This window comes from Amphiura filiformis, chromosome 2 (assembly GCF_039555335.1).
Source record: "Amphiura filiformis chromosome 2, Afil_fr2py, whole genome shotgun sequence".
Classification (NCBI taxonomy): Eukaryota; Metazoa; Echinodermata; class Ophiuroidea; order Amphilepidida; family Amphiuridae; genus Amphiura; species Amphiura filiformis.
In genome coordinates, this window is record NC_092629.1 from 44,803,404 (window position 1) to 44,875,492 (window position 72,089).

The 72,089-nt window shown below is 37.0% G+C and overlaps 4 protein-coding genes across 6 annotated transcripts; all 4 read right to left on the reverse strand.

Moving 5' to 3' along the window:
* Window positions 1-4,395: 4,395 nt before the first annotated feature.
* LOC140146271 (uncharacterized) lies at window positions 4,396-32,137 on the reverse strand. 2 transcript variants are annotated; one of them, XM_072168057.1, is made up of 4 exons: window positions 31,836-32,137; window positions 20,749-20,853; window positions 7,289-7,588; window positions 4,396-6,331 (listed from the first exon to the last, which is right to left on the reverse strand). In XM_072168057.1, exons 1-4 carry the CDS (start codon window positions 31,903-31,905, stop codon window positions 5,850-5,852), a joined length of 957 nt encoding a protein of 318 aa, XP_072024158.1. In that variant the 5' UTR covers window positions 31,906-32,137; the 3' UTR covers window positions 4,396-5,849. The 2 variants fall into 2 exon arrangements, with proteins under 2 accessions (XP_072024158.1, XP_072024157.1); XM_072168056.1 differs by lacking the exons at window positions 20,749-20,853; window positions 31,836-32,137 and adding exons at window positions 8,228-8,359; window positions 10,788-10,951.
* Window positions 18,157-19,989, reverse strand: LOC140146273 (uncharacterized). Its single transcript, XM_072168059.1, has 2 exons — window positions 19,688-19,989; window positions 18,157-18,689 (listed from the first exon to the last, which is right to left on the reverse strand). The coding sequence occupies exons 1-2, from the start codon at window positions 19,854-19,856 to the stop codon at window positions 18,208-18,210; spliced, it is 651 nt and encodes a 216-aa protein (XP_072024160.1). The 5' UTR covers window positions 19,857-19,989; the 3' UTR covers window positions 18,157-18,207.
* LOC140146269 (uncharacterized) lies at window positions 23,228-43,445 on the reverse strand. Of its 2 annotated transcripts, XM_072168053.1 has the most exons (5): window positions 43,268-43,445; window positions 40,576-40,680; window positions 27,932-28,063; window positions 26,988-27,287; window positions 23,228-26,301 (listed from the first exon to the last, which is right to left on the reverse strand). In XM_072168053.1, the coding sequence occupies exons 1-5, from the start codon at window positions 43,335-43,337 to the stop codon at window positions 25,820-25,822; spliced, it is 1,089 nt and encodes a 362-aa protein (XP_072024154.1). In that variant the 5' UTR covers window positions 43,338-43,445; the 3' UTR covers window positions 23,228-25,819. The 2 variants fall into 2 exon arrangements, with proteins under 2 accessions (XP_072024154.1, XP_072024155.1); XM_072168054.1 differs by lacking the exons at window positions 23,228-26,301; window positions 26,988-27,287; window positions 27,932-28,063 and adding exons at window positions 36,558-37,582; window positions 38,553-38,852 and having other exon boundaries at window positions 43,268-43,439.
* A 7,063-nt stretch (window positions 43,446-50,508) lies between these two features.
* LOC140146270 (uncharacterized) lies at window positions 50,509-59,083 on the reverse strand. Its single transcript, XM_072168055.1, has 4 exons — window positions 58,794-59,083; window positions 54,376-54,507; window positions 53,400-53,708; window positions 50,509-52,410 (listed from the first exon to the last, which is right to left on the reverse strand). The coding sequence occupies exons 1-4, from the start codon at window positions 58,861-58,863 to the stop codon at window positions 51,929-51,931; spliced, it is 993 nt and encodes a 330-aa protein (XP_072024156.1). The 5' UTR covers window positions 58,864-59,083; the 3' UTR covers window positions 50,509-51,928.
* Window positions 59,084-72,089: the final 13,006 nt, after the last annotated feature.

Below are 72,089 nucleotides of genomic sequence, written 5' to 3' on the forward strand. Positions count from 1 at the left end.
TTCCTTCAGCTGAATAACCTGTTATGGAGCATCGGGCCCTTTGAGGCTACTGTCTGGGCCCCCGTACAGGAAAAAGTTGCTGTCATTGATATTTTTGTAAACCCCAATGGGTAATAATTCCAATGCAAAAAGATTCATCCATGTCTCTCTTCAGCTGAATAAATCAGTTATGGGACATTGGGCCCTTTGAGGCTACTGTCTGGGCCCCCGTACAGGAAAAAAGTTGCTGTCCGTGGTAGCGTCGTGCACCCCAATGGGGAAGAGTTCCGAGGCCACCGGATGCATCCTTGTCTCTCTTCAGCTGAATAACACCATATGGGCGGGCCCCTTTGGGGCTACTGTCTGGGCCCCCGTACAGGCCAGAATTGCTGTCATTGCTATAGGCATGAAAAGTATCCTCCTGGGAGTGATATCCAACAAGTTTTGTCCATGTCTCTCTTGAGCTGAATAAATGCATTTTTTGGCCCCCTATTTTGTGACCCCCAGGCCGAACGTACAGGCTGTGACCCGGCAGCAATATGGAATATTTAATCTTGGGCCTATACTAACATAATCAGACCATCAAACCTTTTGTCTCTTCTGAGCTGAATAAATTGTCTGGGCTCCTAGTCTAAAGCAATTGAATAGACAAAGGTCCAGTTTTAAAAGTGACAAACTGTCCTATACAAGGCCCAAAAAGATTCCAACAAGCGCAATAAAGAGATAATACAGTTTCTTAAATGAAGCGTTGTTAAAAGCAGTTTTTATTTAAGTTTTTACTTCTCTGTACTTTTCATAACTTTCATTTTATTTGTCGGCTCTTTTCTTTAAGTTTTCTTTTGTTACTTTTGTTTTAAATTAGAGGCATGCACAAATTAGCCATTCACAACTCTCAAACCAGATGTCTAGTCCGTGGAGTTTTGAATAGCCCAGTTTGTCACTTTTAAAAATGGACCTTCGTCTAATCAAATGCTTGTAACTTTGCTTCTTGAAGTCACATTGGATTCAATGGGGTGTCATAATGTTCCTGATTAAATGGCGCATCTATTAAAAAAAACAAATTTACCCCAATATGGTTCAGTTTTGAAATTGTGATTATTTTTCCAAGTGTAAGGATACTTTTCTGGCGCAGTATAGTACACATCACAAAAACGAATTCATGCTTCGTAATGTGTGTAACACAAATTAGCTCAGTAAGACGAGGAATGTAGGTACTAGTATTTATAAATAATAAATTGCTGCATTATCAGGTTTTGCGCTACATGTTGCCAATAATGCAAATTTAGAATATCCCATGTCTAGTTTGCTCATGATCGTTTATTGTTGAATCAATAATGACGACAGCTTGCTCTGTGCATTATACACCTGACTTTTGTCGTAACCTAGCGGTAATTCTAGGTAACACCTTTGACTTAATTTCAGGAAATTGCTTTATTTATTATTTTCAAATAACTAATTTAAATAGTATACCAACGTTCGTATTTAACAACACGCTTCACAATTGAATGTATTACACGACGGTAAAAAAATTCTTGATATTAACGGAACGGAAGTATCTACGCACACATCTTAAGGGGAACAGTGTCTTTTTTCATGGGGTATCCTTTATAATTCATCATTTCAAGCTTCTCTTCAGGCGAAGTTTTGATGTTTAATACTTTGGATAATATCAATATCATGAATCAACACGATTAGCTAATGGCGGTACACCTGCCGTGTTAGAACTTATGGGGATTTTATGAAAACAGGTAATAAAGATATAGGACACAGCGAGACATTAAGAGTCAGAGATTAATATTACAGATATATAAAATATTACATTTTTATCAAAAGAACGCGACATTATTTAAATGTTGACTTCTATGCAACCTTCGACAATTCTGTCACCGTGTTTCCTGTGTAAGAGGCTCTTAGGGCCAGCGAATTGTTTCATTACATATAGTATTCTATTATTTCGTAACAAATTCGATCATCATACAGGAAAGACAATGTCAATATTCTGGAAATCTAGGCCGTATTGATGTTTGATAATGTGTAAGTATCATTCCCTTAAAAACAAAATTGCTTCTATCTCTGCATTATAATTTCTACTCTTTTCAACTTTTCGAGGCAGGACAAAAAAGAAAATAAGAAAGATTGATATGCTATGGGTTAACATGTATGTAGGATCAATGTTTACCCAAAAATGTCAATACTACAATAGCTATAACATCCTCGGGAAACATTGCTACAAAACTTGTCTTCACCTTCACGCAGCTGCGGGCTTACAAAGTGGACATACACCCCTTACATCACCTGTGATTAAGGTCATGTCTTCATTAGGGGTGTATGGATTTCAAGGTCCAAGATACTGATAACCTCACTGTAACACAATACATGGCAGACGTAAAAACGCTTAAACTGATGCAGAACATACATTTTGAATAAAGTCGATGTTTCCACATACCCATTAGATATACTCATTATATGTAACTTTCCTGAGGTATCTGCTTCGGACTGTGTCATTGACTTCCAATAACATGTTTGTTTTGCCTATATTGACTATTTTTTATTTTCAAAAATAAGACATTTCTGTAATTCTGGAAGAATTTCTACATCTTTACAGGATAACAAGAGTGTCTGCTTGTTTAAGTTAGTCTTAATTGCTGGAGGATGTATGGTTTAATCGAACGAACGAGTTATGTATATAGAACAGTACTTGGCAAATTAAAAATGTGATGAAAACTTAAACTAGTCAGGCAGTTGCTTGACTAACTTAAAGCTAGTCAAGCTTTAAGTTGTCATCATGATTACCAGGTAAGAGGATTTTCTTCAAGTAATATATCCGTTTCAAAACGCAGAACTATGAGAATAAATCCCACCAGACAAGATAAACATCCACATTTGTCTCTTTTTTTTCATTTTTTTACCAGTAACGTGGTTTGTAGCACGCTAGTCAAGCAAGCTAGTCAAGCAGCTGCCTGACTAGCTTAGAACTGCTTGACTAACGTTAGGTTAGTCAAGATGGACACCATCTGGACTAACTCAAAAGTTAGTCATAAACTAGTCGAGCGACTAACCTAACGTTAGTCAAGCAGGCTTGACTAACGTCCAAGCTAATCAAGCAAGTTAGTCGAGCCGGCTCGACTAACGTCAAGTTGGTCAAGCACGTTAGTCAAGCAGGCTTGACTAGCCTTACGTTAGTCAAGATGGGCACCATCTGGACTAACTTTACGTTAGTCAAGCTAACCAATTAAAGTTTTCAGTGTGCGATCCCGGGGTTGAGATAATCAAGTTTCACCTCATACCTGTGCTGTATCGAGGTGTGTGGACCTAAATGCTAATAAATATTGCCCTTTTCGACATTCTAAAGGCCTTATGATCGTTAAGTGGAACTTGTTGCCGATTACCTCCCACTGTGTACGCGGGTGCGTATAGACCCTCCCTCGGGTCCATGGAGAACGACTGGTAATGTAGATTACATAGCATTAAAAATCAACCCCATACATGGACCCTCCCAGTCTGTAAGCAATTTGCCTTCAAGTTCCCACAAAATGCTGGGAGTTCACTTTTACGGATTTGGAGTCACGCAATCTTTCTATATACCACATCCATGTTTTCACTACATTAACGTTTGTGTAAGCGACTGAAACAACGTTATTGTATCCGACCAATCAACGCAGCTTGGCAGTGCGGGGATATTTGAAAAGGCTTCCCTAGCTAAATAATGTGCAAACATTTGCAAACCGCACGCGATAATATACGCAATATGGACAATAGGCCTAAGTCCGAGTCGAGTGGTTGCCTTTTATTATTGCGCGTACCATGGGTCTATCAGACGCGTGCCACTTGAGCTCAATACCTCTCAGTTGTTGACAAGTGTCCCATCCGATCTTGCGTCACATCCCGCGGCATAGCGTTGTGCTACCATATTTGAATTGAAACTGGGGCGGGGCTTTCGTAAGTGACATCGGAAACAACGTGCTTCGTTGAACGAATATTTGGAAGGGAGATCTCTAACAGATTGGACCAGTCTCGGAATCAGCGCTCAATGGACTTTCGCGTTCACTTATAATACGAGTATATTTCTATATTGCTGCATGGTTGACTGTGGTGGGTGTAATTAGTGGCGTCGATTTGTGGATGAAGAGGAATGGGTTTTGGCATTGAAGAAAATAAGGGGGGGGTTACAGGACTTTTCATATTTTTTCATAGGGCATTATGTAATTATTTATTGTTACATTATCCAGAGATGGAACCGAACCGAGACTGGGGGCCAGTCTAGGGTGCGTACGGGCCTGGAAACATCAAATAAATTTGAATAATCATGATGCCATTGGTAAATGATAACCGCTAGTAATTAACTAAATTATTCAATTCCTTGTTACTTGTTAATAAAATAATCAAATCGGTACACATGACATGACACAACTAAAATACGGACTCTGTTGGTAATTTTTATAATTTTGTTTTAAAAGGAACTCAAACGTATTTTACAAATAAATTGATCTACTTGCCGCACACGAATACATCAAATACTTTACCATTTAACGGCTTCTTGTTTTAAACAAAAGCAAAGAAAGAAGTATAATGAAAAATTTCAACCAAAGTAAATAACTTATTAGATCTTTAGGTACCGTTTATTTTTTACGCCAGAGGGGAGTCTTGAGGGGAAATCTGATTTGTTTACCTGTACCATTAGGGAAAATGTTAAGTTTTCAATGGAAAAAAGGTAAAAACAAGGATAAATCCGGACGCGGGTAAAACGCGGTTTTTTTTGCAATTCTATTGAATGTGTGTTGCAGCTTACAAAAGACCTAATCAACACATACGTGTATACTATTCAGAATAACAAAACCTTTGGATGGCACTTTCACAAATCATGTCTTTCTTGTTGCCGATTGCCTAATTTTGTCAAAGATCACTCGCAACAATAGCCCGGAGTGTCATTCGCGGTTAAACACTTCCACATACACCTTTAAAACCTTGCACTATTGTATTGAACAGAACAAATCTAGGGATTATAATTGTTTGTACATGTGTTGTAAATATACATACATTGAAATTTATTGGCATGTATAAAAGAAGAAATATAGGACAACACCGGTGACACTCATTGAAGATATAGCCTTTTTTCCAAAAAGACCTAAATTTTTATCAGGTTTGGGAGAAAAAACCTATATCTTCAATATGAAAGTTTTTAAATTTTCCATTGGTCGTCGACTTTTCATCCCAGCTACATACACCTAAAGTACATATCATTAGATTCATAAAGTTTACTTCGAGGACTGTTAAAAATAAAAATAAATGTCAAATTTTAATCATATCGCAACTTTCAAAAATGCCAAATTATTTGATATCAGAAGGACATTCCTCGTTTTAAAAATGCAAGTTGATATATCTGGTCTCACAAAAAAAACACCGTAAAAACGTCGTTATCCGAGCCCTTAACGAACCTTCAAAAATTATATGTGGCCAGACCAGACCAGGATTCGTCAGGATTATATCAGAGACAAGCCAGATTTTTTTAGTAAGGTTTTTATGTAAACTATTTATTCAGTGTAGATCTATTAAGGGCACATACTATTTATCCATAAAGCATATTCATTTGATAACATAAACGATCCTGTAACTTAATTAATACCAATAAGAATATACGTTTTTTCGATTCTCCTAAATGCTAGGTACCAATAAGTTATTGGAGTCGAACGGAGTGTGATACGGAAGCAATTTTATGAAATATAAAAATGGAAGCAAAATGCCTGGAATGAACGTAATACGACAAACTTTGTGTTAACAAGTTAACAAAGCGGCAAGCATGAATTTTACAATAAGCAATGAAATAGCAAATTAAACCACGTGTTCTGATATAAGACATTTCTAAAATGTTATCATTTCGTGCAGACGACACATGTCAGCTCTGCTCCGTTGATATAAGGAGCACATGGCAAATTACTGCCATCACATCGCCCTTCAACTGGATAAAGCAAAACTCCATCCTGGTTAGAGACACTACTATCCGATCTTACTTCTGGATTTCGGTCAACGCAAACGAACTCAGTGCTACTGTGGGAGTATCTCTCAGACATCAGGTATCCATGGTATTCTCTATTCCACCCCGATGGGCACGTCATTTTTGCAGGGATCATCATCAAGATGCCCCGATTGGTAGCAATGCAAACGGCACAGGGAACGTCGTGGTCGTGTTTGCCTGCAAATGGTGGGAAGTCAAATATTTGGTATTCAGCAGAGTAGACAGATCCCCTATTGGTATGTGCACCTGCCTGATAATGGTCATATTCAGGAGTATCCGGTAGACAGAGATAATTAGAACCACTGCCTGACTGCCTGTAATGCTTCCCTCCAGCAATACCTGTGAGTACAATGGAGTAAAAATCATAATTAACTGCAATGGCTCGTAGTAATTGTGGTTGGATTGTTTTTGTCCTGATGTCGTGTTTGCCTTATTTACTGAAATAATTAGCATGTCTATAGCTGTATTATGGTCTTCACAATGAAGGTGTACTACACTGCCAAATCATTGTATCAAGGTAAACCCAATATTGAAAGACCAGATACCCAATTCCTATCCATGTGTCCTCTTTGCATCGACAGATTTTATTTTTATCTAAAATTGTCAGCGAAAATTCAGTTTAGGATTGAGACATGGTGTAATTAATATTCCTACCCAAACATGCATTGAAACTGTTTTTGAATTCTAGAGTTTTCCTAATCAAGATTACTGGGAGTGCGAGTTTTCCAGCAAAATAGGAGTTCATCAGCATTAAACATTCGGTAATCCGAAACGAACTGATTATGCTTATTTGCTTGCTTGTTTGTTCGTTGTTTGTTGTTACAATTTGTTTGTTTGTTTTTGAGATTTGCAATATTTTCCCTCATTCGATTTCTCGATCCATCGAACAATTGAATATTGGTAATTGCAATTCCAATGTGTTTGCATAAAAGTGGTCACTTATATATTCAACTAGAAATAGCTCATATTTTCTGGAGATGACCTTTATACACCTTAATACCATAATCTGTTTCAATCCAGAGTATCCAACGACACATCACTGCTTCACAAAACACTTTGTCAAAATTGTGAGTTATGGGTACTTGGGGGTCACATATAGACCTAAACATGGTGAGTAAATGTAAATGATTTGTATCATGTTAATTTTCTATCAAATAACTAAGATCTCCATCAGTGCAACGGGTTCGCATTTTGTGTGGACTTGGAATCTTTCCGACATAGACGCTGTGTTTAGGGTTGAGAGCAGTGTTGTGTGATGATGTGCGTATTGTCTGAATTAATCTAATCTTCACTTACCTGCATAACCCAGCTCCGACGTTGAAGGACAGGTAGTTCTTCCCCATCGAATGTACACAGAACCCGTAGTTCCGGCATTTATTCCAGGTGAACCTCGGGGCCCTACAGGACCTGGGAGCCCTGGTAATCCATCCACAGCAGAGAGTCCGATGGGTCCAGGTGGCCCCATCTTTCCCGGGGCACCTATGGGACCAGCTGAGCCTTTTATACTTGAATCAATACTAGGCGGTCCAGGAGGGCCTGGAGGGCCAGATGTAAGTTGATTTGTACCGGGGAGTCCTGGAGGGCCAGGAAGACCATCTGTTGAAGATCAAGATTGTGATTTTGCAAATTAATAGCACGAAATTTATCAATACGAATTAATTAATTCGCTTAATGATCATGGACAGCGCGATAACCAGACAACTGAGCAATGATTTCCACTACCACAAAATACACACAAAAGAATAGGAATTTTATAAACAAAATGGGTGAAAATCACTTCAAAATTTGTGTGTGAAATATCATAGTTCGGGTGAATGAGTTTCTTTAACAATGTTTGTAAAATTAACTTTAAAACTATTGCCGACGGCAGCAAATATCTGTCGATGAAACTTTTGCAACAAAATACACAAACTTGTAAAAAGTTCTCAAAATGTTGCATCCGTGGGAGAGAGACCGTTCTTCCATTCAAAATGTTTTAAACTACAGGATCTTCAACAGTGTTAACTTCGAATTGATTCATTCGTATTAGTAAATTCTGTTTGATGGGGTAAAAATTAGCACAGGCCATATATTATAACCAAAATTGGTCATTTCAGGTACAGGGAAAGATTTCCCTCGTTAACTACAACTATCATGAATAATTGTTGAAAACGGGATCTGTATCATAATGACCAATCTCCGTTTCATGCAGACAATCTAAAGAATTCTCAATATGAATGTTAAATATAATCTTACTTTGTCCATCACGGCCGTCTCGTCCTGGATGTCCGTCATGACCATCTCGTCCTGGAAGCCCTTGGAAGAAGTACTTGACGAAATCAAGATTTCTATTATCTGTAGCTGATGAGACAGTAGAAGAGTCGCCATCTACGAATAAAGGAAGGAAAACTCTTTTATTTAAGTTGAGCTGGGTAAACAGTAAATAATAATAAATAATAATAATAAATTTTGGATTTATAAAGCGCCTTTCTCCAGATCTTAGAGGACTCAAAGCGCTGTAATTTCGCTGCAATGGTGAATCATCACAATCAGATCGCATCAACTAGGCCAGTTGCTGCCGAACGGCGCACACCTATCCGCATTTAGATTGTAACATCCACCAATTATCTGTGCAGCTCCCCAAATATTCCATTGGGTGAAGGAAGTTTTTGATAACCAAACAACTAATCACCGATTTTGGCGATACAGGAGGAAACCGGAGATCCCGGAGAAAACCTGCGAGAGCGAGCATGGAATCGGGATAAACCAAGTGCACATGAGTCCTTGGGCCGCGCCGGGGCTTGAACCCGGGACCTCAGTGGTGCAAAGCGAGGGAACTACCGCTGCGCTAACTCGCCCTCCCAGTATTAAAATGAAATGTTCACTACCGTATTCTTTCTCTCTAGTGTCTTTCTAAATTTTCTAAGAGAGTGTCAGACAGAGATACAAGGTGGGTCATTGATAGTCTATAGGCTTACGAGATATATTTCAAATATGTCATTTTTCGGGTAGATTCTTTGCATTCATGTTTAAACACATCTAGAAACATCACTGATTAAGAAAAAATGGGTGCCAGTTTTTCATTAACATTTAGAGTCTCCATTTTGAATTTCAAAATACTCGCCAATTTAAAAATAATAAATTACCAATTAACCATTACTATTCATTCAAATGTCATATAATATCTATTATATTTTATCTAATCTCATATTAATGGGTCAACGATTCATTGGAAACAAAATAAGAACACTAGAAATACTCCAAATTAGCAAAAATCCAAGATGGCCGCCATATTTCAGGCTTTTTACGTAAAAAGAACTTTTGAACCAATGGGCATTTGAAGATGCTTTTGATGACTAACCATATGCTTTGGCATATGAGGTTTCCAAAAATAACAACGTATTTACCATGTTTATGCTTGGAACACTTTTTCTAGAGTCTATTATTGCGACAAAACTATCTGATTCACATGCTTGGAACTATCTACCTGTTCCAATTTCTAACAATTATGTCAATTAAAATTCATCCATTTGTTTAATTGTTTGCTGTCTATTATTATCTTGTTCTTTGAATTGTTTTTATCATGTTTTTGTACGAGCTTTGCCCTCCTGGGAAAAGCGTATTTTTTAAATCCCATGCAATGTAATGATATGAATCAGAGGTGTCAACGTTCAAGTTACTGATTCATTTTCCTAATTGTTATTGCTTCAATGATCTTCTAGATCCTGGGAAATCTTGCCCGGAGATGGAGTAACCTGAGAAAGAACCGTAAGTAGTTTACTGTCTACATGTAGGTTTCATCACCCCAAGGTCAGAGGGCCAAGACAAGTTGGTTTCAATACCATATCCTAGCGCCAGATATTATAAGGCTGACATGGGCACGGCGGGATATATATGTGCAAGCCCTGAGTCGGTGCCAGTTTGTCAAGATTTTTTTACCCGTCATAAAAACACGTTTACTCCCCCAACGACCTGAGCTAATCATAGCGATATCCTTTGTGCTCATTTTGGTGATAACATTTTTATCCCAGCACCTTACCCGGGGTAAGACCGGCCATCAAAGATGACCATAGAGGGGGTGGTGGTGAGGCCCCAATGATTTCCACTTTGCTATTGTGAAATTATTTCAAGAGCTTCTGACTCTTTACTGTTAGTTAGGTGAACATAGTCATTTCCTTTTATATTTAGGATTTTTGTAGATCTTTACCCAAAAAACAATTTTGCTTATACTTTTGTACATAGCCAGAATTGTCTAATGCATGGGCGCTCTCACAATATGACATCATAACGACATTGTGTGGGGAATGTTTGAACTTGGTATCAATGGATAGAGGAGACCCATAGCTATACATTCGTAGCAAATATAACGCTATAACATTTATAATTGAAAATTAAGGGGGTCGCAACAACACCCTTTTTCGTAGGTCGTGTTACAAAATATGGCTCAGTAGTTCTAGAGTTAAACAAAAAAATCTTTGCATACCCAATGTGGACTCCACTTGGACAGAAAAGAGAGCAAAGAAACTCTTCACCTCCACATAGAACTTCATCGGATGATTCATCTCCTTTGCCACTACAAGCTAGTGCCATCAGAGTTGCGGGGCTTGCTTTCATGAAAGTGACAAATCAAGTTGAGCATTTTCACTATCCCTTCTTTCCCCTTTTTTTGGATATGTCCTGACGTATCACAGCCCGTACAATTAGCGTGAGCACTGCGCCCAACAGCGCACGCCATTCTATATCAATACACAGTGTTATGAGTCTTATTTGTTCCTCCTTATATAAGCCGAGGAAACTTTAATATAGGCTTACTCACTTTGATTATCTTGTTGCTTACTGGGTAGCACCAGCGAATCGATGAAAAGAAGCACCAGAACCAACTTCATTTTAATATGTATGTAGGTATATTTCAAACTAACGGAGAAAGTGTATCCGATACTTTATCGACCGGCCACTATATCAGGCTGTACGTTGAGCGTTCATAAATGTAATTTAATCTACAACATTACACCAGCGTTAAATATAATAACGACGACGTTAAGTTGGCATCGACTTTCTATACCATTACATGTTCTGTACATACTCCCTCCGTTGAGAAATTAAGTAACAGTGTGAAACGTGTGTTGCTCTATACAACATCTGTTCTTAAAGTTAAATGGAAGCAATAAATCGTCAATTTGAGTTTAAAAAGTTAAAAACAAACATCTTTTATCATATAGCCGATATCATAACAATGATTATTTCTATTTTACACTTTATATTGTACACACGCGAAGTGACGTTGCTACAATAGCCTGTACCATTCACTGCCAAGTTTTGGATTGAACCGTTGAACCAGCACGTAGAACACGACAGGGTTGTTGTTGAGATTAAACTTTGCAGGAGCTATTTTTGGTAGAAATGTCACTGCACGTTGCCCAGTGTCTTGAGTTACGGGTCGCAGTGGGGAGGTATAATTTCCAAATTGGGTGCCATAAAATAATTGCCGCTCCTCTCGCCACCTCGGCCAAATTTTGCTACTTCAGTGTATGACATAAGATCAATTACGGCATCGTATATGACTTTTTAGTTTTAGATCTCGGTTTTGGGTATTGCATGTAAAGTATGTATTGTAAAGTATGTTTTCTTTACGAGTTGGTGGAGCAACATACATCAATAGGTATTAGATGGTTTATCAATGGCGTGTTCCTCCGTTGGCTAAAAGTAACATGTTTTTAAACCCGAGGACATTTGGCGCGGACTAGGAGGTCGATTGTTGATTCGCCACGCCTTTGTACTTTCACTGCTTGTACGGCATTGGCAGCACAAAAAAACCTGCTTTTGATGGATGAAATTTTGTGATAAAATCGAGCTAGAAGGGTTTTTTTTTTTATAATTTTATGAACTGATAATGTTTTAATATCAAACGTCAGTAGTGCAAGTGCTATAGGGCTAGGAAATAAGATAATCAGGTCCCCCCTATTGTTAGAAAATCCATCGCAAAAGTAGCGTCATGAAGAATTTTAATGTTGCTTTAATGTTACCCAGTTCGTTGTTTCCAAATGATTGGAAATACTCACAATTTACTGTTGATAGAATTTTCAGCTTGCTGTCATCTATTAATAAGACACGAATGTGTATTGTGTGCGCCATATGACTGATTTTGCTGGTAACATTGTCACTCTTGCATGACAGTTGAAATATGTGGGGCAACATAGTCGCGATAACCATCAACACTCTCGAGCAGACGAGTACAACGCACTGTTATCATTAATCTCAAAATGCACCTGGGTAACGAGATGCGTGATAAAATAAGCAACATTAATGCTGCACACGCACTGTTGAGGCAACACTTTGAGCGACCTAGTTCTAACAAGTTTTAATATGAAGACCCACTGACCATGCAGTCCTTGTGTTCAAAATCGTGACAGGATGATCGTAAAAAAATGTGATACCGATCATACCATTAATTACGTGGTTGGCTATGTTTGCAATAACAACATCAATGTTCTTGTGCGGTATTTTTTCAGATGTGGCAGTCCCCAAATCAAAAAATTAGGTGAACATCGAATTGATTTGAAATGTTTGTATAAAATATTATTAACGCAATTCTGTAAAGATTCCGATGTATGAAGGTGATAGAAATTAAGAAACAACTAATACGCGCGATGTGCCAAGTCAATTTCAAGGTGTGTACATAATGACGTGAATTTACAACGTTTGCATAATTTGCTAGCTATTGCTTGTGCTCAATCCTGATAGCGCAATAAGAAGAGTTTGGTATTAAAGTGTTAGGTTATATGCATCTTCGATCAGTTATTCTATAACCAATATCCCCCGGAATATCTCCATCGTGTGTGAAGGACTTCATGCAACGTTAATACGTGTTTATCTCATTCCTACATCTAAGCTGATTAACAGAATAAGATTCTAATAACGTGAATAATAACGGAAAATGCATTCCAAGAAGCATGACATAGTTTTACAATGCCGGGTTCTTTTATTCATATCTTTTTACCCCTTCTTTTTAGTAGTCAAAGTGCAAACAGAACATTAGCAGCAAAGAAGCAAAATTATGTTGATAAAAATACATGTACTATCATCGACGCTTGGGTGTGCCTTTAGCTAACAATGTGTATAGCTATGTAAAACCTAAACATTACATTGTTCTTAAAAGTCACTGTGTTTCAAACGACACCAGGAACTTCATTTTGATAACATGTGTTGACAAAAGATTATACCGTCTACAGGAAGCAAAATAAGGACCAGTAGTCATAAGGGTCACTAGACATAATCTAAAATATGGTTTGCTAATCCAAAACTAATATAAGGTTTGCTCGCCAGAAGTTAATATCAAAGTATGTCAACCTTGTAAAAAACACCGAAAATATCGAGTATACCTCCAAACTAATTCATCACCATCACAACACACATTTTAACACCGCTTAACTTTTAATGTTATTTACGTGTTCACTAAATATTTGCAAAAATAATTCTGTGTTTACTGGAATAGCATATTTTTCGTAGCAGTTTTGTGTTCAATGTGTATGACTTCATTGTACTAAACTGAATTGAATCATCTCCATGTGGAACAATGTTCCACCCGTTCAATGCCACAACACAGTCCTAGTTTATACAATTCTGTAGTTGTAGAATTCACTAATGTATACCCTGCGATATGCATTAAGTTAATATCTGCTTCTGGGAAAGTGACATAATTTATATAATAATTTATTCGCTATTTTAATTCTTCTTCAAAAATAAAATATGAAAGTGACATATCATCTTCGACCTGAAAACATAAAAAATTGTGTTTTGGCATCTCAATTACTAATTTTCTGTGGGCTGTTTTCTGCTGAGATAAGTGTTCTCCTTTGCCACCCACATGTTTCTATCACCTTGTCATATCAATAGCGATATGTTATGCATTCTATATTATGTTTTAGTTGGGGTTTTTGCCGTATAAAAGGCGTATCTTTATGGCATTTCAGCAAAAAAGCCAAGTTATTATTGTCATAGATATCATAACCCTAATTCAGAGAGGACATCGTAATCCTCTGCAACATTTCTGCTTATAACTCAAAGAAGCAAAATTGGCGGTGATCGGGTTTTTAACAATAAACCAAATCTTCCCACCTCTTCAATTCCCATTAGTTTGATAAGATGTCCTACAATACGATGGCCATATTACGAGAGTTTTAAAGTGTAGCACTAGTATAATAGGATTCAATTCGATTGATCTGACTGACTGACAGCGGAATTTACCACAAACGTAATGACACCTTGGCTCTCAATACTGCATTTCTTTAAAGTTACCTTAACCAATGTCTTTTATAGACAGGAAACTCGCTACTTTTGGATTAATTCAAGAAAATATTACTTTCTCCGTGCATGTAAAGTGAAAGAAGAAACATGAGCTCTTTCTAACACAGTCCTTTTAATTCGGTTTTTACTTATAAGTGTAGTTTCGATAGAATAAGTCCTTCTCATAAACAGGTTTATCTCGAATAAAACGCACACGGATCTGTGGAAAGTTATAACCGGTCGTTTCTAGTTTCCAGTCGTTTGTTATTTCCAGATGCTTTAACGTACTTTCTTGGAACAAATTAAGATACGCTTCGAAGAAACGTCATTCCTTTCAATTCGGATATTTGTGCTGAACTGTGCCAGCTGCTCTGACTGACAGAGATCGGATTTACCACAATCGTAACGACATCTTGGCTCTGCATCCTGCTTATCATTGTTTATACTAGGTGTTTCATTGCTTTAAAGTTCTATTAACCAATCTCTTTTCTAGACAGGAAACTTGCTACTTTTGGATTAATTCAAGAAAATATTACTTTCTCCATGCATGCAAAGTAAAAGAAGAAACTTAAGCTCTTTCTAACACAGTCCTTTTTTATTCGGTTTTTACTTATAAATGTAGTTTCGATAGAATAAGCCCTTCTTATCTGAACAGGTTTATCTTGAATAAAACGCTTCTATAATAGAGATATAAAAAAAACTAATTTGCATCTGACGTCAGAGCAAAGACGCGCCGTGATTGGTTGTCGATCTGCGCAGTACGTCTAGTCTAGTTTAGTCAGAATTTCAGACGCGAACTGGTATTTTGTATCTCTGTCTTTCATTATACCACACGGATCTGCAGAAAGTTATAAAATGGTCGTTTCTAGTTTCCAGTCGTTTGTTGTTACCAGATGCTTTAACGTACTTTCTTGGAACAAAGTAATACACGCTTCGAAGAAACGTCAATCCTTTCAATTCGGAAATTTGTGCTGAACTGTCGAGCAAAGCTTTAATACTTTGATTTTCTGTTTCACAGCCTTCTTTACTTTGTTCCTTTTGTAAGCAAAGTTTTCTATTTTGCTGCTGCTTTTTTCAGCCCAAGAATGAGTCATCCACATTGTTATTCTTAACAAATGAAAAAAAGTTGATGGCTCCCCATACAGGCACGAAATAAAATATTTCTTGTTTTAATTGACTAGTTAATTATGTGGTATCTAAACCGGTCATCAGCTAACGCGACTCAGAAGACACATAAGTTATAGCGTTGTTTGTTTATTCTCACATGTATTAACTCTCACTGACCCAGATCTGAAACAGATACCATTTCTTCTTTTTTATTCTTCTCCTGGTTTTTTTCAGAAGTTTACATTTATCTCTGAAACCCATTTTAACAGATCCTAAACCAAGTACTGTTTTTTCAAAGGGTGGGTCCATGGAATATACTAATTTTTCAGACAAAACATTTTTACAATGTCAATGATGTATTCGTCTTCTTATCAGTGATGTTACAGCGTAGATTCATTTGGCAAGTCACACGAGTAACGTTAACTTCTGAAATAAACCATGGAGGAGAGAAGGATGTAAAGTATACTTTACTATCCGGAGATTTTACGTTGCCATGTATTGTAGACCGAGGAGAACCGAAGCAAGGAAAGTCTACTTTAGTATCGTAAGATGTTACATCGCCACGCTTCGAAAACAAGGGAGAACCGAAGCAAGGAAAGTCTTCTTTAGTATTACGAGATTAAAAATTTATCAGGTTTTGTAAAAAATAAAAACAGGACGAAGCATGGAAACTCTATTTTAATATCACCGCCAGGTTTGGTGAACCAAGGAGTCTACTTTAGTATCCTGAGATTTTACATTTTAGCAAGTTTGTAAAATAAAGGAGGCCCAAAACACGGAAGTTCCATAACAAGGTGGTTTTGATTTTTATCAATGAAGGGCCGAAGTGTCTAAGCCTATAAACAGGCTTTAATATTATGGGGCTGATGCAGGACTTCCACAAAATGGAACTTTTTAGAATAAAATGTTTTATGATAAAAAAAACCGTGGACCTTTTGCAGATTTTCTCCAACTGCGTACGGGCCTGGAAACATCGAGGCATTCTATTTTGAATAATCATATAATGACAAATAAAAACTGCTAATAATGAACTAAATTTGTTAATAAAATAATCCAATACGCACACATGACATGACACGACTAAAACACGGATTCTGTTGTTAATTTTTATAATTTTATTTCAAATTTTAAAAATAAATTGACCTACTTGTCGCACACAAATGCATCAAATAGCTAACCATTTAACGAATTCCTATTTAAAACAAAATACCATAGGGTATTAAATAAAAGGCACTAAAATGCCCACGTGACCCATGGGCGCCGCCATACCAAGACCACCAAGTGATCAGTAGGTGTGCTACAATGTTAAGAGATAGGAATTTTTCAGACAGATATCATCAAAATTGCTGAAAATTTAAAAGGCAACTTAATTATACATTCGGGGATTATGTTTTTAGTATGTTTTCAAGAAATAAATTTTGACAGTTTTGACCAACGGAAAAAAGTTATTGACGGAAACTCTTACAATAATACTACAAAGTTGCAAAAAATGACAAATTTGCTAGAAAATATGGACATGCATCCCGCGTTTCCAATTAAAATACACAGGAAGACCACCCGCTGTGCCAAAGGTCACTTTTCCAGACATCCTGTCTAGACGCTGTAATGTCAGCGCCCATCTGGTCACGTGGGCATTAAATTAAGTGCCTTTATTTAAATGCCCTAAGACGACTGATGAAAGCCCAACCAAAGTAAATATCTCTTTAGATCTTTAGGTACCATTCAATATTTACATTTTTAGTCTTGAGTTGTAAAACGTTGTAGCAGTGTTGTAATACACAACCTTGCTAAAACAACGACCTTGTAAAACGTTGTAGCAGTGTTGTATATAATACACAACCTTGCTAACACCACGACGTTGTAACACGTTGTAGCAGTGTTATAATACACAACCTTGTTAACACTACGACGTTGTAAAATGTTGTAGCAGTGTTATAATACATAAGTTAGCTAACACCACGTCGTTGTAAAACGTTGTAGCGGTGTTGTAATACCTTATACATTCTTAAACACCACGACGCTGTAAAACGTTGTAACGATGTTGTAATACACAACCTTGTTAACAAAACGACGTGGTAAAACGTTGTAGCAGTGTTGTAATACACAACCTAGCTTACACCACGACGTTGTAAAACGTTGTAGCAGTGTTGTAATCCACAACCTTGCAAACACTACGACGTTGTAAAACGTTGCAGCAGTGTTGTAATACATAACCTTGCTTACACCACAACGTTGTAAAACCATGTAGCAGTGTGGTAATTCAGAACCTTGATAACACCACGACGGTGTAAAACGTTGTAGCAGTGTTTTAAAAATGCAATTCGATATGCGATATATGCTCTCAGGTCCCACAACAAAATACATTATGTCGCTTTCCGAGCCCTAGCTTAACGAACCTTCAAAAATGATATGTGTCCAGACCAGACCAGGATTCGTCGTGATTATATCAAAGACAAGCTATATAGATTTTATCTTATAAATATTGTGATATAAACTATTTTTAGGTGTAGATCTCTAAGTGTACATACTCTTCATTTGATAACATAAACGATCCTGTAACTTAATTAATATCCATAACAATATAGGCCTATATGTTTCTTCCGATTCTCCTGAATGACAGGCACCAATAAGGTATAAGACTCGAACGAAGTGTGATCCGGTTACCATTTTATAAAATATAAAAATGGAAATAACTGCTTGGAATATCAGAATGAACGAAATACGTCAAACTTTGTGTTAACAAGTTAACAACGCTGCAAGCATGCATTTTACAATGAGTAATGCAATAGCAAAATATTAATTAAACCACGTGTTCAGATATTAGACATTTCTTTTAAAAGATGTTATTATTTTGTACAGACGACACATGTCAGCTCTGCTCCGTTGATATAAGGACCACATGGCAAATTACTATCGTCACATCTACCTTCAACTGGATAAAACAGAGCCCCATCTTGGTAAGAAGCACTACTATCCGATCTTACTTCTGGATTTCGGTCAACACAAACGAACTCAGTGCTACTGTGGGTGTATCTCTCAGACATCAGGTATCCATGGTATTCTCTATTCCAACCCGATGGGCAGGTCTTTTTTGCCGGGATCATCATCAAGATGCCCCGATTAGTAGCAATACAGACGGCACAGGGAACGTCGTGATCGTATTTGCCTGCAAATGGTGGGAAGTCATATATTTGGTATTCAGCAGAGTACACATATCCCCTTTTTGACTGCACACCTGCCTGGTAATTGTCATATTCAGGAGTGTCGGGAAGACACAGATAATTAGAACCACTTCCTGTGTGGCTGTAATGCTTTCCTCCAGCAATACCTGAGTGTGCAATGTAGTAAAAATCATAATTAATTGAAATGGCTCGTACTAGTCGTTATTGAATTGTTTTTGCCCCGATTTCGTGTTTGCCTTACTGAAAGAATTAACATGTCTGTAGCTTTATTATAATATATCTTCACAACGAAGATGTACTACACTATGCCAAATCATTGTATCAAGGTACACCCTATATTGAAAGACCAGAGACCCAGTTCCTATCCACGTGTCCTCTTTGCATGGCCAGATTTTATTTTCATATAAAATTTTCAGCAAAAGTTCAGTGTGTACTTAAAATTAAGACATGGTGTAATTAATATTCCTAACAAACATATGCATTGAAACTGTTTTTGAATTCTAGAGTTTCCCTCAAGATTACTGGGAGTGCGAGTTTTCGACCAAAATAGGGGTTCATCAGCATTAAACATATCGGTAATCCTAATGAGCTGATTATGTTTATTTGTTTGTTTGTTTGTTTGTTCGCTTGTTTGTTTTTACATTTTGTTTGTTTGTTTGATTGTTTTTGAGATTTGCAATTTTTCCCTCATTCGATTTCTCCATTGAACAATTAAATAATGGTAATTGAAATTCAAATGTGTTTGCATAAAAATTGTTACTTATATTATATTCAGCTAGAAATAGCTCATATTTTCTGGAGATGACCTTTATACACCTTTGTACAAATCCAGAGTATCCAACGATACATTACTGCTCCGTAAAACTATTTGTAAAATGTGAGTTTTATCAGTCATATAAAACCCTTCTTGACACTGTGTTGCCAAGTATGTGGGTAGTTGGGGGTCACATAATTATATACTTTAGCATGCTCAGTAAATGATAATGATTTCTATCATGTTAATTTTCTGCCAGATAACTATATAAGAACGGGTTCTCATTTTGTGTACACGTGGAATCTTTCCCACATAAAAAAATTTGATGCTGTGTTTGCAGTGTTGTGTGATGCTGTGCGTATCGTCTGAATTGATCTATTCTACACTTACCTTCATAACCCAGCTCTGACGTTGAAGGACAGGTAGTTCTTCCCCATCGAATGTACACAGAACCTGTAGTTCCGGCATTTATTGCAGGTGAACCTCGGGGACCTACAGGACCTGGGAGCCCTGGTAATCCATCCACAGCGGAGATTCCGATGGGTCCAGGTGGCCCCATCTTTCCCGGGGCACCTCTGGGACCAGCTGAGCCTTTTATACTTGAATCAATACCAGGCGGTCCAGGAGGTTCCGTGGGGCCTGGAGGGTCAGTTGTAAGTTGATTTGTACCGGGGGACCTGGAGGGCCAGGGAGGCCATCTGTTGAAGATCAAGATTGATATTTTACCAATTAAAAACTTAAAATGTTTTCAAAAGGTTGATTTTGATGACTTTTTAAAAACACAATCATCAACAATAATTGTCGATTTGTTATGACCCAAACTTAATATTCCCAATCATATGAAGTGTCCGCATTTTTTGGTCCTCTGAGCCCTTCTTACCATATGACCGCTTTTTTCGTTCCGTGTCAAATTTCTCACCAAAATATCTGAGTTTCGAATGGTGTCCACACATTCCGTCACTCCAAATCATGTGCCCGGGATGGATTTATCCAATAGATCACACATACATATTATAGAAACTCTTTAGTGTTAATAACTCATTCAGCCAACACAAAAGATGCTCCAAACATGACCAACATGACACCTGTTACCAACTGACAACATTTGACAACCAATTTGGACAGACTGAGGTCACTTTTTGGAAAGCTGGATTCATTAAGGTCATCATTCTGATGTACAAATTCTTCGTAGTTCTAGGGTTAATAAGGTCATTATTCTGATGTAACCAATTCCCCACTAGTGTCATATGTTGCCCTTACTTAGCTGTATGTCAAACAGGTAAATAGTCATTTCAGGGACAGGGAAATTTTTCCATCGTGAACTACAACTGTCCAAAAGAATTGTTAAAAACGAAATTTGTAGCATAATTAATGATCAGTCTCAGTTTTATGCAGACAATCGCATGCGATCTACAAATTCCCAATATGAATTCATATTACTATAATCTTACTTTGTCCATCACGACCATCTCTTCCTGGAAGCCCTTGGAAGAAGTACTTGCCGAAATCGAGATTTCTATTATCTGTAGCTGGTGAGACAGTAGAAGAGTCGCCATCTAGAAATAAAGAAAGGACACGTTCTTTATCCTATTATTTAAGTTGGCGAGAGTAATATTAATTATCATTAAATTAATTTTTGCCATCTTGAACGATTTCCACAAATTCTAATTTTGTTATTCTTCAATCAGAATATTGAAATAATTATCAGTAATAAATATTTTTAAATATTTTTAAGGTTACGCAATATTTTGACAAAATATTTGATGCAGATAGCCACATTCAAAAATATTTTTTGCTGAAAATAAATATCGTAGGAGGAAAATTGACAGTGCATCACAAAGGTAAAAGTACAAGGATCCTTATTAGTAATCGTTTTCAAACACGGCCCCTTTCCTCATCTGTTCATCTGTTTATGGATACATTTGTTCATTCACAATATCATAGTCTAGGAGCTAAATCTCATACGGGCCTTAATTAAGGATTGAGAACAACACCCATGTCTACCAATTTGTTCATGAGGTGTTAGTATAGACCCCCTGGATAACTGCTAGGGGGTGGGGGTAGTGGACTCAAATAATTGTAGGGTATGTTTTTGCTAGAGGTCACGAGAGGTCACACAGGGGTAACAAAATGTATTATTTGTGCTATCTACGATCTATTGTTATTGACTTCTCTTACAAAAACCTCATTTTTAGCCAAAATGACATGTTTTTGGTTGTACGGGGGTCAAATGTCAACTTACTCCGATTTTGTAAAAATGGTGGCCAATTGCTTATCTTGAATCAAGAAACGGTATAGAACTTACCTTCTAAATTGTTTACTTTACTTGTTATGTGCAATAGAATGGAAGTCAGAGATCAACAGTGGCCTATGGCCACCCAATGTCCTTTGACCTTGTTTGCACTCTATTTCAGTAAGTGAACACATTATATAGGCAAAACTATTATTTCTCTGGTACTACTCAGCTACACAAACAATTTGCTACCATTTTCGCTCGCCCAACTTGAAATCGAAGTTGAAATTTTCGTCCATGTACAACCAAAAACGTGTCCTTTAGCCTAAAAAGTGGGTTTTGGTAAGATTGGTCGTAGATAGAACATTTCTATACATTGTCTTAATCCTTGTTATCAGACGAGTAATTCGATAAAAATAAAAATAAATGTTGGTATTTATACAGCGCCTTTCACATGTGAACATGTACCAAAGCGCTTTACATTTATTCCGCCGTCGTTAGAATATGTCAGCTGCCATACAATGCCCAAGGCATGCTCATACCTTTGGGCGGCGCTCAATGGACAGTATTCATAACAGCTCCCCATTTCACACCTGGGGGGAGAGGAGTAATCGAGATAAAGTGCCTTACTCAAGGGCACAACACGATGGCGTCGCCGGGGCTCGAACCCGCAACCTTCCGATTATGAGTCGTAGCCCGTTCCGCTCGGCCACCGTGCTTCCTGATATATATCTCAACAAAATCGGAGCATTTTTTATTTTTTTTACCCCTCTGTGACCTTTCGTGACCTCTAGCGTAGAACGTACCGTATAATTTTAGTCCACTACTCCTAGCATTGATCTGGAGGGTCTATACAAACATATGAAGGTAACAAATATTGGTAGACATGGGTGTTGAACTCGACTATATTTCAAACCCCTTACTCCTATACTCAGATTACTCAGGGTTATAGGAAAACGATTAAAATGTTTTATATGCAAACACACTACAAGCTGTATCAAAATGATTGGTACCCACCAGTTTTCATCAATAATGGATGGGCCTGACACATCAAAATTCAACACAAGATCCAGATAATTTGTAGATTAATTGTAAAACAAGTCATAAACTATACATTCTGGACATTTCAAGCGTATCCAATATTGTATTAGGAAGATACAGGCTTTTCAAAAAACATTAACATTGATGGGTACCAATCATTTTGATACACCCTGTACAACATTTAAAAAATATTTTCAAAATGTTATTGTAAAATGTTTTTTGCAAACATTTGTCAAAACTTAAATAACATTATGTCAGAATATTTCCAGTAGGTTATCAACAAATGTTTTTGAATGTTATGAAAACATTTTATACCCATTATAATTATGTCCTTTGTATAACCCGACATTTAAACGTTTTTTTGGCAATCCTTTTGTGAATGATGTCGAAAACGTTTTGTGTTTGCTGTGTTGGTACGTACACGTGCTTCTTTTTATTACACGTTCCTCAACTACAATTCAAATTTCCCGCCAATATTGACAATTGTGGGTGTATATATAGCAATGACTTTATGCAAATGAGATGACGTAATTCAAAGTACTCTAATGATATATTATGTTGTGTGTTTTGAAATACAAAAGTACAAACTTGTATTTATCATAAGTAACAGTAATCAAAGTCATACTTGAGCGGAGATATAAAAAAATAGTTGCGAGAACATATTGACCGTCCCTCGTATACCTCATTTATCGGGCATCCTGGAGATACATGACCATTGACTTTTTTATTCCTTAGTACCAGACACACAACTTGTTTTATTTTATAACTTTATCAAAGCATTTTCAACTTTAATCCCCCATATGACCTTTAACCTCAATAACTAAATTTGCTTTCTTGGTACCCGGCAGATTCAGAATCTACACACACACACACAAATACCAGTAGTACACAACTTCACGGTTATACTGGGTCTTCAATGATCTCTATCTTCGATTACTATTTTTAGATCTCGTCTCTTTCTCGTGTGCTCTCTCGATCGCCATCTCTCAATGGATGCAACCACTTCAATAAGTTATTAAAACCGTTACTAAAGTTTGTTCGGCTTTAATATATAAGGCGGAAATTAATCGGCTTTTGTTACTGCGCGCGTCAATAAAGTCCCAATTCACGCTCACGTAAATTTACATAAGCCTGCGCTGGCCATGCATTACGCACAGCACAACTAGCGTTAAAGCCCTGCACCCAACCGCGTGTACCTCATTCTATATCAATACGTTGTAGAACGTTGTAGCAGTGTTGTAATACACAACCTTGCTAACACCACGACGTTGTAAAACGTTGTAGTAGTTTTGTAATGTGCAACCTTGCTAACACCGTGACGCTGTAAAATGATGTAGCAGTGTTGTAATGCGCAACCCTGCTGACACCACGACGTTGTAAAACGTTGTAGCAGTGATGTAATGCGCAACCCTGCTGACACCACGACGTTGTAAAACGTTGTAGCAGTGTTGTAATGCGCAACCCTGCTGACACCACGACGTTGTAAAACGTTGTAGTAGTGTTGTAATACACAACCTTGCTAAAACCACGACGTTGCAGAACGTTGTAGCAGTGTTGTAATACACAACCTTGCTAACACCACGACGTTGTAAATGTTGTAGCAGTGATGTAATACACAACCTTGCTAACACCACGACGTTGTAGAACGTTGTAGCAGTGTTGTTATATACAATCCTACAAACACTACGACGCTGTAAAACGATGTAGCAGTGTTGTAATACGCAACCTTGCTAACACCACGACGTTGTAAAACGTTATGGCAGTGTTGTAATGCACAACCTTCCAAATACCACGACACTGTATAACGTTGTAGCTTGAACAAACGAAATAATAATAATAATGTATGCCTCTCTGCTAAAATAATAGTTGTGAAAGGTATATCATCAAGCTATCCTACAGGAACCATAATTACATCATAGGAAACTTTTTGTGAAATTTCTATAGAATTACGATCCAGACGACCGTCCATCTCTTCACGGTCTATGATGACACCTGCCCAAATTATGTCCTTCTTGTTGCCGATTGCCTAATTTGCTTAAAAGATTCCTAGAGATCACTCGAAACAATATCCCGGAGTTTTACTCGCGGTTAAAAACGTTCACATTAAACCTTCAAAACTTTATGCTAGCGCATAGAACAAAACAAATCTAGGTATTATTAGTGTTTGTAAACGTGTTGTACATATACACTCATTGAAAATATTTTGGCATTGTCCAGTGTACAGCCATATCAAAATGACGCACCTGTCGGCTGCTACATGTGTATCTTTTTACATAAACATCTAACGATTAAATAAATAACTCATCTGAAGTGGAGGACACTTCAAATTATCCCCAAGCCACATGGGTTAGGAATGTTTTCTGCATTCCTGAACCATGTGACTTGAAGATGATTTGAAGTGACCTCCACTAGAGATGGGTCTGGTATTTATTCCTTTAACTAGGAAATTTCTAATCCATATATCATGATAGGCCTGCTACCCCGGCCTGCTACTAACCAATATGTACTGCTTGACAGCTGTTTGAATCATGGACTGCTAGCATTCATATCAGTATGATCAGTAAATAGGATTACAATAGATTATAAAACCATAGAAACAAATGGTAGATCAGAGACTTTAATCAAACTATTGTACTGTAAAACACAACGTTGTAACAGTGTTGTAATACACAGCCTTGCTAACACCGTGACGTTGTAAAACGTTGTAGCAGTGTTGTAATACATTATCTTGCTAACACTACGACGCTGTAAAACGATGTAGCAGTGTTGTAATACACAACCTTCCTAATATCTCGACACTGTATAACGTTGTAGCTTGAATAAAAAGGAGACTTTTTACTAGACCAGGATTCGTCGTGATTATATTAAAGCTGTTAGAAAAGCTAGATTTTTTTAAGATTTTGATATAAACTATTATTTTATTGACTGTAGATCCTACTAAGGGCACATACTTCTTATCCATAAAGCACATCCATTTGATAACATAAACGATAGCGTAAGTCCGTAACATTTTTTTTTCGATTCTCCTGAATGACAGGTACCAATAAGTTATTGGCGCCGAACGAAGTGTGATCCGACAACAATTTTATGAAATATAAAAATGGAAGCAAAATGCCTGGAATGAACGTAATACGTCAAACTTTGTGTTAACAAGTTAACAAAGCTGCAAGCATGAATTTTACAATAAGCAATGAAATAGCAAATTAAACCACGTGTTCAGATATAAGACATTTCTTTAAAAAATGTTATTATTTCGTGCAGACGACACATGTGAGCTCTGCTCCGTTGATATAAGGACCACATGGCAAATTACTACTATCACATCGCCCTTCAACTGGATAAAACAAAACCCCATTCTGATCAGAGGCACTACTATCCGATCTTACTTCCGGATTTCGGTCAACGCAAACGAACTCAGTGCTACTGTGGGAGTATCTCTCAGACATCAGGTATCCATGGTATTCTCTATTCCACCCCGATGGGCAGGTCATTTTTGCAGGGATCATCATCAAGATGCCCCGATTAGTAGCAATGCAAACGGCACAGGGAACGTCGTGGTCGTGTTTGCCTGCAAATGGTGGGTAGTCATATATTTGGTATTCAGCAGAGAAGACATATCCTCTATATGTGTTTACACCTGCCTGGTAATTGTCATATTCTGGAGTGTCTGGAAGACACAGATAGTTAGAACCACTGCCTTTATGGCTGTAATGCTTTCCTCCAGCAATACCTGTGAATGCAATGGAGTAAATATCAGAATTATTTTTAAGGCATGAACTAGTCATCCTTGAATTGTTGTTGCCCTGATGTCGTTTCGGTTTTTGCCTTACTGACAGATTTCGTATGTAGCTATGACTGTTTTTTTTTTAAATTCTAGAGTTTGCCTTACTGGGAGTGCGATATTTAAAAACTACCATTAATTTCCAGCAAAATAGGAGATCAGTAGTATTAAACAGAGGTAATCTGAAATGAGCTGATTATGTTTAATTGTTTGTTCGCTTGTTTGCATAAAAATTGTTACTTATAAATTCAACAAGAAATAGATCATATTTTCTGGAGATGACCTTTGTACACCTTTGTATCATGATATGTTTCAATCCAGAGTATCCAACGACACATCACTGCTTCACAAAACACTTTGTCCAGTGTGAGTTTTATCAGTCAAATAAATCCCTTCTTGACCCTGTGTTGCCAAGTCGGTAGGTAGATAGGATCACATACTTTAGAATGCTGAGTAATGTTAATGATTTGTATCATGTTAATTTTCTACCAAATATAATAAGATCTCCATCAGTGCAACGGGTTCTCATTTTGTGTGAACTTGGAAACTTTCCGACATAGATGCTGTGTTAAGGGTTGAGAGCAGTGATACGTGATGATGTGCCGATCGTCTGAATTAATCTAGTCTACACTTACCTGCATAGCCCAGCTCTGACGTTGAAGGACAGGTAGTTCTTCCCCATCGAATGTACAGAGAACCTGTAGTTCCGGCATTTAGTCCAGGTGAACCACTGGGCCCTGCAGGACCTGGGAGCCCGGGTAATCCATCCACAGCAGAGAGTCCGATGGGTCCAGGTGGCCCCATCTTTTCCGGGGCACCCCTGGGACCAGCTGAGCCTTTTATACTTGAATCAATACCAGGCGTTCCAGGAGGGCCTGGAGGGCCAGATGTAAGTTGATTTGTACCGGGAAGTCCTGGAGGGCCAGGAAGACTATCTGTTGAAGATCAAGATTAAGATTTTGCAAATTAATAGCACGGAATTTATCAATACGAATTAATTAATTCGCTTAATGACCATAGACAGTGCCATAACCAGACAACTGAAGCAATGATATCAACTACCACAAAATACACTCAAAATAATAGGAATGCGTGAAAATCACTTCAAAATTTGTGTGTGAAATTATCCTAGTTCGGGTGAATAAGATTCTTTCACAATGTTTGTAAAATAAACTTTAAAAACTATTGCCGACGGCAGCAAATATCTGTCGATGGAACTTTTGCAACAAAATACACAAACTTGTAAAAAGTTCACAAAATGTTGCATCCGTGGAAAAGAAACCGTTCTTCCATTCAAAATGTTTTAAACTACAAGGACGTATTCCCAGATTTCCTTTCTACAGGATCTTCAACAGTGTTAACTTCAAATTGATTCATTCGTATTAGTAAATTCTGTTTGACGGCGTGAAAATTAGCACAAGCCAGAATTGGTCCTTTCAGGTACAGGGAAAGATTTCCCTCGTTAACTACAACTATCATGACTAATTGTTGAAAACGGGATCTGTATCATAATGACCAATCTCCGTTTCATGCAGACAATCTAAATAATTCTCAATATGAATGTTAAATATAATCTTACTTTGTCCATCACGGCCATCTCGTCCTGGATGTCCGTCATGACCATCTCGTCCCGGAAGCCCTTGGAAGAAGTACTTGAAGAAATCAAGATTTCTATTATATGTAGCTGATGAGACAGTAGAAGAGTCGCCATCTACGAATAAAGGAAGGAAAACTCTTTTATTTAAGTTGAGCTGGGTAAACAGTAAATAATAATAAATAATAATAATAAATTTTGGATTTATAAAGCGCCTTTCTCCAGATCTTAGAGGACTCAAAGCGCTGTAATTTCGCTGCAATGGTGAATCATCACAATCAGATCGCATCAACTAGGCCAGTTGCTGCCGAACGGCGCACACCTATCCGCATTTAGATTGTAACATCCACCAATTATCTGTGCAGCTCCCCAAATTCCATTGGGTGAAGGAAGTTTTGATAACCAAACAACTAATCACCGATTTTTGCGATACAGGAGGAAACCGGAGATCCCGGAGAAAACCTGCGAGAGCGAGCATGGAATCGGGATAAACCAAGTGCACATGAGTCCTTGGGCCGCGCCGGGGCTTGAACCCGGGACCTCAGTGGTGCAAAGCGAGGGAACTACCGCTGCGCTAACTCGCCCTCCCAGTATTAAAATGAAATGTTCACTACCGTATTCTTTCTCTCTAGTGTCTTTCTAAATTTTCTAAGAGAGTGTCACACAGAGATACAAGGTGGGTCATTGATAGTCTATAGGCTTACGAGATATTTTTCAAATATGTCATTTTTTCGGGTAGATTCTTTGCATCCATGTTTAAACACATCTAGAAACATCACTGATTAAGAAAAAATGGGTGCCAGTTCTTTCATTAACATTTAGAGTCTCCATTTTGAATTTCAAAATGGCCGCCAATTTTTAAAAATAAATTACCAATTAACTATTACTATTCATTCAAATGTCATACAATATCTATTATATTTTTTTCTAAACTCGTCTTAAAGGGTCAACGATTCATTGGAAACAAAATAAGAACACTAGAAATACTCCAAATTAGCAAAAATCCAAGATGACCGCCATATTTCAGGCTTTTTACGTAAAATTCCACAACTTTTGAACCAATGGGCATGGGAAGATGCTTTTGATGACTAACCATATGCTTTGGCATATGAGGTTTCTAAAAATAACAACGTATTTATCATGTTTATGATTGGAACACTTTTTCTAGAGTCTATTATCGCGACAAAACTTTCATTGTATCTGCTTCACATGCTTGGAACGATCTACCTGTTGCCGTTAGAACGTCCGCCTCGGTTCAAATTTGTAACAATTATGTTAAAACTCATATCTTTATTTAATTGTTTGCTTTCTATTATTATCTTGTTCTTTGAATTGTTTTTATCATGTTTTTGTACGAGCTTTGCCCTCCTGGGAAAAGCGTATTTTTTAAATGCCATGTAATGTAATGATATGAATCAGGGGTGTCAACGTTCAAGTTACTGATTAATTTTTCCTAATTGTTATTGCTTCAATGATCTTCTAGATCTTGCCCGGAGATGGAGTAACCTGAGGAAGAACCGTCGGTAGTTTACTGTCTACATGAAGGTTTCATCACCCCAAGGTCAGAGGTCCAAGACAAGTTGGGTTCAATATCATATCCTAGCGCCAGATATTATAAGCCTGACATGGGCACGGCGGGATATATATGTGCAAGCCATGGTCCCTGAGTCGGTGGCAGTTTGTCAACTCCATGTTCATCTTTGAGTTGCTTAACCCTTGAACTACGAAGATTTTTTTTACCCGTCATAAAACAGGTTTACTCCCAAACGACCTAAGCTAATCATAGTGATATCCTTGCGCTCATTTTGGTGATAAAATGTTCATCCCAGCACCTTACCCGGGGGTAGGACCGGCCATCAAAGATGACCATAGAGGGGGTGGTAGTGAGGCACCAATGATTTTCACTTTGCTATTGTGAAATTTTTTCAAGCGCTTCTGACTCTGTACTGTTAGTTAGGTGAACATACTTTTGTACATAGCCAGAATTTTCCACTGCATGGGCGCCCTCACAATATGACATCATAACGACATTATGTGGGGAATGTTTGTACTTGGTATCATTGGATAGAGGAGATCCATATCTATAAATTCGTAGCAAATATAACGGTATAACATTTATAATTGAAAATTAAGGGGGGTCGCAACAAAACCCTTTTTCGTAGTTCGTGTTACAAAATATGGCTCAGTAGTTCTAGGGTTAAACAAAAAAATCTTTGCATGCCCAATGTGGACTCCACTTGGACAGAAAAGAGAGCAAAGAAACTCTTCACATCCACATAGAATTTCATCGGATGATTCATCTCCTTTGCAAATACAAGCTAGTGCCATCAGCGTTGCGGGGCTTGCTTTCATGAAAGTGACAAATCAAGTTGAGAATTTTCACTATCCCTTCTTTCCCTTTCCTTGGATATGTCCTGACGTATCACAGCCTGTGAGAGCATGTCAGTTGATCAAAACTGTTGATTTCTCGGGCCAAGCTTGTTATATAAATATATAGGCTGCAGGGAGACTTTGTGTCGTCTTTGCTTCTATTCATGACTAGCGCGGAATGGTTTCCAAGTAGTGGTGTTCTACGTATAGCCAAAGTAGCACATCTGTGTCTTGTGAATGATGTGGAAAGGTAGAAAGTTAACGAATCCTTTTGTGCTGATGCTGGCGAGAAACATTAGACGGAGGCGCCCTATTTAGTGTTAGCCTTGGATATTTAATTATTTTCATTTTCCACCGACTCCGGGTGAAAAGTGTCCAAAGCTAACATTAAATATTGCGCCTCCGCATAATGTATACGGTATTGTTGTCTCTGATGCCTGTTGAGTCTTGAAAGATGTTTCTTGCCAGCAGCATCACAAAGGATTCGTTAACTCTCTACCTTTCCCATCAGCTCATCCGCTACAGTAGGTTATCAACAAACGTTTTTGAATGTTATGAAAATGTTTTATACCCATTATATGTCCTTTGTATAACCCTACATTTAAACGTTTTCTGGCAACCTTTTCTAACCTTTTGTGAATGATGTCGAAACCCTTTTGTGTTTGCTGGGTTGATATGTACACCTGTACAACTGCAATTCAAATTCCCCGCCAATATCGACAATTGTAGGTGTACATATAGCAATGACTTTATGCAAATGAGACTACTAAATTCAAAGTACTCTAATGAAATATGTTGTGTGTTTTGAAAGACAAAAGTACAAACTTGTATTTATCAGGTAACAGTAATCAAAGTTGTGAGAACAATATAGTTGCAAGAGCATATTGAGCGTCCCTCGTATACCTCATTAACGGGCATCCTGGAGAGACATGACCATTGACTTTTTTATTCCTTAGTACCAGACAAACAACTTGTTATATTTTATAACTTGATCAAAGCATTTTCAACTTTAATCCCCCATATGACATGTAACCTCAATAACTAAATTTGCTGAAGGGTGCCTTCTTGGTACCCGGCAGATTCAGAATCTACACACACACACACACACACACAAATACTCGTACCAGTAGTATGCAACTTCACGGTTATACTGGGTCTTCAATGATTTCTATCTTCGACTACTATTTTTAGATCTCGTCTCCTTCTCGTGTGCTCTCTCGATCTCTATCTCTCAATGGATGCAACCACTTCAATAAGTTATTAAAACCGTTACTAAAGTTTGTCCGGATTTAATATATAAGGCGGCAATTACTCGACTTTTGTTTCTGCGCGCGTCAATAAAGTCCCAACTCACGCTCGCGTAAATTTACATATGCGTGCGCTGGTCACGCATTACACACAACTAGCGTTAGCACTGCGCCAACAGTGTGCACGCCATTCTATATCAATACACAGTGTTATGAGCCTTATTTTTTCCGCCTTATATAAGCCGAGCAAACTTTAATGTAGGCTTACTCACTTTGATTATCTTGTTGCTTACTGGGTAGCACCAGCGATACGATGAAAAGAAACACCAAAACCAACTTCATTTTAATAATATATAGATATATTTCAAACTAACGAAGGAAGTGTATCCAATGCTTATATCGACCGGCTGCTATATCAGGCTATGCGTTGAGCATTAACAAAATAATGTAATTACAACTATAACATTACCCCGGCGTTAAATATAACGACGACGTTAAGTTGGCATCGGTTTGCTATGTTATTACATGTTCTGTACATACTCCCGCCGTTGAGAAATTAAGTAACAGTGTGAAACCTTTGACATGCTGCTCTGCACAGCGTCTGTTTTAAAATTAACTGAAAGCAATTAATCATAAGTTTGAGTTTAAAAAGTTAAAACAAACATTATTGTAATAATTAGGTTATAATATATTTTATCATTATAGCCTATATTATAACAGTGATTGCTATTGTACACGCGCGAAGTGATGTTGATACAATAGCCTGTATCGTCTACTGCCAAGTTTTGAATTGAACTATTGAACAAGCACGTAGAACACGACTGGGTTGTTGTTGAGATTACACTTTGCAGGATTTATTTTTGGTGGAAAAATCACTGCACGTTGCCAAGGGTGTTAAGTTACTTTTGTCGCAGCGGGCATATGAGTGGTGGGGGAGGCCAAGTTGTACCAGTTCAGTGTATAATAATAAGATCGTATTTTTAAACTTTAGATCCCGATTTTGGATATTGCATGAGAGTATGTTTTCTTTACAAGTTGATGGAGCAACATACAATAATAGGTATTGGATGGTTTATCAATGAAGTGTTCCTCCGTTGGCTAAAGGTAACATGTTTTTAAACCCGTGGACATTTGGCGCGGACTGGGAGGTCGATTGTTGATTTGCCACGCCTTTGTATTGTTACTTCATACGGCATCGGCAACGCTGACTGATGTCGAGATCCCTTAAATTTAGGTTTTCTTGCGAAGTCAAACAGATGTGCCCAATACTACGCTAGTCTTATCTGGACTAGCGACTTGGACGGCTTGTCGAACTGAAGCAGTGAATTTAATATACGGACCTGTGCCACAAAAAAACCCTGATTTTGATTTTGTGATAAAATGAGCTGGAAGGTTCTTTTTGTGTATGATTTTATGAACTGATATTGTTTTAATTATCCAACGTCAATACTGCAAGTCCTAAGGGCCTAAGAGACAAAGCCCAGAGATAATGATAATCAGGTCCCCGGTATTGTTATATATAAATTTCATCGCAAAAGTAGCGTCATAAATAATTTTGTCGTTCAAGTTGTTTATAAAGTAGGGTTGCTTTAAGGGTAGAAGAGGTATTGTTGGTCGAAGCAGCCAAAATTTCGATTTTCATTATCTAAATAAAAATATTATTGAAAACTAATACTTTGATGTTTTGCAATACATATACTTTGAAAACTTGCTTGATTTATTGTTGTTAATAATGTTATGTACGTTTTACAAAAGTGTTGTTGTTTTAGCCCTCTTTACAACATAACTCAAGAACCACAGGACCTACAAAAGTATATCTGTGATATTTGAATTCTTCTACATACTCGCTATGAAATGATCAATGCATTTTTTGCCAAAGCTCACTACCATTCGCAAGATGCTGTGTTTATCTCATTCCTACATCTAAGCTGATTAACAGAATAAGAGTCTAATGACGTGAACAATTTTTTACGGAAAATGCATTCCAAGAAGCATGACATAGTTTTACAATGCCGGACTTTTTTATTCATATCTTTTCACCGCTTCTTTTTAGTAGTTAGAGTGCAAACAGAAAATTAGCAGCAAAGAAGTTCAATTATGTTGATACAAATACATGTACTATCATCGACGCCTGGGTGTGCCTTTTGCTAACAATGTTTATAGCTATGTAAAAACTAAAAATTACATTGTTCTTAAAAGTCACTGTGTTTGAAACGACACCAGGAACTTCATTTTGATAACATGTGTTGACAAAAGATTATACCGTCTACAGGAAGCAAAATAAGGACCAGTAGTCATAAGGGTCACTAGACATAATCTAAAATATGGTTTGCTAGTCCGAAACTAATAAGGTTTGCTCGTCAGATATTAATATCAAAGTATGTCATCCTTGTAAAAAACACCGAAAATCTCGACTATACCTCCAAACCAATTCATCACCATCACTACACACATTTTAACACCGCTTAACTTTTAATGTTATTTACGTGTTCACAAAATATTTTGCAAAAATATTTCTGTGTTTACTGGGATAGAATATTTTTCGTAGCAGTTTTGTGTTCAATGTGTATGACTTCATTGTACTAAACTGAATTGAATCATCTCCATGTGGAACATTGTTCCACCCCGTTCAATGTCATTTAAAATGATTCAAACACAGTCACAGTTTATACAATTTTGTAGTTGTAGAATTCACTAATGCATACCCTGAGATATGCATTAAATTAATAAAAGCTTACGATAGTGTAGCACTCTGCCGACGAAGTGCTCTCCCTTGCCACCCAAATGTTTCTATCACCTTGTCATATCAATAGCGATATGTTATGCATTCTATATTATGTTTTAGTTGTATGGTTTTTTTTTTGCCGTATAAAAGGCGTATCTTTATGGCATTTCAGCAAAAAAGCTATTAAAGTTATTATTGTCATAGATATCATAGATATCATAACCCTAATTCAGAGAGGGCATCGCAATTATCTGCAACATGCCGCTCTTGATGTAAAAATTGGGGTGATCCGGTTTATCTACAATAACCCAAATCTTCCCACCTCTTCAATTCCCATTAGTTTGATTAGATGTCCTACACTACGATGGTCATGACGAGAGTTTTAAAGTGTAGCACTAGTATAATAGAATTCAACTCGACTGCTCTGACTGACTGAGAGCGGAATTTACCACAAACGTAATGACATCTTGGCTCTCAATACTGCATTTCTTTAAAGTTACATTAACCAATGTCTTTTCTAGACAGGAAACTCACTACTTTTGGATTAATTCAAGAAAATATTACTTTCTCCGTGCATGTAAAGTAAAAGAAGAAATACGGGCTCTTTCTAACACAGTCCTTTTAATTCGGTTTTTACTCGAATAAAACGCACACGGATCTGTAGAAAGTTATAAACCTGTCGTTTCTAGTTTCCAGTCGTTTGTTATTTCCAGATGCTTTAACGTACTTTCTTGGAATAAAGTAATATACGCTTCGAAGAAACGTCAATCCTTTCAATTCGGATATTTGTGCTGAACTGTGCCAGCTGCTCTGACTGACAGAGAGCGGATTTACCACAAACGTTATGGCATTTTGGCTCCCCCTACTGCTTATCATTGTTTATGCTAGGTGTTTCATTGCTTTAAAGTTCCATTAACTAATCTCTTTTCTAGACAGGAAACTTGCTACTTTTTGATTAATTCAAGAAAATATTACTTTCTCCATGCATGCAAAGTAAAAGAAAAAACTTAAGCTCTTTCTAACACAGACCATTTTATTCGGTTTTGTAGTTTCGATAGAATAAGCCCTTCTTATCTGAACAGGTTTATCTTGAATAAAACGCTCCTATAATAGAGATAAAAAACTAATTTGCATCTGACGTCAGAGCAAAGACTGGTTGCCGATTTGCGCAGTACGTCTAGTCTAGTTTAGTCAGAATTTCAGACGCGAACTAGTATTTTTATCTCTGTCTTTCATTATACCACACGGATCCCTGCTGGTCAGTTGGAACAGATGTTCCCTGTTTTTATATTAATCCTTCACATCATAACAGAAAATGTTTTATATAAGCATTTTATATAAAACATTGTTATAACATTTTTGTAAAACATTTTCGTAATCATACCCAGAGTTTTTTTTATCATCAGAGAGGAAGACTTCTGCTCATCTTCTCTGGTGAGACAACACGGCTGGCTATCTTTCCATATCAAAGTTTCAAAATCGGTCATATCTATTTCCTCAATATATTGTTTTGATACAACTTATGAGGGGAAAAGTTTGATTTAAAATATTTCGATATTATTTTTTAACTTTTTAACTTTATCATGATTAACATAACTGTGTTTCAAAGCGTCAAACTATATCATTATTTTGTCCCAACAAATATAATCCAGGGAATAAAATATTCATTCATAGATTGATTTATTTTATTCAACCTGGGCCATTTCTACTGGTGCTAAATACATGCAGGACAGCGCTATCGCTAGGCTGCACATGCATTCTAATAATTTGTCTAGACTTATAATACATTATTCAAGCATCAGCAAGCACAATTTGTCACAAGATTTGAAAAGTAAATAGCCTGTGTACACACTGAACACAATGCGCATACAAGCTATAAAGTACACATAGCGAAGCTGTCAGTATAAAGTTATGACCTTTCTTTGGGCTATTAATTTAGCCCAAAGATTAGGAAAACTAGCAAAACTGGAGAACTGGTACTGTTCAAATAAAGACATCTGCAAATCTTGCTGCAATTTCCAAACAGTATTTCTATTACTTGAATAATTATTTTTGTTATTTCTTTTAAAACCAACACATCACTGCCTATAATGACTTTATCGTATTTACTTAAATATCAAAATCAAGTAATAATTACAAAACTCGCTGTCACCTCTGTGGGTTTTTGGGTATATAACGAGCACGAATATTTTCTGCAACGCTGCATGTGAAAAAGTAGGTCAATAGTCAGACAAATATAGGGCGGGTGCGGCTACGCCGCACCTCGCCCAAAAATGCAATTCGATATGTCTGATATGCTCTCAGGTCCCACGAAAAATACATAAAAACGTCGCTTTCCGAGCCCTAGCTTAACGAACCTTCAAAAATTATTATGTGTCCAGACCAGACCAGGATTCGTCGTGATTATATCAAAGACAAGCTAGATTTTATTTTATAAATATTGTGATATAAACTATTTTTAGGTGTAGATCTACTAAGTGCACATACTCTTCATTTGATAACATAAACGATCCTGTAACTTAATTAATATCCATAATAATATAGGCCTATATGTTTCTTCCGATTCTCCTGAATGACAGGCACCAATAAATTATAAGACTCGAACGAAGGGTGATCCGGTTACCATTTTATAAAATATAAAAATGGAAGCAACTGCTTGGAATATCAGAATGAACGAAATACGTCAAACTTTGTGTTAAGAAGTTAACAAAGCTGCAAGCATGAATTTTACAATAAGCAATTAAATAGCAAATTAAACCACGTGTTCAGATATAAGACATTTCTTTAAAAAAAATTATTATTTCGTGCAGACGACACATGTCAGCTCTGCTCCGTTGATATAAGGACCACATGGCAAATTTCCCGGATAAGTGCCATCATCACATCGCCCTTCAACTGGATAAAACAAAGCCCCATTCTGGTTAGAAGCACTACTATCCGATCTTACTTCTGGAGATCGGTCAACACAAACGAACTCAGTGGGACTATTGCGATCGTAGCGATCAGACATAAGGTATCCATGGTATTCTCTATTCCACCCCGATGGGCACGTCATTTTTGCCGGGATCATCATTAAGATGCCCCGATTGGTAGCAATGCAGACGGCACATGGAACGTCGTGGTCGTGTTTGCCTGCAAATGGTGGGAAGTCACTGATTTGGTATTCAGCAGAGTAGACATATCCCCTTGATGAATGCACACCTGCCTGGTAATTGTCATATTCAGGAGTGTCAGGAAGACACAGATAATTAGAACCACTGCCTGTATGGTCATACCGCTTCCCACCTGCAATACCTGTGAGTGTAATGGAGTAAAAATCATAATTAACTGTATGGCTCGTACTAATCGTGATTGAATTGTTTTTGCCCCGATGTCGTGTTTGCCTTACTTGTCTGTAGCTTTATTATGATCTATCTTCACAATGAAGGTGTACTACACTATGCCAAATCATTGTATCAAGGTAAACCCAATATTGAAAGACAAAAGACCCAATTCCTATCCACGTGTCCTCTTTGCATTGCCATTTATTTTCATCTAAAATTGACAGCAAAAGTTCAGTTTGTACTTAGGATTAATATGTGATTAATATTACTAACCAAAAATGCATCGAAACTGTTTTTGAATTCTAGAGTTTCCATAATCAAGATTACTGGGAGTGCGAGTTTTCCCAGCAAAATAGGGGTTCACCAGCATTAAACATATCGGTAATCCGAAATGGGCTGATTATGTTTATTTCTTTGCTTGTTTGTTCGCTTGTTTGTACATTTTTTGATTTGTTTTTGTTTGTTTTTTGTTTTTTAGATTTGCAATCTTTTTGCTAATTCGATTTTTCAATTGAACAATTAAATAATGGTAATTGAAATTCCAAAAATAAAAATGGTCACAATGGTCATGAGACAGCTCATATTTTCTGGAGATGACCTTTATACACCTTTATACCATAATCTGTTTCAATCCAGAGTATCCAACGACACATCACTGCTCCACAAAACTCTTTAAGTTTTATCAGTCACATACGAAACCCTCTAGACCCTGTGTTGTCAAGTTGGTGGGTAGTTGGGGGTCACATAATACCTTAGCATGATGATTAAATGTAAATGATTTTTATCATGTTAATTTTCTACCAAATATAATAAGATCTCCATCAGTGCAACGGGTTCTCATTTTGTGTTGACTTGGAATCTTTCCGACATAGTGCTGTGTTAAGGGTTGAATGTTGTGTGATGCTGTGTGTATCGTCTGAATTAATCTAATCTACACTTACCTGCATAACCCAGCTCTGATGTTGAAGGACAGGTAGTTCTTCCCCATCGAATGTACAAAGAACCTGTAGTACCGGCATTTATTCCAGGTGAACCTCGGGGCCCTACAGGACCTGGGAGCCCTGGTAATCCATCCACAGCGGAGAGTCCGATGGGTCCAGGTGGCCCCATCTTTCCCGGGGCACCTCTGGGACCAGCCGAGCCTTTTATACTTGAATCAATACCAGGCGGTACAGGAGGGCCTGGAGGGCCAGATGTAAGTTGATTTGTACCGGGAAGTCCTGGAGGGCCAGGAAGACCATCTGTTGAAGATCAAGATTGAAATTTTGAAAATTTTGTCAATATGAAATATGGATTGATTAATAAGAATTTTTTTGAACAAAATTCATGAAAATCACTTTAAAATTGGTGTATGGAATTATTATAGTTCGGGTAAATAAGATTCTTTCACAATGTTTGCAAAACTAGAAACTAGAAAATATTTATCGACGTCAATAAAAATCTGTCGACTGTTGTAATAATCACACAAAATATTTCGATCAGTACTAAAGAAGCTAAGCATTCTTCCATTCAAATGTGTGGTGATCACTCATGCATACTAAAGGGTAGTTTTCCTTTCTATAAGTGTTAACCTCAAATTGCTTTATTCGTATTGATAAATTCAAACTACTTTTAGGAATGAAAAGTATTGTTTTATTATCCTTATCATGAGATAAATTAAGTTCATGCTTCTTAGACTGGCTATGGGGTGGATTGTAGAGCAGTATTATATCAGAGATGTATACTGCCTGGCAATGTCATTTTAGACACCAAAACATAAGGAACAAGAAGTCAATCTCAGACCTGCGCTCAAAATGAATGGAAAAGAGTGTTTGATTGATTGTAGTTTGTATGGGTCTGTTGAATTATTAGTAAACGCCAATTAGAATATAAATGTGCCCAATGGGGTCCCCCTGTGATCATATGGGGTAATGGTATAATAATTGGAAATTGTTTCGAATTAATTTATAAGTATCCCGAGTTCCTCCAGATACAAGAAACAAAACGGTCAATATTTTAATAATTTTGGATTTTCATTGTTGGAGATATGGTGAAACAATTTAGGTCAACGACTTTTTGCATGTGGTCCAATTTTTCAAAAACCAGCGATCAGGTCAAAAATATAATGTCAATGACAGCAATAACGAACGATATGGGGCATTTGAAAGTTATAGACCATTAAGATGCCTCCGTGATATAGAAGTATCAGTTCTTTTGCCCAAAAAGTGAACGGAGCCACAAGTCGGAAATGCTAATTGAAGATGATACCACAGTTTAATCGCGCCAATGAATTTCATAATCGACTGGAAAGCCCAGGACCCTCACACTAAAAATGCGCGAAGGAGTTGTGTGGCACATTGACACCCGTTTTTTTAAATTATTTCCAAAAATTCAACAACATTATTTCCCAATCATATGAAGTGTCTGCCTTTTTTGCTCCTCTTAACCCTTCTTACCAAATGACCGCGTTTTTCGTTCCGTGTCAAATTTCTCACCAAAAAAGATCTGTAGTTTCGAACTTGTGTCCGCACATCCCCGTCACTTCAAATCAAGTGCCCCGGGATGGATTTAGCAAATAGATCACACACACGCTATATATACATATTGTAGAAACTCTTTAGGGGTAATAACTCATTCAGCCTGCACAAAGCATGCTTCCTGCATGATCAACATGACACCTGTTACCAACTGACAACATTTGACAACCAATTGGTACAGACTGAGGTCACTTTCTGGAAAGCAGGACTCGTTAAGGTCATCATTCTGATGTACACTCCTCCTTCGTAGTGCTAGGGTTAAGGTCATCATTCTGATATAACCAATTCCCCATCAATGCCATATATTGCCCTTACTTAGCTGTATGTCAAACTGGTAAATGGTCATTTACGAAATCTGTAGCATAATGATCAGTATCGGTTTTTGCAGACAATCGCATGCGATCTATATACAAATTACCAATATGAATTCCTATTACTATAATCTTACTTTGTCCATCACGACCATCTCTTCCTGGAAGCCCTTGGAAGAAGTACTTGCCGAAATCGATATTTCTATTATCTGTAGCTGGTGAGACTGTAGAAGAGTCGCCATCTAGGAATAAAGAAAGGACACGTACTTAACCCTATTGTTTAAGTTAGGTGCGAGTATATAGAACAGAATGGGTAAACAGTGTTAAAATGAAATATTCAAACCGAATTCTTTCTCTTTAGTGTCTTTCTATATTTTCAAAGTGAGTGTCAGACAGATAAAAGCTGGTTCGTTGAGTAGAAAACATGAAAAAGATTAATTATCATTAAATTACTTTTTGCCATCTTGAACGATTTCCTTAAATTTTTATTTTGTTATTCTTCAATTTTTTTTCTGAAAATAAATATCGTAGGACGAAAATTGACAGTGCATCTTAAAGGTATAAGTCCACGGATTAGTTTAGTAATCGTTTTTAAACATTTGTTACTAGTGTTTGAAATTTTTACTACATTCAAGCAACATACCTTTTTTAAAATTCACTTTGGAAAGCATACTATCAACGGATTTCGTTAAAATTTTGGATATATGTTGCTAACACATTAGAGAAATAGTGTTGATAATTTATGTAAAATATGAATAAGTGGTCCCTGATTTCTTTTATGACTTCATGAAGTTGGTGATTTTCAGTGCTCCACACCTATCAAAAACGGATTGGTTAAAATGCGTCTAGTTTCAATGCTGAGCAATATTTTATATTTTTTAACTAGCAACTAGCAACTGAAACCTAATTGAGCCATAGGTAAAAGTATTTCCATGACCAAACTACAGTAAGGTTGAAAATAATACGTTTTCATATGCTTCACTTTTGTGATTTTAGTACCTATTTTACCTTTGTTTGTCCAATTCATTTCAACTAGACAATCTAAACTGCCTGATTTATGGTGAACAATAATGGGGAAAATTACAAGCCAAATTGAAGTATTGTTTCATAATTCCAAATATCTCGAGAATAAAAGTATGGAATCTGGCGCGGATTTTGCAATTTTGAAAACCGATAACACAGTGTTGTTGTTATACTCTGTTTAAACCTATACCTTTTTTTATTAGTGATAAGGAATTATGTTGAATATATCCAATTTTGAGTATGCTTTATCACCCATTGTTCTTTACATAATAAGAGATTGCAAAATTAATCAACTACACAATTTAACAAATCGTACCTGGTTCGGTGAGGTAACTACTGATTATTAAATAAAAAGGGGGGGAGGGGTAGTGAAATCGCAAACATTTCTTCCAAACCGAACCCTGTGTTTCATGTGTATGTAATCAATGTAGTTAGTACACCAGAGAGAGGCTATGAATTAAATAAGAAATTTGAACTTCAAAAGGTTCGTTAAATTTTAGTATGAGACTTAGTATAGCAACTTACTCACAAGGTTACTGTTCCGCATCGTTATATTTAGTCATATTTATAGAGCCTAGAGTTTTTTGCCTAAATTGTCCTTTTTTAATACTTTTTTGGTACTTTTTAAATCATGCATACCATCAACGCATGCGCATAATTAATATTTTTATTGTAACAAATTCTATTGTCCTGACTATGATCTCCCATATCATACCAATAATCATATTTGTTTTTGTTTCATTTTGGATATAATTTTGATTCTTGTTTCTACCTTGTGTGCTCTTCTCTCACGGACGATTTTCACCCCATTTTGTTTGCCATTAAAGCATATTTTTGATGAGTTTAAAAGATGGTCACTTTCCTAATCTGTTAATGGATACATTTCTTCTTTCACAGTTATCAAGTGAATTTACTCATATTACCTCATACCAAAAATAGGGCTAGCAAACTGCTTTGGTACTTACATCTGCTTCAATTATTACACATTCATTACCTGCAATTCAAATTTCCCGCCAATGTTGACAATTGCCAGTGTACATATAGCAATGCCATAATGCAAATGAGATTACGTAATTCAAAGTACTCTCATGATATATGTTGTGTCTTGACAAAAGTACAAACTTGTATGTATCAGTCATCAAGTCATACTTGAGCGGATATAAATAATACAGTTGCGGGAGCATATTGACCGTCCCTCGTATACCTCATTTATTGGGCATCCTGGAGATACGTGCTATTGATTGCTTTATTCTTTAGGACCCGACAAACAACTTGTTATATTTTATAACTTGATCAAAGTATTTTCAACTTTAATCCCCCATATGACCTTTGACCTCAATAACTAAATTTGCTCAATAGTGCTTTCTTGGTACCCGGCAGATTCAGAATCTACACACACACAAATACCAAATAGTATACAACTTCACGGTTCTACTGGGTCTTCAATGATCTCTATCTTCGATTACTATTTTTTAGATCTCGTCTCTTTCTCGTATGCTCTCTCGATCTCTATCTCTCAATGGATGCAAGCACTTCAATAAATTATTAAAACCGTTACTAAAGTTTGTTTGGCTTTAATATATAAGGCGGAAATTATTCGGCTTTTGTTACTGCGCGAGTCAATAAAGTCCCAATTCACGCTCGCGTAAATTCACATAAGCGTGCGCTGGTCACGCATTACGCAACACAAAAGTAGCGTAAGCACTGCGCCCAACAGCGTGCACCCCATTCTATATCAATACACAGTGTTGTGGGTCTTATTTTTCCGCCTTAAAGCCGAGCAAACTTTAATGTAGGCTTACTCACTTTGATTATCTTGTTGCTTACTGGGTAGCACTAGCGATGCGATGAAAAGAAGCACCAAAACCAACTTCATTTTAATATGTAGGTATATTTCAAACTAACGAAGAAAGTGTATCCAATATACTTATATCGACCGGCTGCTATATCAGGCTATACGTTGAACGTTCATCAATGTAATTTAAACTATAACATTACCCTGGCGTTAAGTAACTATACGACGTTAAATTGGCATCAGTTTTATAAACCATTACATATGTTGTACATACTCCCTCCGTTGAGAAATTAAGTAACAGTGTGAAACCTTTAACGTGATGTTCTACACATCATCTGTTTTTAAAATTAACTGAAAGCAATGAATTATAAGTTTAAGTTTTAAAAAAAGGTATATATAATAAGTATGTAATAACGTCTTTTTATAATATTTTATAGCCTATATTATAACAGTGATGATCACGCGCGAAGTGATATTAGTACAACAGCCTGTATCGTCTACTGCCAAGTTTTGAATTGAACTATTGAACCAGCACGTAGAACACGATTGGGTTGTTGTTGAGATTAAACTTTGCAGGATACATTTTTGGCGGAAATGTCACTGCAAGTTGGCAAGTGTGTTGAATTACTTTTGCCGCAGTGGGAATAGGAGTTGGTGAGGTAAAGTTTCCAAATAGGATGCCATAATATATTTGCCGCTCCTCTCGCCACCCCGGCCAAATTTTGCTAGTTCAGTGTATAACATAAGATCGTTTACGGCATCGTATATGACTTTTTAGTCTTACATCCCGGTTTTGGGTATTGCATATAAAGTATGTATTCTAAAGTATGTTTTCTTTACGAGTTGATGGAGCAACATACATCAATAGGTATTGGATGGTTTATCAATGAAGTGTTTCTCCGTTGGCTAAAAGTAACATGTTTTTAAACACGAGGACATTTGGCGCGGACTGGGAGGTCGATTGTTGTTTCGCCACGCCTTTGTATTTCCACTGCTTATACGGAATTGGCAGCACAAAAAAAAAACCTGCGTTTGATGGATGATATTTTGTAATAAAACCGAGCTGGAAGGGTTTTTTTGTGTATGATTTAATGAACTGATAATGTCTTAATATCAAACGTCAGTGGTGCAGGTGCTATGGGCCTAAGCGACAAAGCCCAGAGATAATGATAATCAGGTCCCCCTATTGTTAGAAAATCCATCGCAAAAGTAGCGTCACGAAGAATTTTGTCGTTCAAGTTATTCGAAAAGTAGTGTTGCTTTAATCTTACCCAGTTCATTGTTGCCAAATGATTGAAAATAATCAAAATTTACTGTTGATAGAATTTTTAGCTTGCTGTTATCTATTAATATGATACGAATGTGTATTGTGTGCGACATATGAATGATTTTGCTGGTAACCTTGTCACTCTTGCATGATAGTTGAATTATGTAGGGCAACATAGTCGCAATAACCATCAATCCTCTCGAGCAGACGAGTACAATGTACTGTTATCATTGATCTCAAAATGCACCTGGGTAACGAGATGCGTGATAAAGTAACAACATTAATGCTCTTCACGCGCTGTTGAGGCAACACTTTGAGCGACCTTGTTCTAACAAGTTTTAATATGACGAGTTGAAGACCCACTGACCACGCAGTCCTTGAAAGGCATTCAACATTTTAGTTATATTTCAAAATCCTGACGGAATGATGTTGAAAAAATAAAAAATGTGATACTAAACATACCGTTTATTTCGTGGTAGGCTATGTTTGGAATAGCAACATCAGATACAATGTTCTTGTGCCGTATTTTGTCAGGTGTTTCAGTACCAAATCAAAATATTAGGTTAAAAATCGACTTTATTTGAAATGTTTTCATACAAAATAATTAACTTAATAGTTCGGTAAAAATTCCGATGTATGAAGGTAATTGAAATTAAGAAACTGCTAACACACGCCATGTGCCAAGTCAATTACAAGGTGTGTATGAAGAAGTGAATTTGCAACGTTTGCATAATTTGCTATCTATTACTTGTGCTCAATTCTAATAACGTAATAAGAAGAGTTTGATATTAAAGTGTTAGGTTATATGCATCTTCGATCAGTTATTCTATAACCAATATCTCACGCAATATCTCCTTCGTGTTTAGGACTCCATGCAACGTTAATACGTCTCCATCCTGTTTAAAGGATTTCATGTAACGTTAATACTATTAGTTATTAGGTGAAGCGGAGGTATGGTACGGAAAATTATCGTGCGCGAAGGGTCATACTGGGTGAAGCCGAAGGCTGAACCCAGTATGACACTGAGCGCACGATAATTTCCCGTACCATACCGACGCTGAACCTAATAACGAATTTATCATACCACTAAGTCATTCTAAATATTGAAATAATTACGTTTTTTTAAATTTTAATTCCTGCTAAATAGGAAAAATATTACAAAAAATAGATGACTGTTCCGCGTATTACAGGTTGCGTGCATTTTACGCGACCGGTTTACGTGATTCGCCTTTATACGCGTAGCTCGCCGTACACGCGTATCGGCCTTGCGAAATACGCTCTCACTGACTAGATATAAAGCGTAAAATACGCACTCACTGACTAGATACGAAAATATATCAGGTTAACGGTGTTCTTTGATGTTTACCTTAGTGGTATGATAAGTGTTTATCTCATTCCTACATCTAAGCTGATTAACAGAATAAGAGTCTAATGATGTGCACAATTTTTTTACGGAAAATGCATTTCAAGAAGCATGACATAGTTTTACAATGCCGGATTCTTTTATTCATATTTTTTCACCGCTTCTTTTTAGTATTTAGAGTGCAAACAGAAAATTAGCAGCAAAGAAGCAAAATTATGTTGATAAAAATACATGTACTATCATCGACGCTTGGGTGTGCCTTTTGCTAACAATGTTTTTAGCCATGTAAAAACTAAAAATTACATTGTTCTTAAAAGTCACTGTGTTTCAAACGACACCGGGAACTTCATTTTAATAGCATGTGTTGACATAAAATTATACCGTCTACATCCGCTAGCTAGGAAGCAAAATAAGGGCTAGTAGTCATAGGGGTCGCTGGACTTAGTCTAAAATATGGTTTGCTAGTCTGAAACTAATACAAGGTTAGCTCGTCTGAAATTAATATCAAATTATGTCAACCTTGTAAAAAACACCGAAAATCTCGACTATACCTCCAAACCAATTTATCACCATCACTACACACATTTTAACACCGCTTAACTTTTAATGTTATTTACGTGTTCACAAAATACTTTGCACAAATATTTCTGTGTTTGGGATAGAACATTTTTCGTAGCAGTTTTGTGTTCAATGCGTACATGACTTCATGACTGAATTGAACCCTCTCCACGTGGAACATCGTTCCGCCCCGTTCAATGGCACTTAAAATGATTCAACACAGTCCCAGTTTATATTATTGTCATAGATATCGTAACCCTAATCCAGGGAAGACGTCGCAATCCTCCGCAACATACCGTTCTCGAGTTATAAGAAGAAATTAATGTCAAAATTAGCGGTGATCAGTTTTTTTTTTGGTTTTTTTTTACTATAACACAAATCTTCCCACCCCACCTCTTCAATTCCCATCAGTTTGGATGTTTTATAATACGATGGTCATATTACGAGAGTGAAAGTGTAGCACTAGTATAATAAATTTCAACAAAATACGCTGTTGGACCGGTTAGCATGGCAATTATGGTCAAACTTTCTTCAGAGGTTTGGGATACTATGGTGCCATATTCATAATATTTTTGGTTTGATCTATTTAATACTTATTTGCTCTTTGACGTGTGCAAGCACTGCTATGACTGGCTGAGAGCGATATATACCGAAAACGTAATGGGACTTTGGCTCTCCATACTACTTATCATTGTTTATGCTAGGTGTTTCATTGCTTTAAAGTTTTATAAGCCAATTTCATTTCTAGACATGAAACTTGCAGTTTTTAGTTTAATCCAAGGATATATTACTTTCTCCATGCATGTACAGTGAAAGAAGAACATTTAGCTCTTTCTAGCACAGTCCTTTTTATTCGGTTGTTACCTATAAGTGTAGTTTCGATAGAATAAGCCCTTCTCATTTGTATCTGAACAGGTGGATCTTAAATTAAACGCTTCTAGCACACAAGTTATAAAATGGTCGTTTCTAGTTTCCAGTGGTTTATTGTTTTAACGTACTTTCTTGGAACAAAGTAATTAACGCTTCCGAAAACGCCAATCCTTTCAATTTGGAAATTTGTGCTGAACTGTCGAGCAAACTTTAATTTTCTGTTTCAAAGCCTTCTTTACTTTGTTCCTTTTGTAAGCAAAGTTTTCTATTTTGCTGCTGCTTTTTTCAGCCCAAGAATGAGTCACCCACATTGTCATTCTTAGCAAATTAAAAAAGTTACTGGCTCCCCATACAGGCACGAAATAAAATATTTCTTGTCTTAATTGACTAGTTAATTATGTGGTATCAAAACCGGTTATCAGCTAACGCGACTCAGAAGACACATAAGTTATAGCGTTGTTTGTTAAATACACATTCTCAAATGTAATAACTCGACTGGCCCAGATCTGAAATAGATACCATTTCTTCTTTTTTATTCTTCTCCTGGTTTTTTTCAGAAGTTTACATTTATCTCTGAAACCCATTTTAACAGATCCTAAACCAACATAAGTATGTTTTTTCAAAGGGTGGGTCCATGGAATATACTATGATTTCAGACCAACCTTTTTACAATGTCAATGATGTATTCGTCTTCTTATCAGAAGTGCATCCTTTGCCAAGCACGCATAGATTCATTTGGCAAGTCACATATGTAACGTTAACTTTTGAAATAAACCATGGAGGAGAGAAGGATGGAAAGTATACTTTAGTATCCGGAGATTGTACATTGCCAGGTATTGTTGTTGACCGAGGAGGACCGAAGCAAGGAAAGTCTACGTTAGTATCCTGAGATATTACATCGTCAGGTTTTGTGAACCAAAGGGGACAAAAGCAAGGAAAGTTTACTTTAGTATTGTGATATTGTACATTATCAGGTTTTGTAAAAAAGGGAGGACCGAAGCATGGAAACTCTAGTTTAGTATCTCGAGATTGTGCGTCGTCAGGTATTGTAAATCATTGAGGACAGAAGCATGGAAAGCCTACTGTAGTATCGTGAGATTTTACATAGCCAGGTTTTGTAAACCAATGAGTACCGAAACATGGAAAGTCTACTTTAGTGTCCTGAGATTGTATATTGCTTTATTCCAATAATGAAGGGCCGAAGTGTATACGCCTTTACACAGGTTTATTATGATGGGGGTGAAGCAATATTTCCGTAAAATGCAATTTCTTCAAATAAAATGTGGACCTAATTCTACTAAAAAAATAATGCCCTTTTCAAAATTCTGAACCCTTATGATCAAAAAGCGGATTTTCTCCCACAGCGTACTATTTTGAATGATCATACATTTAATATGATCATGATGCCATTGATAATGAAAACCACAAATAGTTTACTAAATTATTTAATTCTTAACATGTTAATAAAATAATCAAATACGCATATGACACAACAAAAAACGGATGCTGTTGTTTATTCCAATAATTTTATTTTAAAAAGAAGCGTATTTTACAAATAAATTGATCTATGCCGCACACAAATGCATCAAATAGTTAACCATTTTCCTGTTTAAAACAAAACAAAAGAAAAACAATATAAGAAACCCCAACCAAAGTAAATAATTATCTTTTTAGATCTTTAGGTACCATTTAATATTTACGCCAGATGAATGAAGTGCTAGTTTTAAGGGGGTTGTCTTTTTTTTTTAGTCTTGAGGGGAAGTCTAATTTGTTACTTGAATCATGAGTGAATAAGTTTTAATGGAAAAAGGGGTAAAACAAGGGTAAATCCGAACATGTTGAGCGGAAACGGGGAGCGCAATTTTTGGTACCGATTTTTTGTGTGTGTAAACTATCCCTGACGTAAATATTGAATGGTATTTTACAATAACTTAATTCAGGTGTTTGATCTAGTTATTGCTTAGTTTTTGGTTTTCTTTAAACAAATTTAATTTTAATATGTGTTGCAGCTTACATTAGACCTGATCAACACATACGTGTCTACTGTTTAGAATTACAAAACATGTACTTACACAAATCATGTCTTTCTTGTTGGCGCTTGCCTAATTTGTCAAAGATTTGCAGAGATCATTCGAAACAATAGCCCGTAGTTTCATTCGCCTTTCACACAAAACCTTCAAAATCTTGTGCTATGTGTTGAACAAAACAAATCTAGAGATAATTATTGTTTGTAAATGTGTTGTAAATCGTTGAAAATTTCTTGGCATATATAAAGAAAAATATAGCGCACAAATGGTGCCACACAAGATTTAATCCATATACATGAACCATGATAGGAGTACTTCCAAAACAATAAGTAACAACAGAATGATTGACAGCTGTTTGAGTCATGGTCAGCTAACATTTTTATCAGCATGATCAGTAAATGGAATTACAATAGTCCAGTGTATATCCATATTAAAATGATGCACTTGTCGCTGCTACATGTGCCTCTTTTTACATAAACAGCTAAGAATAAAATACCAAACTCATCTCAAGTGCAGGACACTTCAAATCAAATGTTTTCTGTATTCCTTAAGGGCTGGGGTATGAACGTTTGGACAGTATTTATTTTGGGACATTAGAGCACATCAGACATATCGAATTGCATTCTGAATACGAAGAAAGTCATTCTGATATCAAATAATTTTTATTTTTGAAATTCGCAATTTAATACACATTTTATGGCAAATCATTAAAAATTGATATTTTTGATATTTAACAGTACTTGAAGTGAACTTTATAAATCTGATGATCTATACTTAATGTGTATGTAGGTGGGATGAAAAGCCGACGATCAATTTAAAATTTTGACCTTTCGTATTGAAGATATGGATTTTTTTTCATAAAACACCAAACAAAATTAGGTCTTTTTGAACGTTTGGACAGTATTTATTTTGGGCCATTAGAGCACATCAGACATATCGAATTGCAAAATTAGGTCTTTTTGGGAAAAAAATCCATATCTTCAATATGAAAGGTCAAAATTGTCAATTGACCGTCGGCATTTCCTCCTGCTACATACACTTTAAGAATATATCATTAGATTTATATAATTTACTTCGAGGACTGTTATATATCAAAAATTTCAAAATGTCAATTTTTATAATTTGTCATAAAATTTGTATTATATTGTGATTTTCAAAAAATGAAAATTATTTGATATCAGAAAGACATGTTTCGTATTTAGAATGCAATTCGATAGGTCTGAGGTGCTCTCATGTCCCTCAAAAAATACTGTCGAAACACAATAAACGCTCATTTTAGATGATTTGGAGTGACCTATATTGGAGATGAGTCTGGTATGTATCTAACTACGGTTAGTGCATGGTTTTGATATGGATGTAGAATGAAATACATCAGATTACTACAGAAATACATCTTCTTTATATTTGGGTAGAAAATGGTAAATCAAAGACGTTAATCAAACTATTGTACGGTAATACACAACCTTGCTAATACCACGACGTTGCAAAACGTTGTAGCAGTTTTGTGATACACAACCTTGCTAACACCACGACGTTGTAAAACGTGTTAGCAGTCTTGTAATACATAACATTGCTATACGACGACGTTGTGAAACATTATAGCAGTGTTGTAATATACAATCTTGCGAACACCACGACGTCGTAAAACGTTGTAGCAGTGTTGTAATACATAACCTTGCTAATATCACGTCGTTGTAGAACGTTGTAGCAGTGTTGTAATACACAACCTTGCCAACACCACGACGTTGTAGAACGTTGTAGCAGTCTTGTAATACATAACCTTGCTAACACCACGACGTTGTAAAATGTTGAAGCAATGTTGTAGTATACAACCTTACTAACACCACGACGTTGTAAAGTGTTGTAATACACAACCTTGCTAAAACCACAACGTTGTAAAACGTTGTAGCAGTGTTTTTACTACTTAAACGGACCTTCAAAAATGATATGTGGCCATTGTGCTAAATTAATGGACCAGGATTCGTCGTGATTATATCAAAGCTATTAGACAAGCTAGATATTTGATATTAACTATTTATTGAGAATAGAGCTACTAAGGGCGCAGATAAAAGTTAGGATTCCCACGTGACATCGCATGGTATAAGTAAAAAGTATATTGAACAATTTGGTGGTGTTCAACGATGTTTATTGACATAAAAATATATACTGACGTTTCGTACTTTGATAAAGTACTTTTGTACGTAACGTCAGTATACATTTTTATGTCAATAAACATCGTTGAACACCATCAAATTGTTCAATCTACTTTTTACTAAGGGCGCACACTCTTAATCCATAAAACACATCCATTTGATAACATAGATCCTGTAACTATACCAATAACAATGTGTACGTATTTTACGATTCTCCTGAATGATAGGTACCAAACGGTGATAAGACTCAAACGAAGTGTATTCCGGGAACCATTTTATGAAATATAAAAAATGGAAGCAAAATACTCGGAATATCATAATGAACATAATACGTCAAACTTTGTGTTAACAAGTTAATACAATTTTACAATAAGCAATTAAATAGCAAATTAAAGCAAGTGTTCGGATATTAGACATTTCTTTAAAAATTGTTATCATTTCGTGCAGACGGCACATGTGAGCTCTGCTCCGTTGATATAAGGAGCACATGGCAAATTACCACCATCACATCGCCCTTCAACTGGATAAAACAAAACCCCATCCTGGTTAGAAGCACTACTATCCGATCTTACTTCTGGATTTCGGTCAACACAAACGAACTCAGTGCTACTGTGGGAGTATCTCTCAGACATCAGGTATCCATGGTATTCTCTATTCCACCCCGATGGGCAAGTCATTTTTGCAGGGATCATCATCAAGATGCCCCGATTAGTAGCAATGCAAACGGCACAGGGAACGTCGTGGTCGTGTTTGCCTGCAAATGGTGGGAAGTCATATATTTGGTATCCAGCAGAGTAGACATATCCCCTATTGGTATGTGTACCTGCATGGTAATTGTCATATTCAGGAGTATCGGGAAGACACAGATAATTAGAACCACTGCCTGCTTGGTTGTACCGCTTCCCTCCAGCAATACCTGTGAGTGTAATGGAGTATAAATCATAATTAACTGTAATGACTCGTACCAGTCGTGATTGAATTGTTTTTGTCCTGATGCCATGTTTGCCTTACTGAAGTAATTAACATGTCTGTAGCTTTATTATGATATAGCTTCACAATGAAGTTGAACTACACTATACTAAATCATTGTAGCAAGGTTAATCCCAAATTGAAAGACCAGACACACAATTCCTATCAACATGTCCTCTTTGCATCACCATATTTTATTTTCATCTAAAATTGTCAGCAAAATGAGTAGGACATGGTGTAATTAATTTCCTAATCAAACATGCATTGAAATTGTTTTTGAATTCTAGAGTTTTCCTAATCAAGATTACTGGGAGTGCGAGTTTTCCCAGCAAAAAATGGGTTCATCAGCATTAAACATATCGGTAATCCGAAATGAGCTGATTATATTTATTTCTTGTTTGTTCGCTTGTTTGTTGTTACGTTTTGTTTGTTTGTTTGTTTGTTTGTTTGCTTGTTTTTGAGATTTGTAATATTTTCTCTTATTCGATTTCTCCATTGAACAATTAAATAATGGTAATTGAAATTCCAAAAATAAAAATGGTCATTTATATATTCAACTAGAAATAGCTCATATTTTCTGGAGATGACCTTTATACACCTTTGTACCATAATGTTTCAAATCCAAAGTATCCAATGATACATTACTGCTCCACAAAACGCTTTGTAAAATGTAAGTTTTATCAGTCACATATGAAACCCTCTTGACCCTGTGTTGCCAAGTCGGTGGGTAGTTGTGGGTCACATATATACTTAAGCTAAATAAATATTAATGATTTGTATCATGTTACTTTTCTACCAAATAACTAAGATCTCCATCAGTGCAACGGGTTCTCATTTTGTGTGGACTTGGAATCTTTCCGACATAGATGCTGTGTTAAGGGTTGAGAGCAGTGTTGTGTGATGCTGTGCGTATCGTCTGAATTAATCTACACTTACCTGCATAACCCAGTTCTGACGTTGAAGGACAGGTAGTTCTTCCCCATCGAATGTACACAGAACCTGTTGTTCCGGCATTTATTCCAAGTGAACCTCGGGGCCCTACAGGACCTGGCAGCCCTGGTATTCCATCCACAGCGGAGAGTCCGATGGGTCCAGGTGGCCCCATCTTTCCCGGGGCACCTCTGGGACCAGCTGAGCCTTTTATACTTGAATCAATACCAGGCGGTCCAGGAGGTCCCGTGGGGCCCGGAGGGCCAGCTGTAAGTTGATTTGTACCGGGTAGTCCTGGAGGGCCAGGAAGACCATCTGTTGAAGATCAAGATTGAGATTTTGCAAATTAATAGCACGGAATTTAACAATACGAATTCGCTTAATGACCATGGACAGTGTTATAACCAGACAACTGAGCAATGATGAGTGATCCACTACTACACAGTATACACAAAAGAATAGGAATTTTAAGAACAAAATGCGTGAAAATCACTTCAAAATGTGTGTGTGAAATTATCATAGTTCGGGTGAATGATATTCTTTCACAATGTTTGTAAAATTAACTTTGAAAACTATTGCCGACGGCAGCAAATAGCTGTCGATGGAACTTTTGCAACAAAATACACAAACTTGTAAAAAGTTCACAAAATGTTGCATCCGTGGAAAAGAAACCGTTCTTCCATTCAAAATGTTTTAAACTACAAGAACGTATTCCCAGAGTTCCTTTTTACAGGACCTTCAACAGTGTTAACTTCGAATTGATTCATTCGTATTGGTAAATTCTGTTTGATGATGTGAAAATTAGCACAAGCCATATATCATTACCAAAATTGGTCATTTCAGATAAAGGGAAAAATTTCCCTCATGAACTACAACTATCATGAATAATTGTTGAAAACGGGATCTGTAGCATAATGACCAATCTACGTTTCATGCAGACAATCTAAAGAATTCTCAATATGAATGTTAAATATAATCTTACTTTGTCCATCACGGCCATCTCGTCCTGGATGTCCGTCATGACCATCTCGTCCCGGAAGCCCTTGGAAGAAGTACTTGAAGAAATCAAGATTTCTATTATCTGTAGCTGATGAGACAGTAGAAGAGTCGCCATCTACGAATAAAGGAAGGAAAACTCTTTTATTTAAGTTGAGCTGGGTAAACAGTAAATAATAATAAATAATAATAATAAATTTTGGATTTATAAAGCGCCTTTCTCCAGATCTTAGAGGACTCAAAGCGCTGTAATTTCGCTGCAATGGTGAATCATCACAATCAGATCGCATCAACTAGGCCAGTTGCTGCCGAACGGCGCACACCTATCCGCATTTAGATTGTAACATCCACCAATTATCTGTGCAGCTCCCCAAATTCCATTGGGTGAAGGAAGTTTTGATAACCAAACAACTAATCACCGATTTTTTGCGATACAGGAGGAAACCGGAGATCCCGGAGAAAACCTGCGAGAGCGAGCATGGAATCGGGATAAACCAAGTGCACATGAGTCCTTGGGCCGCGCCGGGGCTTGAACCCGGGACCTCAGTGGTGCAAAGCGAGGGAACTACCGCTGCGCTAACTCGCCCTCCCAGTATTAAAATGAAATGTTCGCTACCGTATTCTTTCTCTCTAGTGTCTTTCTAAATTTTCTAAGAGAGTGTCAGACAGAGATACAAGGTGGGTCATTGATAGTCCATAGGCTTACGAGATATTTTTCAAATATGTCATTTTTTCGGGTAGATTATTTGCATCCATGTTTAAACACATCTAGAAACATCACTGATTAAGAAAAAAATGGGTGCCAGTTTTTTCATTAACATTTAGAGTCTCCATTTTGAATTTCAAAATGGCCGCCAATTTTTAAAAATAAATTACCAATTAACCATTACTATTCATTCAAATGTCATACAATATCTATTATATTTTATCTAAACTCATATTAAAGGGTCAACGATTCATTGGAAACAAAATAAGAACACTAGAAATACTCCAAATTAGCAAAAATCCAAGATGGCGGCCATATTTCAAGCTTTTTACGTAAAATGCCATAACTTTTGAACCAATGGGCATGGGAAGATGCTTTTGATGACTAACCATATGCTTTGGTATATTTATCATGTTTATGATTGGAACACTTTTTCTAGAGTCTAATATCGCGACAAAACTTTCACTGTATCTGCTTCACATGCTTGGAACGATCTACCTGTTGCCGTTAGAACGTCCGTCTTGGTTCCAATTTGTAACAATTATGTTAAAACTCATCTCTTTATTTAATTGTTTGCTTTCTATTATTATCTTGTTCTTTGAATTGTTTTATCATGTTTTTGTACGAGCTTTGCCCTCCTGGGAAAAGCGTATTTTTTAAATGCCATGTAATGTACTGAATCAGGGGTGTCAACGTTCAAGTTACTGATTAATTTTTCCTAATTGTTATTGCTTCAATGATCTTCTAGATATTGGTCAATCTTGCCCGGAGATGGAGTAACCTGAGAAAGAACCGTCAGTAGTTTACTGTCTACATGTAGGTTTCATCACCCCAAGGTCAGAGTTCCAAGACCATATCCTAGCGCCAGATATTATAAGCCTGACATGTTCATGGCTGGATATATATGTGCAAGCCATGGTCCCTGAGTCGGTGGCAGTTTGTCAACTCCATGTTCATCTTTGAGTTGCTTAACCCTAGAACTACGAAGGGGAGGGGTACCAACCCCCTAAGATTATGTTACCCGTCATAAAACAGTTTTACTCCCAAACGACCTAAGCTAATCATAGCGATATCCTTTGCGCTCATTTTGGTGATAAAATTTTCATCCCAGCACCTTACCCGGGGGTAGGACCGGCCATCAAAGATGACCATAGAGGGGGTGGTAGTGAGGCACCAATGATTTTAACTTTGCTATTGTAAAATTATTTCAAGAGCTTCTGACTCTTTACTGTTAGTTAGGTGAACATAGTTATTTCCTTTTATATTTAGCATTTTTGTAGCTCTTTACCCAAAAATCAATTTTGCTTATACTTTTGTACATAGCCAGAATTTTCCACTGTATGGGCGCCCTCACCATATGACAGCATAACGACATTATGTGGGGAATGTTTGTACTTGGTATCACTGGATAGAGGAGACCCATAGCTATAAACGTGTAGCAAACATAACGGTATAACATTTATAATTGAAAATTAAGGGGGGTCGCAACAAAACCCTTTTTCGTAGTTCGTGTTACAAAATATGGCTCTAGGGTTAAACAAAAAAATCTTTGCATTCCCAATGTGGACTCCACTTGGACAGAAAAGAGAGCAAAGAAACTCTTCACATCCACATAGAACTTCATCGGATGATTCATTTCCTTTGCCAATACAAGCTAGTGCCATCAGAGTTGTGGGCTTGCTTTCATGAAAGTGACAAATCAAGTTGAGAATGTTCACTATCCCTTCTTTCCCTTTCCTTGGATATGTCCTGACGTATCACAGCCTGTGAGAGCAAATATATAGGCTGCAGGGAGACTTTGCGCCGTCTTTGCTTCTATTCATGACTAGCGCGGAATGGTTTCCAAATAGTGGTGTTCTACGTATAGCCAAAGTAGCACATCTGTGTCTTGTGAATGATGTGGAAAGGTAGAAAGTTAGCGAATCTTTTTGTGCTGATGCTGGCGAGAAACATTACACGGAGGCGCCCTATTTAGTGTTAGCCATGGATATTTAATTACTGAAAAGTGTCCAAAGCTAACATTAAATATTGCGCCTCCGCATAATGCATACGGTATTGCTGTCTCTGATGCCTGTTGAGTCTTGAAAGATGTTTCTTGCCAGCAGCATCACAAAGGATTCGTTAACTCTCTACCTTTCCCATCAGCTCATCCGCTACAGTGCGTTATCAACAAATGTTTTTGAATGTTATAAAATGTTTTATACCCATTATATGTCCTTTGTATAACCCTACATTTAAACGTTTTCTGGCAACCTTTTGTGAATGATGTCGAAACCCTTTTGTGTTTGCTGGGTTGGTATGTACACCTGTACAACTGCAATTCAAATTCCCCGCCAATATCGACAATTGTAGGTGTACATATAGCAATGACTTTATGCAAATGAGACTACTTAATTCAAAGTACTCTAATGATATATGTTGTATGTTTTGAAAGACAAAAGTACAAACTTGTATTTATCATAGGTAACGGTAATCAAAGTTGCGAGAACAATAGTTGCGAGAGCATATTGAGCGTCCCGCGTATACCTCATTTATTGGGCATCCTGGAGATAAACTGAGCTCAAAAAGAAACTTATAATTTTTCACAACTTGTGAATCACAAGGTCATATCTTAAAATAGTGTCAATCAAAATGAACCAAAATTACACACAGGATTACTTTAATACTCTACTCAAAACACATGTCAGTAACCAAGCAGTTGTCCAACTGACACAATAGTAAAATGCACTGTCATGGGACAGCTTCCTGGAAGTTTCTCCACTTTCACAGCCCAACATTTGGCACCCAGCACAAAAAATCTGTGAGAATGCACACAAGATCCTTGCACAGATGATACAACGGTGCTGCTTCCTGCTTTTCATACACTTTTTTCATGAAATAGGGCTGGGCTGTGAATGTGGTCCAGGAAGCTGTTCCATGTCAGTGCATTTTGCTGTTGTGTCAGTTGGATAACTGCTTGGTTACTGACATGTGTTAAGAGTAGAGTATTGAAGTAAACCTGTGTGTAATTTTGGTTCAATTTGATGGACAGGATTTCAAGATATGACCTTTTTAAGTTTCTTTTTGAGCTCAGTTTACATGACCATTGACTGTTTTATTCCTTAGAACCAGACACACAACTTGTTTTATTTTATAACTTGATCAAAGCATTCAACTTTAATCCCCCATATAATCTTTGACAGATCTCAATATCTAAATTTGCTCAATGGTGCTTTCTTGGTACCCGTCACGATTCAGAAGCTACACACACACCCCACACACCCCCACACACAAATACCAGTAGTACACAACTTCACGGTTATACTGGGTCTTCAATGATGTCTATCTTAGATTACTATTTTTAGATCTCGTCTCTTTCTCGTGTGCTCTCTTGATCTATATCTCTCAATGGATGCAACCACTTCAATAAATTATTAAAACCGTTACTAAAGTTTGTTCGGCTTTAATATATAAGGCGGAAATTATTCGGCTTTTGTTACTGCGCGCGTCAAGTCCCAACTCACACTCGCGTAAATTCACATAAGCGTGCGCTGGTCACGCATTACGCACCACACAACTAGCGTAAGCACCAGAGCTCTGCATAAGCACTGCGCCCAACAGCGTGCACGCCATTCTAAATTATATCAATACACAGTGTTATGAGTCTTATTTTTTCCGCCTTATATAAGCCGAGGAAACTTTAATGTAAGCTTACTCACTTTGATTATCTTGTTGCTTACTGGGTAGCACCAGCGATACCATAAAAAGAAGCACCAAAACCAACTTCATTTTAATATGTAGGTATTATTTCAAACTATAAACGAAAGAAGTGTATCCAATACTTATATCGACCGGCTGCTATATCAGGCTATGCGTTGAGCGTTCACAAAAAAATGTAATTACAACTATAACATTACCCCGGCGTTGAATATAACGACGACGTTAAGTTGGCATCGGTTTGCTATATCATTACATGTTCTGTACATACTCCCTCCGTTGAGAAATTAAGTAACAGTGTGAAACCTTTGACATGTTGCTCTCCACAGCGTCTGTTTTAAAATTAACTGAAAGCAATGAATCATACGTTTGAGTTTAAAAAGTTAAAACAAACATTATTGTGATAATTAGGTTATAATAACTTTTATCATTATAGCCTATATTATAACAGTGATTGCTATTGTAAACGCGCGAAGTGATGTTGATACAATAGCCTGTATCGTCTACTGCCAAGTTTTGAATTGAACTATTGAACAAGCACGTAGAACCCGGGCGTAGAACACGACTGGGTTGTTGTTGAGATTAAACTTTGCAGGAGTTATTTTTGGCTGACAATCACTGCACGTTGCCAAGGGTGTTAAGTTATTTTTGTCGCAGTGGGCACATGAGTGGTGGGGGAGGCCAAGTTGTGCTAATTCAGTGTATAATAATAAGATCGTATTTTGAAACTTTAGATCCCGGTTTTGGATATTGCATGTAAGTATGTTTTCTTTATGAATTGATGGAGCAACATACATCAATAGGTATTGGATGGTTTATCAATGACATAAACCCGAGGACATTTGGCGCGAACTGGGAGGTCGATTGTTGCTTCGCCACGCCTTTGTATTGTTACTTCATACGGCATCGGCAACGCTGACTGATGTCGAGATGCCTTCAATTTAGGTTTTCTTGCGAAGTCAAACAGATGTGCTCAATACTACGCTAGTCTTATCTGGACTAGCGACGTGGACGGCTTGTCGAACTGAAGCAGTGAATTTAATATACGGACTTGTGCCAGGTCCACCACAAAAAAAACCCTGATTTTGATTTTGATTTGTGAAACAATTGAGCTCGAAGGTTCTTTTGTGTGTATGATTTTATGAAGTGATATTGTCTTATTATTATCAAACGTCAGTAGTGCAAGTGCTATGGGCCTAAGAGACAAAGCCCAGAGATAATGATAATCAGGTCCCCGGTATTGTTATATATAAATTTCATCGCAAAAGTAGCGTCATAAATAATTGTGTCGTTCAAGTTGTTTATAAAGTAGTGTTGCTTTAAGGGTAGACGAGGTATTGTTAGTCGAAGCAGCCACAAATTCGATTTTCATTATCTAAATAAATATATTATTGAAAAGTAATACTTTGATGTTTTGCAAAACATATACTTTGAAAACTTGCTTGATTTATTGTTGTTAATCATGTTATGTACGTTTTACAAAAGTGTTGTTATTTAAGCCCTCTTTACAATATTACTCAAGAACCACAGGCCCTACAAAAGTGTATCTGTGATATTTTAATTCTTCTACAAACTCGCTATGAAATGATCAATGCAATATTTGCCAAAGTTCACTACCATTCGCAAGATGCTGTGAACTACCAAATCGCAACGGTTTTACCCAGTTCATTGTTTCCAGCGGACTGAAAATAATCAAAATTTACTGTTGATAGAATTGTCAGCTTGCCGTCAGCTATTAATATAATATGACACGAATGTGTATTGTGTGCGACATGACATATGTTGCTGGTAACCTTGTCACTCTTGCATGACAGTTGAATTAATGGGGCAACATAGTCACGATAACAATCAACCCTCTCGAGCAGACGAGTTCAACGCACTGTTATCATTGATATCAAAATGCACCTGGGTAACGAGATGTGTGGTAAAATAAGCAACATTAATGCTGTACACGCACTGTTGAGGCAACACTTTGAGCGACCTAGTTCTAACAAGTTTTAATATGAAGAGCCACTGACCATGCAGTCCTTGAAAGGCATTCAATGTTTTAATAAGAGTTCAAAATCGTGACGGAATGATGTTGCAAAATGAAATGGCAAAATGTGATCATACCGTTTATTTCGTGGTAGGCTATGTTTGAAATACAACATCATATATAATGTTCTTGTGCGGTATTTTGTCAGGTGTGGCAGTACTAAATCAAAATATTGAAATATTTTCATAAAAAATAATTAACGTAGTTCGGTAAAAATTCCGATGTACAAAGGTGATAGAAACGAAGAAACTATAATTAAATACAGAGATAAAAACAATTTATCGCGTCTGATGTCACTGTAAAATACGATAATAGATTGATTTACACAGGTTAATCAGCGCGTAAAAGGAAGACCGGTCTATCTGGTGCTGATCGGAGAAAAGGAATAGCAGCGAAAAATTACGCACTTTTACAAGGCAAAAAGCAGCCTTTCTAGGCATTGTGGACATGGTGCCTTCACCAAAGAAAGTTTCCTACTATAAATACCTAACTTTTGAGATGGTTTGCATGTCGAAAGGTGCAAAATTAACAATAAGGCGCCCGGTTATAAATCCGCGTTCAGCAAGTCATCATCACGACACTTGTAAACAAACCGAGCTCGAATTTGATTGACAGATGACGTCAGACGCGATAAATTGTTTTTATCTCTGTCTTTAATTATACTAACACACGTGATGTGCCGAGTCAATTACAAGGTGTGTGAAACAAGACGTAAATTTACAACGTTTGTATGATAATATTTGCTAGCTATTGCTTGAGCTCACTCCTAATAACGCAATAAGAAGAGTTTGATTTTAAATAGTTAGGTTATGCATCTTTCGTCAGTTAGTTCTATTATAACGATATCCCCACAATATCTTCATCGTGTGTAAAGGACTTCATGCAACGTTAATATGTGTTTATCTCATTCCTACATCTAAGCTGATTAACAGAATAAGAGTCTAATGACGTGCACAATTTTAACGCAAATACATGCTAAGAAGCATGACATAGTTTCACAATACCTGATTTTTTGGTTCAGAATCTTTTAATCAAAATACTATCATCGATGGCATAGTGTGCATTTTGCTATAAACGATGTTCACTGTTGTGTTAAACTAAAAATTACATTGTTCTTAAAAATTATTGTGTTTCAAAGAAAACCAGGAACTTCATGTTGATGGAATAAGATTAAAAGGTCTACATTCGTTAACCCGGAAGCTAAATAAGGGTTACTCAATAGTCCTTAGTGTCGCCAGACCGAATACAATAGGGTTTGCTAGTCCGAAACTAAAATAAGGTTCGCTAGTCCGAAACTAATATATGGTTTTCACGTGCGTGTTTTTGGACTAGCAGACATAGGACTGGCACCTGCATTAAAAAAGATTACTTTTACCTTTAATCTTGTATCAGTATTAGCCCTAATGTATCTCGACAAGATATAGGCTATTTAAATTTAATTTAAAACCAAATAATTGGTGTGCAGGAAACCCACAAAGAAATAAATACTGAGCTTCATAGAGGGTGGTCGTGTCCGTTTCCTGAGTTTTAATAAAATATCAAATTCATCAGAAGATGGGACTAATTATGGTAACAATCCGCGTGTAAATTGCTATTCGTACTGATGCGACGATACTGAGAGACCGACATAGAATTATCGCCATCACTACCCACATTTTAACACCGCTTAATTTTTAAGGCTTCTATCTTAGTTTGATATTTACAAACATATCTGCTCCCAAGGTCTTCAGAGTAAAGCTACCTAATTATTATAAAGTAGATCGCATGACGTATGATATTCTTGACTTCTTACAAAATAATGTCAAATCGAATGCTAATTAATGGGTAGAAAAGGGAAACGTGAAACAATTCTATCTGCGCATTTTTTCAACCATCAATACAGCATAATTATAAGGAATATTTTACTTGCTGCCAAAATTTAAATAATTGAAAAGGTATATGAAATCACAGAGATCTGTAAACTGCGCCCCGCGAACTGATATTCTGCTATTCCACACGGGCAATTAACTGTTCAAGACAACTCTAAATGTATTATTCGAATTACTATTTATAAACTAGGTGTAAACAAGGAGAATGTTTCACAGGGCCATTCGAGGGTCTCTTCTATCATTAAGAGAAGTTGTTACGACTTAATTTAAACAAGCCAGCCAACAAAGTCAACTTAGAAGAGCAAAGTGGTAAACCTGGGGAAATCTAACAGGGCTGGTTAGATTATTCTGGTTTTACGTATCACCTCGTTTCACCTCAGATGTTTGTGAATCACAATTAAAGGAGATATTGAAAACATCGACCCCATTACCCGTTTATAAAAGTATTTATATCACCCTTCATGTAACTGCCCGATTAAAAATGTAGCCGAGGCATTACTCTTTAATTAATTAGAAATGTAATGCTAGTGTGCTAAAACAAAACGCGAAATCGTATCTTTTATTTCTTGTACAGTCTGAAAGGGGAGCGATTCAACGACAAGACACAGAAGCTGGTGACCAAAAACATCTACATACTCAGCAGACAAACATGTTCGAAGAACATCATTATTAAAAGAACATCAGTGTTTTGACAATTATCTGGTTACCGCAAACGAGTATACTAGTATATGATTCTGCTTATTTTAGGATTTCATCAATACCCATACAATACCCTCGTACTCGTATATTTAGCGCTCCTGGAGCAAACTGGTCGGGGCGCTATTTATTATTTTCTATCGCGTTTATTCCGTATATTTAGAACACCTGACGTTTATAGTGCAACTGTATGCATTAAAATTTTACACATCACAAAAACGACTTCGTGTTTCGTAATGTGTGTAACAAAAATAAGCTCAGTAAGACGAGGAATGTAGGTTTTTAAATAATAAATTGCTGCATTATGAGGTTATAGCGCTACATGTTGCCGATAAGGTAAATTTAGATGTTCCCATTTCTAGTTTACTCATGATCGTTTATTGTTGAATCAATAATTGTAACAACTTGCTCTGTGCATTATACACCTGACTTTTGTCGTAACCTTACGGCAATACTGGGTAACACCTTTGACGTTATTTCAGGAAAATGCTTTATTTATTACTTTCAAATAACTAATTTAGATTCCAATAATTCCAATAAGGGAAACACTCCTGTTTTGCCTGCCTATACATTGACGATATTTTAAACAAGACATTCCTATTTTCTATCTTTCTACAAATATACATGTCTACATATGTACAGGATAACATGATTGGGATGCAACCATGTCGACAAAATATATGGCAACAAATGTCAGAGATATTTCTAACAAATGGAAACTAATGCAAAATTCAGAGTGTCTACTTGCTTAAATTAGTCTTAATTGCTGGAGGGTGTATGGTTTAATCGAACTTACGATTTATGTATATAGAACAGTACTTGACAAATGAGAATATGTTGACATAATCAAGTTTCACCTGATACCTGTGCTGTGTCGAGGTGTGTGTTAAGTTTGCTTGGGCTCGTGAGTGCGCTCTGGCCAAAATAATTTCTACACCTATTAAAGTTTAATACTAATGTCAAGCAACTGTAAAAGAATGGCATCTTCAATATTATGCGCCACATTGCCATTGATTGTTGCAGTCTTATATATAACAACTCCCTGATCTTTGTACCTTAAGGTGGTCTTAACCCTGGAATTAAGTTTCCATAATTACAGGGTTAAGACCACCCTTAACACATGTACAAGGTTGCTTAAATATATATCGTAATGATAAAACTACTTTTGTTATGCATCTTTAATACGCCCAGGCCTCAAAAAGGCTACATAATTAACAACAGGTCTTTGTATATGACAGAGGAGGATGCAAAGTATACTTACGTATCCGGAGATGGTACATTGCCAGGTATTGCAGACGGAGGAGGACCGAAGCAAGGAAAGTCTACTTTAGAATCGTGAGATTGTACATCGACAGGTTTTGAAAACTAGGGAGGACCGAAGCGAGGAAAGTCCACTTTAGAATTATGAGATTGTACATTATCAGGTACTGTAAATCATGTAGCACCGAAGCATGGAAAGTCTACTTTAGTATCATGAGATTTTACATCGCCAGGTTTTGTAAACCAGGAAGGACCGAAGCATGCAAAGTCTAGTTCAGTATCCTGAGATTTTACATCGCCAGTTTGTAAAATAAAGGAGGCACAAAACACGGAAGTTCCATAACAAGGTGGTTTTGATTTTTATCAATTAAGGGTCGAAGTGTCTAAGCCTTTACACAGGCTTTATTATGTGAGTGATGCAGGACTTCCATAAAAGGGAACTTTTTAAAATAAAATGTGAACCTAATGCCAGTAAACATTGCTCTTTTCGATATTCTGAACGCCTTATGATCAATAAGTGGACCTCTTGCAAATTTTCTCCCACTGCGTACGGCCTGGAAACATCGAGGCATTCTATTGTGAATAATCATAGATATTATGATCATAATGCCATTGACAAATGAAAACCATAAATATTAACTAAATTATTCAATTCCTAACTTGTTAAAAATATAATCAAATACGCACACATAACATGACACAACTAAAACACGGATGCTGTTGTTATTTTTTATAATTTTATTTCAAAAGGAACTCAAACGAACGTATTTTACAAATTAATTGATCTACTTGCCGCACACAAATGCATCAAATAGTTAACCATTTAACGGATTCCTGTTTGAAACAAAACAAAATAAAATGTATATGAAAGCCCAACCAAAGTAAATATCTTTTTAGATCTTTATACCGTTTAATATATATTTACGCCAGAGTGGATTGCTAGTTTTAAGGGGTGGGTCAGATTAATTTTTTGCGTCTTGATGAGAAATCCAATTTCTTACTTTAATCATGAGTGGATAAGTATTTTATACATTGAAAAAGGGGTAAAACGAGGGGAAATCTTAAAATGTTGAGCGGAAACGGGGGAGCGCGATTTTTTAGGCCGATTTTTTTGTGCCCTGACATAAGTATTGAATGGTACTTTACAATAACTTAATTCAAGTGTTTGATCTAGTTTTCGTTTAGTTTTCTTTTTTTTGTATAATTTGCAATTCCATTGAATGTCTGTTGCAGCTTACATAAGACCTGATCAACACCCACGTATCTACTATTCAGAATTACAAAACATTTGGATGATACTTACACAAATCATGTATTACTTGTTGCCGATTCCCTAATTTGGTCAAAGAATTGCAGAGATCACTCGAAACAACATTAGCGGTTAAAAACGTTCACACAAAACCTTCAAAACCTTGTGCTAGTGCATTGACCAAAACAAATCTAGGGATTATTATTATTTGTAAATGTGTTGTAAATATACACTCATTGAAAATTTCTTGGCATATACAAAAAATATATAGCGCACAACTGGTGACACAGGTGTTGTAATCCATATACCATGATTACTTCCAAAACAATAAGTAGCCACAGAATGCTTGACAGCTGTTTGAGTCATTGTCTGTTATTATTTTTATCAGCATTATCAGTAAATGGAATTACAATAGATAACAAAACAATGAGTGTACATTAACATAAAAATGATGCAATTGGCGGCTGCGACGTGTGTCTCTTTTTACATAAACAGCTAAGAATAAATACCAAACTCATCTGAAGTGGAGACCACTTCAAACCATCCCCAAGTCACATGGTTTAGGAATGTTTTCTGAATTCCTAAACCATGTGACTTTGAATTTGAAGTGACCTCCACTAGAGACGAGTCTGGTTTTATTCCTTTAACTATTGGGAAATTGTAGCAGACGACAATTGCATCGTTTTGATATGGATAATTGAATGGAATACACCAGGTTACTAAAAACTTAACGAAAAGAGTCGATTTTCATTGTATTTGAGTAAGTGGTAGATCAGACTCTTTAATTAAACTACTGCACGGCAATACACAACCTTGCTAACACCACGACGTTGTAAAACGTTGTATTAGTGTTGTATTACACAGCCACGGCGTTGAACACGTTGTAACAGTGTTGTAATAAACAACCTTGCTAACACCACGACGTTGCAAACGTTGTAGCAGTGTTGTAATACACAACCTTGCTAACACTACGACGTTATAAAACGTTGTAGCAGTGCTGTAATACACAACCACGGCGTTGTAAAACGTTGTAACAGTGTTGTAATAAACAACCTTGCTAACACCAGGACGTTGCAAACGTTGTAGTAGTGTTGTAATACACAATCTTGCTAACCCCACGACGTTGTAAAATTATTATTATTTGGTGCAGACAACACATGTGAGCTCTGCTCCGCTGATATAAGGACCACATGGCAAATTACTACTATCACATCGCCCTTCAACTGGAAAAAAAAAACCATCGTGGTTAAAAGCACTACTATCCGATCGTACTTCTGGATTTCGGTCAACGCAAACGAACTCAGTGCTGCTGTGGCTGTATCTCTCAGACATGAGATATCCATGGTATTCTCTATTCCACCCGATGGGCAGGTCATTTTTGCCGGGATCACCATTAAGATGCCCCGATTAGTAGCAATACAGACGGCACAGGGAACATCGTGGTCGTGTTTACCTGCAAATCAGTGGCGTAGCTAGGGGTGGGCAGGGTGGGCGACTCGCCCACCCTGGAAAATTCTGGGGGGAAATTTTGGAGGGAGAAGGGAAAAAAAGGGAAAGGAAAGGGGGAAAAAAGGAAGGAAAAAGGAAGAAGGGAAAGAAAAGGAGAGAAAAGGAAGAGGGAATGGGGGAAGCATAGGGTCAAGAGGGAAGGAAAAGCAACAGAGAGGAAACACGAATAAGTAAAAAAGAGGGAAATGAAGAAAACTAAAAGGAAGCCTAAGAGGGATGGAGGGAAGGAATAGGGAAAGGGGAACGAAAGAGGGGAAAAGAGGTAAAGAAAACATCTGGAATGTTAATTGAGGGGAAGCAATTCATGCACAGGGGGAAGGAGTGTAAGAAAGGGGAACAAATTGAAGAATATGAAGAAGGACAGGAAATTTAAAGAAGGGAACTGGAAGTGATTTGAGGGGAAGTAATTTAAGTGAGTGTAATGGAATGGGGAAGGAATGAGAGAAAGGGGAAGAAATTGGAATACAATGAAGAAGAAAAGAGAAGAGAAACTTAAGGAAAAGAAGGGAAGTAATTTAGGGGAAGTAATTTAAAGGAAGGGGAAGGAATGAGAAAGGGGAAGATATTGAAGAATGTAAAGAAGAAGAGAAGAGAACGAATGGGAGAAGGGGGAAATAATTTAAATAATGTTAAAAAAAATCAACTCAAGAATATCAGTATTGTTTTTATTGTGTTGTTCTTACATTGTAAATGCATTTTTGTTTTAAATTCTAAAATCAAAACTTTACATGGTAAAATGTTCACATAAAAACGTTACAAATGTATGCAAGGAGGCTTCTTCTCGTGGAATAAAAATGACCAAACCCCATGAGCTTCCGGGGGCTTCGCCCCATGGACCCCACCAGGGGCCCTTAGGCGGGCCCCTGGACCCCACGCCGGTGGACCGCTCGCTACGCTCGCTTCGCTTCATTTGTTAATAAACTTCGGGGGAAATTTGTGGAGACTTGCCCACCCTGGCAGAGAGGGCTGGCTACGCCCCTGCTGCAAATGGTGGGAAGTCATATATTTCGTATTCAGCAGAGTACACATATCCCCTATTGGTATGTGTACCTGCCTGGTAGTCGCCATATTCGGGGGTCTGTGGAAGACACAGATAATTAGAACCACTGCCTTTATGGCTGTACCACTTCCCTCCAGCAATACCTGTGAGTGCAAAAGATTAAAAATCATAATTAACTGTAATTAGTTGTGATTGAATTGTTTTTGGTCTGATGTCGTGTTTGCCTTAATACTGAAAGAATTACCATGCCTGTAGCTTACATGTATTACACTATACCAAATCGTTGTATCAAGGTACACCGTGCACCCAAATTGAAAGACTGGGCATCCAAATCCTATCTCCGTGTCCTCATTGCATCGCCACATTTCATTTTCATCTAAAATTGCCCGCATTTTCCCTAATCAAGATCTCTGGGAGTTTTAAAAACTACCATTACTTTCCAGCAAAATTGGGCATCATCGGTATAAACATATCGGCAATCGAGCTGATTATGTTTATTTGTTTGTTCGCTGCTACGTTTTGTTTGATTGTGTGTTTTTGAGATTTGCAATATTTTTCCTCAATCGATTTCTCAATTGAACAATTAAATAATGTTAATTGAAATTCTAATGTATTTGCATAAAAATGGTCACTTATATTCAACTATAAATAGCTCATATTTTATGGAAATGACCTTTGTAGACCTTTATACTGTTTATACTTCATACATATGTTTCAAATCCAAAGTATCCAACAGTGTCAAAATGTGAGTTTTATCAGTCATATAAAACCCTTCTTGACCCTGTGTTGCCAAGTCAGCGGGCTTTTTTTTTCGGGGGGTACACAAATATGTTAGCATGCTGAGTAAATGTAAATGATTTGTATCGTGTTATTTTTCTACCAAATAACTAAGATCTCCATCAGTGCAACGGGTTTGATCCTTTTGAAAATTTGACCTATGACATTGTTTGACCGGGGATACATGACCATTGACTGTTTTATTCCTTAGGACCAGACAAACAACTTGTGTTTATTTTATTACTTGATCAAAGCATTTTCAACTTTAATTCCCCATATGACCTTTGACCTCAATAACTAAATTTGCTCAAGGGTGCCTTCTTGGTACCCGGCAGATTCGGAATCTACACACACACACACAAATACCAGTAGTATGCAACTTCACGGTTATACTGGGTCTTCAATGATTTCTATCTTCAACTACTATTTTTAGATCTCGTCTCTCTCTCGTATGCTCTCTCGATCTCTATCTCTCAATGTAATGTAACCACTTCAATAGGTTAGTAAAACCGTTACTAATGTTTGTTCGGCATTAATATATAAGGCGGAAATTATTTGGCTTTTGTTACTGCGCGCGTCAATAAAGTCCCAATTTACGCTCGCGTAAATTTACATAAGCGTGCGCTGGTCACGCATTACGCAACACAAAAGTAGCGTAAGCACTGCGCCCATTCTATATCAATACACAGTGTTGTGGGTCTTATTTTTTCCGCCTTAAAGCCGAGCAAACTTTAATGTAGGGTTACTCACTTTGATTATCTTGTTGCTTACTGGGTAGCACCAGCGATACAATGAAAAGAAGCACCAACACCAACTTCATTTTAATATGTATGTAGGTATATTTCAAACTAACGAAGGAAGTGTATCCAATACCTATATCGACCGGCTGCTATATCAGGCTATGCGTTGAGCGTTCACAAAATAATATAATTTCAACTATAACATTACACCAGGGTTAAATAAACGACGATGTTAAGTTGGCATCGGTTTGCCGGTCATTACATGTGCTGTACATACTCCCTCCGTTGAGAAATTAGGTAACAGTGTGAAAACTTTGACATGCTGCTCTCCACAGCGTCTGTTTTAAAATTAACTGAAAGCAATGAATCATAAGTTTAAGTTTAAAAAGTTAAAACAAACATTATTGTGATAATTAGGTTATAATATCTTTATCATTATAGCCTATATTATAACAGTGATTGCTATTGTAAACGCGCGAAGTGATGTTGATACAATAGCCTGTATCGTCTACTGCCAAGTTTTGAATTGAACCGTTGAACCAGCACGTAGAACACGACTGGGTTGTTGTTGAGATTAAACTTTACAGGAGCTATTTTTGGTGGAAAAGTCACTGCACGTTGCCAAGTGTGTTGAGTTACTTTTGTCACAGTGGACATATGAGTTGTGGGAGGTATAATTTCCTAATGGGGTGCCATAAAATACTTGCCGCTCCTCTCGCCACCCCCGGCCAAATTGTGTTAGTTCAGTGTATAACAAGATCGTTTTACGGCATCGTATACGACTTTTTAGTTTTAGATCCCGGTTTGGGGTATTACATGTAAAGTATGTATTATAAAGTATGTTTTCTTTACGAGTTGATGGAGCAACATACATCAATAGGTATTGGATGGTTTATCAATGAAGTGTTCCTCAGTTGGCTAAAAGTAACATGTTTTTAAACCCGAGGAGATTTGGCGCGGACTGGGAGGTCGATTGTTGATTCGCCACGCCTTTCTATTTTCACTGCTTATACGGCATTGGCAGCACAAAAAAACCTGCTTTTGATGGATGATATTTTGTGATAAAATCGAGCTGGAAGGTTTTTTGTGTATGATTTTATGAACTGATGTTTTAATATCAAACGTCAGTAGTGCAAGTGTTCTAGGGCTAAGAGATAAGCCCAGAGATAATGATAATCAGGTCCCCCTATTTGTTAGAAAATCCATCGCAAAAGTAGCGTCATGAAGAATTTTGTCGTTCAAGTTATTCGAAAAGTAGTGTTGCTTTAATGTTACCCAGTTGAGGGAGAGCGTGGCGCAATGGTTAGGGTACTTGCCTTTAGTGCATGAGGTCCCGGGTTCGATTCCCGGCGGTGGCGATTTGCTGGGATATTGACTTGGAAAAAAACAGTCTGAAATTAATTGGCAACTTCTGCAGATTAAATTCAGACTTCCGCTCTCCCCATGGTTCATTTAGAATTGGGTAAACGAATCATGAAAGTACTCCGTCCTTCGGAGGGGACGTTGAGCCGTCGGTCCCGTGTACAGAGAGCCATACCTGTACATGTATCTCGCAGCCAGTTTCGAAAAGAGTAGGGTGTTAACCCTGACTGTTCCTAACCCGTCCCGGTGTTCAAATGGACCCCAATGGAAATAAGCTTCAATAGAGGCTTTCTTGGGTTATCCAGGGTTGTCAAAACCCGAACAAATCAAATTAAAAAAAACCAGTTCATTGTTGCCAAAGGATTGAAAATAATCACAATTTACTGTTGATAGAATTTTTAGCTTGCTGTTATATATTAATATGATACGAATGTGTATTGTGTGCGATATATGAATGATTGTGCTGGTAACATTGTCACTCTTGCATGATAGTTGAATTATGTGAAGCAACAAAGTCGAGATAATAATCAACCCTCTCGTGCAGACGAGTACAACGCACTGTTATCATTGATCTCAAAATGCACCTGGGTAACGAGATGCGTGATAAAAATAAGTAACATTAATGCTGTACACGCACTGTCGAGGCAACACTTTGAGCGACCTAGTTCTAACAAGTTTTAATATGAAGAGTTGAAGACCCACTGACCTGCAGGTCTTGAAAGGCATTCAACGTTTTAAAACTCGTGACGGAATGATCTTGAAAAAAGAAATGGCAAAATGTGATACTGATCATACCATTAAT

Excerpts from the sequence above, each read along its gene's own strand:
- LOC140146271 (XM_072168056.1), bottom strand. The coding sequence starts at position 10,857 with ATGAAGTTGGTTCTGGTGCTTCTTTTCATCGATTCGCTGGTGCTACCC. Across the intron at positions 8,360-10,787 it reads TAAGCAACAAGATAATCAAA|ATGGCGACTCTTCTACTGTC; the intron begins GTGAGTAAGCCT and ends CTTTATTCGTAG. Across the intron at positions 7,589-8,227 it reads AGACGGCCGTGATGGACAAA|ATGGTCTTCCTGGCCCTCCA; the intron begins GTAAGATTATAT and ends GATCTTCAACAG.
- LOC140146273 (XM_072168059.1), bottom strand. The coding sequence starts at position 19,856 with ATGGGGCCACCTGGACCCATCGGAATCTCCGCTGTGGATGGATTACCA. Across the intron at positions 18,690-19,687 it reads GTCAGAGCTGGGTTATGAAG|GTATTGCTGGAGGAAAGCAT; the intron begins GTAAGTGTAGAA and ends TTGCACACTCAG.
- LOC140146269 (XM_072168053.1), bottom strand. The coding sequence starts at position 43,337 with ATGAAGTTGGTTTTGGTGCTTCTTTTCATCGCATCGCTAGTGCTACCC. Across the intron at positions 27,288-27,931 it reads AGATGGCCGTGATGGACAAA|ATAGTCTTCCTGGCCCTCCA; the intron begins GTAAGATTATAT and ends GATCTTCAACAG. Across the intron at positions 26,302-26,987 it reads GTCAGAGCTGGGCTATGCAG|GTATTGCTGGAGGAAAGCAT; the intron begins GTAAGTGTAGAC and ends TTGCATTCACAG.
- LOC140146270 (XM_072168055.1), bottom strand. The coding sequence starts at position 58,863 with ATGAAGTTGGTTTTGGTGCTTCTTTTTATGGTATCGCTGGTGCTACCC. Across the intron at positions 54,508-58,793 it reads TAAGCAACAAGATAATCAAA|ATGGCGACTCTTCTACTGTC; the intron begins GTGAGTAAGCTT and ends CTTTATTCGTAG. Across the intron at positions 53,709-54,375 it reads AGATGGCCGTGATGGACAAA|ATGGTCTTCCTGGCCCTCCA; the intron begins GTAAGATTATAT and ends GATCTTCAACAG.